Source organism: Melospiza melodia, chromosome 5 (assembly GCF_035770615.1).
Source record: "Melospiza melodia melodia isolate bMelMel2 chromosome 5, bMelMel2.pri, whole genome shotgun sequence".
Taxonomy (NCBI): domain Eukaryota; kingdom Metazoa; phylum Chordata; class Aves; order Passeriformes; family Passerellidae; genus Melospiza; species Melospiza melodia.
The window spans coordinates 32112775-32182972 of record NC_086198.1 but is presented as its reverse complement, the minus strand read 5'-3'; the positions used below and the strand labels follow the sequence as shown (position 1 = coordinate 32182972).

The window sequence follows — 70198 nt, the reverse complement described above, 5'->3', positions numbered from 1 at the left end:
CTGTTTGTTAGGTCCAACCAGCTGAGGTATCCAATCCCAGCACAATTAATCAGGAAACTATCCATTATGAGCACAGGGCACAGAGCCGAATGTTTAATCACCCACAGAAAACCATATCCCTTCCCCATTCCTCTGAAGTGCAATAACCACCAGAGAGCTTGGAAACTGCTAGGAGTCATTATGGGCTTTGATGCCAGCCACTGTTTTATCATTTTCATTTCTGAAGTGGCATGTGTGACTGCATGCCAGCTGGCAGCCTTTCATATGGTTCATGCCACTAATCACACATATTCTTCAGAGAACATTTCTGTATCTCCTGAAAAACCCCCATTATTTCAGCAGCCTTAGAGGACAGAAACTCCTTGGCTGGTAAGATGTCCTCCAGGAGAGTTTCTCACAGACTGTCAGAGAGTAAATATGAAATTCATAACACCTAGGAGCAGTTCTTCTTGGTTAGACTTCGTGTTTCGTCTACTTTTTGGCTTATGTAAGGTTTTAAAGATTCTCTCCTGAAAAGGTTTTCCCCATGTATTCTAGTTTTACTATTCTACTTGAGCCATTTAGCCAAGTTCTGTCCCATCAAATCCACTAAGACTCTCACAGCACATTGACACGGTGGCTCCAACTCTTCTCCTACTGCACAGGGGCTTTATTGTTACTCTGGTAAAAATAGGTGGGTGCACCTTGGTTGCTGATTGCATGTGGAGTGTGACAAGTGACAAAAGTCGGCACGAGCATAACAGGCCTAGGAAGCTCCTACAGCTGGGACACAAAAAAGTTTTCAGGCAATAGTGTCATAAACAGCAATTACCAGGCCTGTAGCAGTGGTGGTGCATAATTATTGGTACATCAGGATTTGGTTTGCACTTTAGTGAGAGCTATGTGACAGTGGTTTTGATCAAAGAACAGTTACTTAACTAAAGTTTGAAAACAATTTCCTTCCAGCTTATGTTGCAAGATGAGCAGGATGTTCACTTGTTGGCTTGAACGTCACTGTTCACCTTTCACACAAGTTCCTGAAGTACATTATAGAGGTGTGGGAAATAGCTACAGATCACACTTCAGCTTGCAGTAAACTTATTATAAACTTCAAGTAATAAAGCTTCAGTTTCAAGGTACAGAATTGGACAGGAAGCAGAAAATGAGTTCTGGAGTGTGTCTGTGCATCCTCATTAAAATTTTTTGTCTTTTATGTCCATTTTCAAGATAGGCTCCATTTATCCACCTTCAAAACCCTGAAATGCACACTCAGAATGAAAAAGCTGCTGTTGTTGTCCTTGATGTCCTGGTGTAAACAATCTTGCCATGATGGACAGTCAGATCCTGTCCAAAGCTCTCTGTCACAGTAGAATTTTTTATCATGCACTTTCTGGATTGGGTGTTTTGTGATCCCTGTTTACAAAGTTGTGTGTCATGGTCTGAACTCATCCCAGAGCACTCTGAAAGTAATCCTTGCAATCCTTTATAAGCCACTGCATGTCCTATCCTTTTCACAGCCTATTCCAAAAGGAAATGCCAAACATAATGGTAATCATTTACCAAAAGAAAATGCAGATGAAAAGCATGTGTCTGGAGCAGAAGGCATAAGAGCAAAGCAATTTGATTTTTAAACACATTTTTTGAGTACTTATGTGATTTTTTGATAGTAGGAAACATAAGCCAAGTGGCAGAAGTTCAGGCAACTGATTGCCTCCCTTCTGAAGATACCAAAAATCACATTTTATTCTTTAAGCAGAGCTTTAAGGGAAATTATGTTACACATTGAGAGCTCCTTGGAGTCCTCCTTTTTTTGCTTGTCTTTATTTCCTCTCTGAATCAAAGATAGTTCCCAATATACATTTATTGTGCTGTTTTACTATGTTTCAATAGATTAATCTAGAAAGGAATAGTGGTTCTCGTTAATATGCAGTCACAGTGGATTTTCAGTGGAGGACTTTTGGAACTGACTTTGAGACCTGGGAATAGGATGGGCTGAAATTTCTGGAGTGCTTGTCATTGTAGACAAATTTCTTTCATTTCAGGGCTGGTCATTTTGCTTTTAGTGTGATTCTTATTTGAGGAGGTCCATTTTATAATCTGACTCTAGGACACCAGTGGTGAAATAACTGAGTAGGTGGTGCAAAAGCTGCACTGCAAAGGTGGAAAGAAGAGGCCAGGACTGGAAAAGAAATAAAAACATCTGAGTAGCTTCCTCAAAATTGTGTGTCTCAGTGTAACAGCACAGCCTGGAAAATTATTTACTGTGATCCATAGCGTGAAGCACCAGAGACACTAGACACTGTATTAGCTGGCAGAAAATACCTGAGGGATTAGTGGCAATGGCTCTACAGCCCTTATGAACCAAGCCACCATGAATTTCAATTATACAACACAATGGAACTTCAAGGCATAATGCCATTTTATCACAGAACTAGCCTTACTAACATAAAGGTCACTTCATTTCATGACAAGTTGGGTCATGTTTGCTCTTCCTGCTAGGAGCAGTGGGTGTAAATTAAAGAAGTGCTGGATATCTCTGACAGCATGCTGGATCCCTGAGCCTCAGCAGCAGCCAGTGAGGATATGGAGCACTCAGTGCTGCTCAGGAAGCAGTCAGACCATACTGGGATGACTTGCAGCGCACAACTTCTATCCCAGCTGGAGCACTGCAGCTGGAGCTGCATGTGACTGTGATGGGACAGAGGGAAAACAAGCAGGCTGGAGGCACAAGAGCAGTTGTTGCCCAGGGGAATTGCAAAAGGCCACTACATTGCACCTTGGCTGCTTTTCAGGGCCTCATCCTCAAACCTGTGAGACAGCCATCACCCATTTCAAAGTGATTCATTGCTGGGACATCCAAAGGGCATTTTCATGTCATTCCTGTTCTTAGAGGCAGGAACTTGGTAATGAGTTCCAGCAAGACAATCAAATCCTCCCCACATCATGTTGCAATGTTCTGGTACTGCAGTGTCATCCTGGGAGCCCTGTGTGCAGTGTCACCCCTGCCCTGGTGGCACACACACGAGGACAGTGCCATTTTGGAAGAGATGTGGTGGTCCCGCTCTCAGGAGAGCAGGGCACCATCCTGCCTGGGAGCAGGAATTTTCCCTAAGGCTCAAGCCAAGGATATGAAATCACTTTGTGATGTGCCTATTTTCTGGATGTGTGGAATGCGAGGCTAATTTTCTCAGGCAAGTTAACAGGCTGGCCTTTCGTGTTTAAAGCTGTACCATTGAATAAATGGTCTGATTTTCACATTTTAATTACAGTTGAAGTCTTTGGGTATCTGGGAAAGCAATAATCAAGAAAACTTCAGTATTTTGCTTTCCAAGTGCACCTGTGAAAGGACACTGCAGTGGATGCAGTCCTTGCAATGCAATGTACTGCATGGACCCATTAGGAATTTTCAGCTTTAGGCAAGTCTGTTGTGAAAGAAAATTATAAGGACTATCCAAGACAAATTCAGCAAGTAAATTATATTTATTGCATGCACATGATTTGGAAGATGGATAGATTCAGAGAAAAGACAACCACATGCCTAGAGTGTTAATCTGGAACTGCAGAGATTTCAGTGCAGCTCTTGGCTTTGGAGCAGAGGTTTGTGACTCTGGGATAGTTGATTAAGCCAGGATTTGCCAAGTCCTCATCAAAGATGAGACTCATCCTCAAAGGTACTGCCAGAGCAAATTAATTACTGCTGAAGATCAAAGTTTTATTTCTTTGTGCCTGACTACTCCTCAACACAATTACATGGCTGCACAGGTTGAAGGTGCCTGTCTACCAGGAGATGAGTTTGAGTTACTGAGGCTTTCAGAATAATTGCTAGAGGTTCAGAAAAAGAAGCAAACACTAAAATACACAGTATGGAGAAAAGTTAGTGGCCTTGAGAATTTCATTATTAGTATTTTAATATTTATATACATATATATGCATTTTAAAAAACAGGAGTAGAGGATTGCCATGGATTACATGGATAAGGAATTGGCACAATTCTCAAACACAAGTAGTACAGACCTTGGACAATGTCAGTGGTACTGGGCTATCTTTCTTTCAAAAGTAAGGATGGGAGTTACCAAGCATACTTAGAAGTGTGGACTTAGAACACCTCTGAAAGAAACATCAACTTTATTTTGTGTTTTTTGTGAAACAATACAAATCATGGGTACATAATCTTATCTTTAATGTTTTGGGCACTTTAACCCTTTGAAAAGAAATCGTGTAAATCTGTGACTCAGAAACATAGTGTCTTGCTTTCTTTGTTTCTGGGACAGATCTGCCTTATAATCCTTTGGAAAGGACTCAAGCAATATATTTCACCTCAACACATTTCATAAACAAATAAACTATCACAGGATAAAGGATTTGAGGTGGATTATCATTTCATTCCACACCTCAGAGCCAGGAAATTCAGCCACCAGTGACACACTGGTTTCAACGCAGCCCATTTTGTTTTCCTAGTAGTGCCTGTTACAGACACCACCTGAAAGCTGAACTTCCTGCTTGTAGCTGACACGGGTATCAATCCTTTAATGAAGGATTTGCATGATTTATTTCTCTTCTCTTCTGCATTATTTGTCCTAACACATTGTTGGGGATTGCAAGGGTCTTATTCACCCCACTGAAGTCACTGAGGTGATTTCCCTGTCCCACTTTCCTCTTCTGTAATCTGATAATTTTCCTCCCATCTCACATGCATTAACAAGATCCTTAAAGTAAAGAACAATGCCAAGACTTCCTGTTGGTATGTGAGGCATTCCTTTCTTGTGGGCATCCTTCACCACTCTTTGGCTTCAAAGGTTTAATGGCTGTTTCAGAAGGTGTGAAAGAGGTGAATATAATAAGCATCTGATCATTTAATATTTCACTTCAAAAGGTCCAGGATGAAGCATTAGATGGCGAAACACTAAGAAGGGGATGCTATCACAGGGTACCAACTGAGAATGTTGCTACTTGCAGCAGAAGTGAACTCAGAGCATCCACTTGAAAGCATCTTTATGTGTCTCCCCTGCTCTCACATGAATCAAATTTTTTTTTTCCACATTTATTTTCGATTGATTTTACACCTTCAGTGAGAGAGCACCCAGAAAATACTACCAGCAGTCAGTGCTCAGGTTTGCAGCAAGTGGGCAAGTTCTGGCAGGTGGATATTGGGGCCCAGGAGGGACCAGCAGCTCCCTAAGGAACGGGGAGCCAAGCACCCAAACCCAGCAGGCTGGGCAGGCACCTCACTGGCCCTGCTCCTTCCCACAGAGCCTGAGCAAGGAGATCCTGGCAGTTCTGGGTCCAACCAAAAGCCCACATCAGCAGCAAAATTCAGGGCAATGAGGCCAGTCCCAGGTGAAGCCAGAAAACCAAGTGACAGGGCAGGCACCCGGATCAGTGCCATCCATGGCCAGGAAAACTCGAAGCTGAGGCTGAGCCCAATGCAAGCACTCCTCCAAACAAGTTCAAAAGCAGGAAAATTGCCAGAGCCCAAGCTTAAATGGGCCTCTGGGCCTGTGGGCAAGAGGGGATGCATGGAGAGGTCCCAGAACTATGAAGGTAAATTGCTAGAGGAGCTTGACAGGTCATGAAAGGATTTAGCTGGAAATACTGCAGGAAGAAAAGACTCAATGGACTTTTGTCCTTCAACTTCCTTCAGCTACAGACTGCAAACAAGCTTCATGTTGTGATGCCTTCTGTGACCTTTCTGCATGCCTGATTTTTTCCTAAGTCCTCTGACCAGAAATAAAACTGAAATCTTAACCATTTCTGAAACAGCAAAGGTAAAATACAGAAGCTTTCCTTCTAGTTACAGCACAACAGAAAACCCTTTTCTGGATCTCCTGGCCTTCCATCTTTAAATGACAGCTGAGTTTTAGACACATATCTCTGATTTTTATTTTTTTTAAATTGTCTTGAATACATACCTCAATGTAAACAGGCCTTTACTACTTTCCTATGTGAGGTTCCTTGCTCAGTGAGAAACTGAACAACTTTAAATCACATGTGCTTGCTCTAGGCTGGATCTTCTGTCCCTTGGCAGTGGTGGCAGAAATTACCTAGTGTGCTTCCTGGTCCAGCTGTTGGCTGCAAATGCTTTTGGTTTTTCTGAGAACCTGGATGTGGGGTGATTTTCAGAGTGAGCCTTTTCTTCTTTTTGTAAACCAGGTATATTAGAATCTGGGTTACTCAAAGTCATGTCAGCGTTTGGAAAAATTCTTGTCCATGGATTTCACTATTTTTTAGGCTTTTAATAATAATGCTTCAGTCACTAATGGAGAAGTTTAGTTTTAGACTAAATTTCTTCATGTTCCCAGGTGAAAGGTGTTACATAGAGGCAGCTCTTTACTATTAATAGCTACCGCACATTCTTTCCCTGGGAAATTGCTTTTTCTACTCTAGCAAAAAAAGAATGAAGAAGTAGTTCATTCTGACATCACACACAATGAGATTAAGTGTTTTCTAATACATTTTGGTCTGGCTTTTATTTTGAACAAGGTATAACACAATGGCAGGGCACATTGATAACCACCAGAAGGGTTGTCAGTGAAATGCATGAGACATGTATAAAAACACCCAAAATAAAATGGTTGCATCTTGTAAAGGCTTTGACTGCATATTTAAAAGCTTTCTTATTGATTTTCGGGTTCTGCTTCAACAGTGTCCAAACATGGAATTGAATTGTGTTCTTGAGGATTGTGTTTTCCAGAAATAGAACAAACTGATGCCCACATGACTTTCAGAAACGATGACAAAGAGATACTCATGTTTTATTTTATGAGAAGCAGATTAATTTCTGAAGCTACCCTGGAAGTAACCTGCAGCAGCACGTCCCTGCGTGCACACACAAACCACCCAGGAAATAGCAAGCTGCTGACTGCCCAAGTGGGCCTTTTCTCTGGAAGACAAGTGCTGCATTGTGTTGTTAGTCTGTTTTGAGTTTTGTGCTTGTAACATTTTGCTGTGTCAGTTTCAGACACATCAGCCTGAACCCAGAAATTGTCAGGTTATCCTGATGGGTCATAACTAGTCAGAAGCTTACAATATTTAACGAGGTGCCATTCAGCAGCCAATGCAAACAGTGTCCAGCAGACAGGCAGAGCAGCAGCTGGGATAAAAAACAGTTCCTACACTTCTTGCAGGTGACCCGATGCTGGTACACCTCCCAGTACTAGTATCTCAAATAATTTAGATCCAGTTGACAGGATCCCTGTTTATGTGATTGCAGTGTTTGATGGGAAGAGACACTGTTTCCTGTCTAGGAACTCGCGAACCTGCAAGCTAAAAGAAAGGATCTTTTCCTGTTCACAAGGGCAGAAGCAGCATCTTGCCCTTGGGACAGAACAGGCTACACTGGCCATGTCCATTTCTTGTTTTGTCCAGGACTCAGTACTTTTGGTGCAGATTTTTTCCTTTAATAGTGTTTGGCTTTTCTAGGAATATTGGGATTTCTCTTTCAAGTGCTTCTTTAACACCTTCAGCCAAGCAGGAGCCTGTAGTACTGTATTGTCCAGGACCAGTTATCTTTCCTGTCACTGACCCACTGTTGAGTTTGTAACCAAAACTGACTTTTTCATGTCCCAGTATCCCTGAGGATGGATTCCTTTTTTAAGTTCTACATCCACTCCTGCAGCCCCCGAGCCTACAGGGGCAGCCCTGGGCAGGGAAACCCTGGTGTGGGTGTTCAGCATGTGCCACGCAGCGTGCGGAGGGCAGCTGCACGTCCTTCTCTCTTCTGCCGCGGGTCGCTGCATAAAGCGCAGCACAACAAAATGTAACAGCAGCGCTTCTTAGGGCTGGCGAGTTGGGAAGGCAAGTTGTTCCCGTGTGTGAGCGAGGAGGTGTACGACAGAGCTGTGAGGCAGCGGTACCCATCCTCAGAACACGCTGCTCCCGGGAACACCGAGGCTCATCCCCCAGGAACTGCGGGGCCGCCCCGCAGAGCGATTCGCGGGTGAGCAGCACCGCCTCGTGTCTATCCGCATTCGGAACACGCTGCTCCCGGGAACACCGAGGCTCATCCCGCGGGCACAGCGGGAGTGGTCCAGAGCCCCGCTGAGAGTCAGGCGGGTGAGCAGCATCCCCTCGTAGCAGTGCTATCCACGCTCCGAGCACCCCTCTCCCGGGAGCACCAAGGCACATCCCGGGGTCACGGCGGTCCGGGGCCCGCAGGATGAGCAGCACCCCTCGTGTCAATCCACGCTCGGAACACGCTGCTCCCGGTGCCCCCCGCACCGCGATCCGCCGGGAAGCAGCGCCCTCTCGTGGCCGCGGTCAGGCACGGCACCGAGCTCCGCCGCGGTACGGGCAGTCCAACAGCAGAGCCAAAATCTGCGGGTCTGGCCGGACCCAGTCACGCACACCGAGTTCACGCCACCAGAGCTGTGTACGTACGAGAGGGTTTTGCTCTCACTTGGGAGCCACCCCTGACATTTACTGCTCAATGCAGTTCGTGTTTCTGCAACAACTTTAGGCATAACATTTCATGCCTGAAACTGTGTCTGCTCCTGCCCTGGTTAGAACCTGTGCACTGTGCACAGACCAGGGCGAGCACAGCTTCCAGGTAACAGTCCTACAGACACTCTGCAGCTTTTTAGCTGACTGACCATCCTCTTGTTGGAGATGGGCTCTGTCAGCCAGCATCCTGCGGTTTCTTAAAAGCTAGGGCAGCATCAACTCAGAGGCTGACTCTGCATTCCCAGTACGTTCAGATTCTTCACTTGTAAGGACATGTGTACTGGCTAGGATCAAGGTTTTGCCCATGGGGCTGAGAATGACAGTTTCAGACGGATCAAATTCCAAATTAGAAGACACACCCTCCAAAAAACTGCACAGAGAAGAATCTTTCCAGAATTTCAGCATCTCCCAAACAGCTATTGACTTGTTTATATTGCCTTACACAGGCACAGGCAGAGCTCATAGTCCAAATCAGATAGCAGTTTGATACTCCATCACGTTCCATGGCCCTCTCATCTGGATTCGTTTTTCCAAAGCCCCTCTATGCCAGAAAGACATTCAGATGTCCTCGACAATCAAATGAAAGTTTAGCCCCCTTAATTCCCGTTAAGCCAGCATAGTTTGGTAAATGTGTGAGCCAAGCATGAAAGAGGGTTTGGCCCTTCAAATCAGAGACTCTATTGTTTCCTCCAATGCTGCTGAAATGCCACCGCCTCTGCCCTGGAGGGGACATATAAATGCCACCATAAGCTCTAGGACCCTAAGAATTTGGGCCTTGAGTATCTGAATGAGAAGAAAAATGTGATCCATACAATCAGACACTTAGGAGAAGGATAAGAATTTGATGTAGTAAGTATATAAATGAATTGATTCTTGGTGAAATGTGCTCAACAGCACAATGCTCCAAGGGGTTATTTGATCCTGCAAGGGAAAAGCAGCATTATGGAAGGTCAGGAGTGACACAGAGCAGGCAACTGCAGTGTCTGCAGGGTGTTTTCCAGTGAGAAGACTCTACTGAGTCAAGGAGTGTCTGTGTGAGAGCATCAGCTTGCTCAGAGAGGAGTCACAGTGGTCCCCTCAAGACAGCCAGCTCAGGGCAGAACCTTGGTGAGTCAGCCTGATCTGTTCTGCTTTGCACTTTCTCCTCCCCAGTGCTCTCTGGGCTCATGGTTTCAAGACCAAATTAATGAATAAGTGACATGGATGCTTCTGGGTCATCTGCTCTACTGTCTGTATGGATCTCCAACGCACACATATTACACAGTTCTCTCTGTGAAGAATTTTTCTAATGCTTCAGGGCTGTTGCTTGCCAATATTCACTACAGGGACATTTTCAGGTGTCAGATGTGGCTGGTTTCACAGCTTCCCAGCAGTCTGAGGTGTCAGTGGGGAGATCTGTGCTCAGCAGCACACAGTGCAGAGCTGTGTGCCCTGCAGAAATGTGAAGAATGCCTGCAGAGCACAGGGGCCGTGAGGGCAGGAGTGTGGGCTGCTCAGGCACACTGCCACTGCTGCCATTGCCCAGTGCCCACCAGCCTCTGATCCCCTGCTGCTCAGGCAGAGCTACAAGAGACAGCTGTTTCTCACCCTTTTATTGCACTAATTGGTACAAATTTAAGGATTACTGATGCTTATTTCAGCGTGTTTTGCTGCAGGGACAAACTGTCCTCTTGTCTGTACAGGAGAAGTTTTGATGTATAACACCTTTCACACTGAAAATGCATATTTATACCTCATCTGAATGGAAGTATCAGGAAAAATGACAGGCTATTTTGGAAGGATGCCCCAGCTGTAGCAGGTGAGTCTGCCCTTCCAGGAATGAAGGTAACAATTTCAGTTCAGGATTAAGATCTGAATCTTCCCCAGAACTCTAGGAAGTGACTGCTCAATCGAGGGGAGTTCTGGACAGACATTTTTAAAAGAAATAGAAAATAGGAGACAGTCTACATCATGACTCACCTGCTTTAAGGAACAATTGAAGAAAAGTCATTGTAAATGGGAAAAAGGAGTCAGGGGATACAGTCACATGGCCTCAACTGGTCAGAGGAGTGACTGAGCATAAAAGGATCCTGTAATGCATTGATGGGTGGTTGTTGTGTGGGGATTGGGAGGGTCTTGATAGCACCTGTCAAAAGTAAGGGTTGATAGCACCTGTCAAAAGTAAGGGAGACTGAGGGTTTTGTATTTTGAAGACAGAAAAATCCATATATATATATAGCATGACCTACAGAAAAAAAAAATGGACAATTTATATTTTATGGACTTAAGAAAAATGCACATCTGAAAACCTTGATTGTTGCCAAGTCACAGTTTTTAAGGGCTATGCAAGGTGGCTGGGTGTGATGTGGTGATTTTACTCCTGCCTGAGCTCTAGTGGGAGTGACAAGCTGTATTGCTGTAGCTCTTTGGGACAGGGCAGTCCCCTCTGGGTCTGCCCTCTAGGATATTTTGTGGCTCCAGGCAGTAAGAATCTGGGTGTACCTCTATGAAGTCCTGTACTACTAAATGGGTGACTTCATGGGTGTGGGTAGGCAGTGACAGCCACGAGGCATGACTAAAGGTGCTGCAGATACTTAGGTCAGACCTGCCCATCCAGCAGTGCCTCATGAGGATAATGACAGTGACACCTGCAAGCTGCTCTCCATGCAGGCAAAGGTCAGCGTTTGGTAAGCTCCAGCTCTTGATGTGATATTTAAAAACATAAACTTTAGTGGGTGTGCTGCTGCCAACTTCCGCTCTACTTCTTTTCTCTTCCTTAAAAGCTCATGGCCCAAATGGTGTGTGTGAGGGATTATGGCCTATGGCAGAGCACAAGCCTTTGTGTGATTTTCATTTCTGTGATATATTTCAGTGTCTGAGCTAGTATCTGTTACCCAGTTTCTGCTTTCTGTGCTTATCAGTCGTGGCTCCAGAAGATGTCCTGGCACACAAGTACTGCTGTTGGCACTTGGTTCTGATGACAGAAAATAATCTTGCTAAGGAGTGGGAGGCCCTATGTAGCCTAAATTCAGGTTTGAATTCCTTGATTTGTTCCTATGATCACGCCACCCCTCGGGTAGCATTTGTAATGAGAATGAAAGGATTGATCACTTGTTTTTTGAGTTAAATTCATGTCTTTTCAGATGAGGCTCTCCTTTTGCATTGGAGCAGCTAGCTCAGAAAATCCTGGAAGAATTTTCTGTGCTTGAAGCTAATGAATTGTCTAGAAAGAGGTGTTTGCAAACAGGATTAGGGATTTTCCTTCTCACTGTGAAACAAAGGAATACTTTGTGTTTATCAAAGTCCTTCCACTGAAGTGCAGCACGTGTGTGTGATGCTGCCATGGCAGCCTGCTTATTGTGATTGTCTACTACAAAAATAGAACAGGAATCTCTGTTTTTCCCGTTAGAGATTCTCTTCTATCTTCAGCAGTGTGTTTGTTGATGGTTGGAGGCCAAGTCATGAAGTAGCTCAACTGCAACTTCCAATTACTTATTAACCTAAAATTACTTAGTTATTAATCATGCAAGGAGCAGAAGTTTAACAAAGTCTGTAAAGACTCCAGGATCATCACATTCCCTGCCTGCTCTAAAGAAATTATTGTTACCCTTTCACTCAAAAGGTGAAACATTATTACCAAGCTGTGACTTGTTCATAGATTTTCAGGGCATGCAAACTATGCTGATTATGAAAGAGGGAAAAATAATTGTCTCTGTGCATTGATGATTGAATTTCTATGAAAGAGATCAAAGCCTTCTGTTTCTTGGAGGTGACAGTAAAGTAGTTCCTGCTCTGTGGCCCTGAGGACTTGTTTCCCCTCCCCACACCTGCTCCCAGCCTGCGGTGACCAGTCCTTCCCAAGTACTCACCAGGTAATTTTGTGTGACTCAGATGAGGTCAGAACTTGCCCAGTGGTAGGAAGAGTTCAAGGGTGAGAGAGAGCTAGAAACAAAGCAGAGCCACATTGCCCAGGCCAAGGTAAGGACCAACACACCTGGTGTTACTGGATATGGGAACCGCAGTTTTTTATTACAATTAGAGGTTTCTTTGCTTTATAGTATTAGTTTCTTACTGACACATCTTTGCATGAATCTAAGTATTTTAAGCATTGGGTTTTCAAAACTTGGTTATAAACTTAAAAAAAAAAAAAAAAAAAAAAAAGGAAAAAGAAAAGAACTATCCCTAGAAACCTGAGGTTTTGTTTGCTTTTTAAGTTGAAAAGTTTGGGGTCAGGATGAAGCCTGATTTATCCTTGGGGGAAGGAGAGGGTTAACATCACATTTTGCTGTTGTAAGTCAATTGTCTGGTCTTCAGCTATAAAAATACCCAGGTACCTCCTGGTGCCCAACAGCTTCACAGTGTGAGTGTCCAGCAGGGTGGCAGACTTGTCAAAAACAGGTATTTGACGTTATCTTGGGTTAGAGACTTGAAGGAGTCAGGCTGCTATTGCTCTCTGCTCCAGCTGTCTGATCCCAGAGCGTCAGGCAGCACACTCAAGTACCTGAAGCTGGGAGAGGAAAAACCAAACCTCTGGTTTTACAGCAGTTGGGAAGCTGTGTGGGTTTGTGCTAAACTGTCCCACTTGAGACAGAGCAGCTCCAGAGACTGAGCTTGGCGCAAAGCTGCAAGCCCCAGCACAGAGCTTCTATGCTCTTGTGAACTGAGTTAAAAAACCTTGCGTGCTGCCTCCCTCCTGTTTTCAGCGTCTCTCAATGTTGTAAATAGCAATTAAATCCTTGTGTCAACATTTTCAAGGTGCAAAGCCAGAAACTGCAACACAAACTTTAATCCCAAACACCAGGCTTGCTGTGGTGTGTGTTTGGCAGTGTGTCCGTCTCTGGACAGAAGTATGCTACAGGACAGGATGTGATCAGGAATCAAATATTTCAGTATTTGAGTCTGGTCTGCCTCTCCCTAACATCAAATTATATAAACCAAAAGGAACTTGATATGAATCAGTGCAATAATATGGGTGTGAAGGCAAATTCAGGTTTGGCGTTTTTCATGCTCCGCTCTGTGGCCCAATAACTTCTGCTTTTGGGGTTGATCTGGTGAATGAATTATTTGCTGGAAACAGATGGGCAAACAGTAGGAATGGTGAAGGTGTGTCTTGATTCAATTCTTTTTTTCTAGCTTAAGCATCTGCTTATGCAATTTACTGCTGAGCAATTAAAGCAAGAGGCCATGCTTTCCTTCCTACAGATGCAGCTCTTGCCCAGTAATGTTCATAAGGGTATTCTACAGTTCAGCAAAAAGAACTGTGTGGGGTTAAGGAATCAAGCTGTGCTGTTACAATTTGTCATAACGTTCTGTGTATCTACACTGGGGCACAGTCTGATGAGTTGTACCGGTTATTCCCCCAAGCACTGAGGATGGGCATGTATGTATGTGAGGGAAAGCCTGCTTTATCCGATGGATTAGGAAACAGAAGAAGCCTAACAAGTGTTTTGGGGGCAGGATGTTTCACGGCATGTCCACTAGACGATTCCAGGGAGTCGGCAGGTTGCCTCCCTTGGTCAAGTTAGTGATTAAAAGGTTAACCGGAGCCTACTGGAGGTGGAACCGTGACTAAGGGCGGGCTCCTGTCAGCGCTTGGAGAAAGGAAAGTGGTAGGTAAATATTCCCGACGTGCACCGAGGTGCGGGGAGTGTCCTGGGCTTCCAGCATTCCCAGTTTGTTAAGCAAAACAATAATTACCAGCCCGGTGGGTCCCGAGCAGCAGCAGCGGAGGCGGCTGTCCGCGCTGGCCATGCTGCCATGCCCCGTTCGCGGCTCAGGGAAAGGCGTGTGAGACTCCTGCTGCGCTTCTCCTGCTCGGATCGCCCGGCCAGGTGAGTGCCGAGGGCGGCTGGGGCAGCTCTGCTGCGCTGTCGGGGGAAGCGAGGTGTGCTTGCAGCCACCCGAACTCCGGGCACACTCCTCTGGGGCATGGGGGTGCCGGGGGAAGGAGAAATGCCCGAAGGACAGGAGTTCCCAAAGGCTGTGTGAGAGCCGGCTGAGGCTGGGCGGGCGGTCACAGGTAGTGCCGCTCCTCCTGTGCCCGTGGCCAGGAGCCCGCCTTGCCCTTCATTCGCTCCGGGAGTGACCGGGGAGCGACACCGGTGACCTTGTGCGTTCTTTTCGGCGGCTGGAAACGGCCCGTGCCGCTCGGCTGCGGGCACAAAGTAACTTCTCCTAAAATGGGGGAACACAGTGTTTGAAGGGGATGTGTGCGAGCCCCGCTCTGGCAATGCCCGAGGGGAGGGAGCGTGTGCGCGTCCTGCGGTGTGCCTGGGAAAGTTAAGGGGCCATAATCACGTAATCCAATTTACTGCTGGTTTTGTCAAATCCCATTCCGAGCCTGCCTGAGCAGAAAGCTTATGCTGTGATTTGTACTCAAGGAGTGCCCTTAATGCTCTGTACTGAACAGCTAATTATTAAAATAAGGTGTGAAGAAATCTGAAAGCCCGAGAAAAAAAAAAAAAAAACAACAAAGCCCCCTTTTTTTAGTGGGGAAAATACTGTTGTTCAGAATAAGTACTTTTTTTAAATTGCCACTTTTTTCTTTGGTGGTAGGGACATCTAACATAAACAAAAAGAACAAAAAAGGGGAACGTGAAGTCCCACAACTAGTGTATGTGACTAGTAAAATTATTCTGCTGATACTGAGTTTATCTATCAGAACAAATCTTAAATTCATCTTTATAGAAACTAGTCAGGATCGAAAAATTTGCTAAATACCAGCCACTTGTGAGTTTAGAAGATGACTCAGCTGGACATGGTGTTGTGCCTGTGTACAAAATATTTTATGTGCGTGTAGTGGATAGCTGAGTTAACAGGCAGCTGAGCCTTGTGGTTTCTATAAAAGAAATAGAAGAGATTTGCCCTATCCTGTCCTCCTGCGGGTTTGGAAGAGCTTTGGGGAGTGCTGGGTTAAAATACCTGGGGGTCTTTGCTGAGCTTTGGGGTTTCAGTTTCTCTAGCAGGGGCAGAGGCTCTGCACAGTGCACTGCACTCTGCAGCCTTGTCTTCAGATATGGATGCACCAGAAAGCACATCCAGGCTCTCACACAAACTGAGCTGCTGCCTTGCTGCTCCTGCTTGGCTCAGTTCTGGATCCTGGGTGTCCCTCTCCTTCCTGTCCTCCTCTGCTTCTGCCTTTTTTTATCCTTGTCTAAAAATCTGTGTAGCCATTTGCTCTTAACTTCTGCTTTGTCATTCCTGCACTCTACTGTGCCTGGTCTGTCCCCTTAAGTAAATGACTTAAATATCACTGTACTGAATAAAAGGGAGTAAATCCTCTTATCTGCCTCTGCACTGACACTTGGACTTTTTCTTTGAGGGGAAAAAAAGCCCATTTCAGGTAAGATATGAATCTTACAGGCAAGTACAGCTCATTACCTTTGTGAGATTTGCCTTGTGCCCTGATATGCTGATGCTCTTGCAGCTTTGAAATGTGCACTGGTCTGTTTTCCCTTTGCTTTTCCTAGACTCCTCCAATAGTTGCAGTCCTCCTCTAGAGATGCTCAGTTTGCAGCTCCCCCAGTTTTCATGTCCTCCTGATTTTTCCTCTGCTTTCCTTTCTGTCCTTCACTACATATTTCAGGCTTCAGTCAGTCTTCTTCCAAGCATTAGGTTTCTACTTGGTTAAGTCTCAGGCCAGCAGTTTAGTCCAGCCAAGATCCCACTTTCCTAACCTACCTGAGGAAATTCTGCCCTTCTAATCCAGTTTAACATAATGGTAAAGACACCTGTGTGATACCAAGTAAGTCAGGAGATGGCTTTGGATAAATGGCACAGGCAGATATGGCTGGAGTGGCTGGAAAATCAGCATGGTTTGGTTAGTTCAAATCAAAGGGAGCAGTGGAAAAGGCATTTCACTTCAGTTTGCTTCCTCAAAAGGACTGCAGGGAAATGGCATGAAAAGCAGCAGGATAGCAGGAGATGATGGGAAATGTCCCAGCTTTGTGTGTTTAGGGAGCGCCAGTGCAAACATCCTGGCATCTGTTGTGTCAGGTACTGCTGCTGGGGAAGGCACTGAGCCATGGCAGCCCACAGGTTTGGGTCTTGGCTATAAATAAGCCAGAATGTGCCCATGGGAAGGGTCCAAGGAGAAGAGGTTCACCTCTGCAGTGAGCTGGTGCTGTGGAAGTGTTTGGTGCAAAGCTGATAAGCACAGCAGGTCACATAACTGAGGAGAAAGTGGGAGTTGTGCTTCTCCCCCAGCTACAGCAGAGAAGTCTCTGTCCTGGATAATGCAGCTGTGAGGGAAAGAAGGGCTTTGGTGAAGAATTGTCCCCATCACCACCCACTCTTCCAGTTAGTTTTATTTTCAGCATTTTAATGGCACCTGGCTGATTTAAAATCTGTTTGGGGTGTTTAAGGCAAATAATTTACTAGGAGCCATCCAGTGCGTAGCAAAACACAGTGTTCATCTCTCTTGTGTGTGTGTATGTAAAGGTCACTTCTCTCTATATGCAGAGATCAGCTTTTTCCTTCAGAGGAATCATTTTAAGGCCAAACAGTGTAGAAAAGAGTGCAGCCACAAGCAGTGAAGCAGTGCTGGAGCTCTCCAGTGTCACTGCTCTACAGTTAATAGAAGTGACTTGGCCATCTACTGCTCTTAACGTGTTGTTTCCTGACAGGTGCTGAGGTATACGTTCAGTTATTCAGGTGCCAAAGTACATAAACTCCTCTGCATCTTGTAAAAACGGCTTGAAATTACACTGACACAGGCAGCTGCTTCACTTAGAGGTCTTAAGTAAATCCCACAAAATCAGATTCCAAGGTGTGGCCAGTGGTTACTGAAGTCATTTTGGAGGGAAAACCCAAGCAGTGGTATATAGCAGTGTATTCTTCACACACAAACTTATGTCTGTACAGAAGTCCCTGGGCTTGTTTGGCTTGCAGGTATGTTTTTGTCTTGATGGATGTCACCCAAAGGACAAAGGGACTGCTCCTCCTTTTAGTGAGCTCCTGACAGAGCACTGCTAGAAACACCAGCTGCTCAGGTAAAGCTCATTTTGGTAGTGCACCCTGGTTTTAGGGGTTATGAAATTGCTTCCTATATATTTTGTAGGGTGAATGTCATGGGGTTTTTATATGCAAAACTTCTCACTTGTCCACATATGCTGTTCTTTAGAAACTATCTATGATTTTGGAAAATAGGTGGCATCTAAAAAAGCAGCTCAGTAGTGCAGTATACAGAGGTGAGGTGTTTACTCTTTGCCCAGCCATGGTCTGTTCAATCAGTTTTTGGAAGGCTGCTTGTCATGGGGACTATAGACAATCAACCACTTTTCAGACATCTTTGACCAGGCCCTATCCAGATTCTGAAATCAGTCTGAAATCAGATTCAAGTCAATCCCCTGGCATAAGGGACAATGGACATCGAGTGCTGTGAGTCAAATTCCTGTGTCATCTTACCCAAATAAGAGAAATGGAAGTGGAATGATCAACTTCCAGTGCAGTCTTTGGAGATGTTACTGCTTTTCATGGGATTCTCTGAGGTTTTTTTCCCCAGCCATGTGTGATGCCACTTGTTCAGTTAACTCCTCAGTCTTCCTTTTATTCTAGTACCTGAGGGTGAAGGAAAGAGCCTAGACTCCATAATTAAGTTTATTGAGGAATGCATTGTTGAAGTCTCGTGGCTCTGGCTCATTGCCTGCATAACAGGCTTGAATCCCAGTGTGGAAACCTGTAAATTGTACTGCTACCTCCCTGAAATTACTGTCTTGTTCTCTCTTTGCTTTCTTTGTGTGCTGCAGGACACTGCTAATCATCACCACTCCTTCCCTTGCCTAGTTTTAGGAATCTGGGGTGGTTGTCAGAGTCGCAGTGTGTTTTGCTGTCCCTGGGTCATGCTCTGTCCATAGTGGACACATGAATCCTGGCCAGTATCTCAGACTGCTAACAACTCAAGCATAATCCTGGAGTTGAACAAATCCTAAAACTGCTTGAGAAAGTCCTGGTAGATGTAGTGCTTGGGATTTAAGGTGCTGTCATACACTTGATGGGAATGGCATATGGCTTTTTTTACTATGAGTGGGAAATACTTGGGTATTAAGGCTAAGTATGAAGTAGTCAAAATACGGTGTAGTGAGCCCTCAGCTTGACTGTCCCAGCCTATGTCACTCAGCCAACTAAAGCTTTGTGCCTGATTACTATTCCATCTTTTGTAGTAGCAGTAGTGGATGTATTTACTTTTTTTTCACCTTTTGCTTAGATTCATCTCTTCCGAGTAAATGAAGAAAGTGACTATGAAGGCACAGCATCTGCCTTCTGTTTTCATCAATGAAGAGAAGTTCGTAACCAGGTAAATTATTAAAACCCTGAATATTTAATGAGTTTGCTGCATTCTTTCAAGTGATTCCACATGTATTCCTTGACAGGGGATCCTGTAGACAGCTGAGTCTGTAGCCACAGCAATCCCTACCACTTCGTTTAAGCTGTCTCTAGAGCAGAGATGGCCTTCACATGGAATCAAAAGAACAGAGCATTAAGCCTTAGGGTCTGTGGAATTTGTTCCTTAAGGAGAATAGCCCCTCTAGAGGATTCTGAAATAAAATTACAAGTTAAGGAAGAAGACCTTCTTGTCTTGGCAATCTGTTGAAATTTACCCTAAGTTCCAGAGTTGAGCTCAGCTTGTCTGCAGCCTGGGGTTTGGCAGCCCTGGATGGCAGTGTATCTGTGCAGAAAGACTTTTGGGCTGCTAGCTCTCTGCTGTGGTCAGAGGAAGTGTCTCTTTCACCTACTTGTAGAAAAAGCTCAGAATTGCAGTCTAACTGTCATTTGTGGCATGCTTTTCCACAGTTCAGTCTCCCTGGGAGGAGTTTTTCCTACTGCTGGCCCAAACTCTGAGCCACCTGGCCTTTAGCTCCATCCTCTTTCTTAGGGAATTGTTTTTTGCCTGGTGACAAGAGTGCAGGAGCTGGAAGGAGCCTCTCTTCTCTCCCCCTTCTTCATTTCCATGGCTCTTAGTCCTCCCATGGAAAAGAAACTACCTGTGGATTCAGCCAGGGATGGGTCTGCAATGCAATTTATTGTGCTGCAGGAGAGATCTGTTCCTGACTCCTGATACTTTCCTGTGTGGCCTGGGCAATGCTGGTTTCTCCCTTTCCAAGGAAGGCTGTCAGGGATTTGCCCAGAGCACACAGGCAGCAGATGCATCACTCCCTTTCTCTTCAAGAGTTGTTCCCTTTATGCTGCTGTTAGTTTGGGACACAGTGCTTTTGTGTCAGAGGTAATTAATGTGTGTAAACTTGGCATGCAGAAGCCTTTGGAAATGTACCAGGTGAACCAGAGTCTTTGGGGCTTTATTCCTCTATGTACTTGCCTGTTCCTGTGGTGAAATGTGCATCCCAGTTGAGACCTTTCTGCATGACAGCCATGGTTTAAACTTTCTTCACCTTGCATCAAGGGAAATAAGTGTTTCAAGAACCACTGACATTCCATATGCACTCAGGCTTGCTTCCAATGCAATTTCCAGGCTGTCATCCCTCATCTCTGCCTTGAATCTGCTGTTGCACTGCTTCTCTTCCAGTTCTGTCCTGCAGTCTTGCTGATGGGGCAAGCTTGCTGTTTGGGAATTGCACAATGGCTGGATCAAAAGGCTGACCAAAGGTTGTGGGATGATTTGGCTGGCTGAACTGCTGCCTCTCCAGCAAAACTGCCATAAATATTCAGGGATTGTGTGTAGGGCTTGGGCAGGAGAGAGCTGTGAGCTGTCCTGCTTTAGTGTTTCCAGAGAGCAGCCTGGGCTCTGTTGTGGTTCACCACTGGGGCACTTGACATTGCAGCTCCTTTGTATCCTGCATTTGCTACTATTGGATAAAGTGGTGAATCTGCAGTGCATGTTATGTTTTTAGGCTGAGTTGTTCTGCCAGTTACTTGGCTTTGGTTTCTGTTTATGGCTGTGTTTGGCTGTTGTCACAACAGCTGCTGATTTTCCGGACACCAAACTCAGCAGAGATGGCATCTGTCTCTAGGTTAGGGCAGCAGGAAGACGTGTTACAGTAAGGCCACTCCTGGAACTGGGCTGGTGCACAAATTCCCTTCTGGGGCAAAAAGAAGGAAAATGGTTTTTTTCTCTTATGTTTCTACTACACAAGGACAAACAAGTCAGAGTGAGCTGCTGGTAGTCTCTCCCTCAGGGCTTTTCTAATTGCTTGTGTGGTTTGTCACTGTTGGTTGCACTAATGCAAGGCTGAAACCTGAAAGACCTACTTATGCAAACTCCTGAGGAAGGTAATGGCAAGTTTTTCTAGAGAAGGCAAGAAACTCTGTGGAAATCTTGAGGGCTTGCTCTGAGAAACAGAACCTGTTTCAGAGATGACCCTTACCAGACCACTAACTGCTGTTAGTCTATGATTTTATTTTCCTTGGCATTCAACGTGGACTAAGAGTAATAGGTGAGCCTCAGAGTGTGCCCCAAGTCCTTAAGTATTTCTAATCCATCTTCAGGGAGCTCACCTTCCCAACTTCCTACTTGGAAAAAACCTGTGAGATAACAGCTGTCAATAAATGATTGCCAAATGCTGTGAAGTGCAGAGACTTGAGTTTGAAGCACCTCTGGAGCAGGATCAGCAGGTCTGTCACAACATCTGTCAGACAGAACTGCAGATCTATCTCCTACTTGCCTGGTAATCCTGAGCTGCATCTGGAGCTTGCCCGTGTACGAGGCCAAGGCGTGCTTCATCTTGCTTTCATTTGTCTGTAGCCAGTTCTGTGATGAGAGCTGGACTTGCTTCTGATTCACATCCAAACCTCCTTGCATTCCCTTTTGGAGGGATGGCCTGAATGTGGTCCCTCACAGAGACACAAAGAACCTGGAATGAGCTATCTCAACCCAGTGCAAAGAAGGACTTTTGCCACCAGTATTATGAGGATTAAAGAACAAAGTAAGTTAATGTTGAGAATCCTTGTTTAGAATGCAATTAATAAAACTAGTTAAAAATATTTTTTGTGTGTGGGATTGCAATAATGTAAAATAAATAATTTACATCCACAAAATTAGCATGGAATGCAATGAACCTTGAGTTTAGTGCTGCAGCCCTTGTCTTCGTGTTACCTGCTAGGTAAAAGCCCAGTTGATCTTTTCCCTTCTCACCATGGGAAAAGGCTGTCTGAAGCAACAGGACACTGTCCTGTTTATTAAGTGGAGAGGGAGGGATAGGTGTGCCAGGGAAAGCTCTCCATGTTCATCTCTGCTTGGCCATGTGCCCCAAGCACAGCCTGGACGTGTTACCTCCCCCCTGGCTGTCCCTGGTTCCTCTCTGGTGTGTGCACACCTGGGCCCTGGGGAAAGCCACATTCCTGGGGCCTGTCCCCATACTGAGCTGTCAGTTCTCTGAGGCACTTCTTTATTTAAAACTGGTGGAGGAATTGTAATAATGTTTCTGATGGTACATGAGTTGTGAACAGCTCCAGCAGCTCTCTAAGGAACGTGTGCTGCAGAGTTTGCAGGTGCTGTGTGTTCCATCTGTGGGCCTGCTGTTCCAACAGCTCCCACAAACATGGAAATAACAGGCAGTATTTGGAAACAAACTCAGTGTCCTCACACCTCACTGCGAGGCAGGACATGAAATCATTGTAATCCTTAGTCCACAAGGAAGGGTTTGTACACTTCCATGCAGTTGTTCCCCATGGTTAACCACCTCTGCTGCTGGGAATTGCTTGCCTGAATTACAGTCTGAGCCATCTTTAAATGGTGTGGGGAAGAGTGTTTCATTCTCATGGCCTCTAAATGCATTTCAATAATTCTGTCATTGCTCAGCCCTCCATAGCCTGAGCTGCAGCTGGCGTTGTCTCCATGGCTCCTTGTTCTTGGCAGAGGTTCTCCTCATCTCCTTCCTTTCTCCTCTCAGCAAAGACATGGTGCAAAGCTGTTTTGTTTCAGACAGAGGGAAATAGAAATGTTAGACACCCTGTAGGTGTTTGGAGATAGGAAAAGTATCTGCAGCAGTATGAGGACTGAAGGGAAGCCAGCATGTAGGGAAAACAAAGTGCAGCCTAGTTAAAGCAACCTGCAGCACTGGTGCATGGGGATGTTGTTCTGTTTGCTTCCTCCTCATGACTGCTACAGAGGTGCAAAGTACAAGCCATGCTGGGGCAGCATTATTAATGTCATGTGAGGCTGACTAATTAATTTCCTCTGGGTCATTAAAGGAGCAACTTATGAGCAACCCAGTAACCTGGCAAAACTTTTCTCTCAGAAAATGATGTATGGATCATTAATAAACCTATACAAGGGTGCAGAGGGTAGCACAATTACGGGGTGTTACCCTGCCATGTACCACCTGCATTTTACAGAGATGTTAAAAACATTTCTTTTTCATTGTGATCTTCATTCTAGAGAGCAGCTCAGTTCTCTTCTGAAGAATTATAACTCTTACTATTCAGATCAAGAGAATCTGCAATTGTCATACAAGCAGGTAAGGATTTAGGGGTGAGAAACTCCACTAATCTGGACATCACAAATTAGTGCTCCCTTCTCGTCACAGCACTGGACTCCAGCTCCACTCGCTGTGGTGTTGTTATTGCACGACAGGTTCCATCTAATGTAATAAACCAGGGCTGGTTTCCTGAACTGATCAGGTCAGCCTGCAGCTTTGGCTGTTTTGGAAATTGCTCAAACCTGAGGTTACACATTCTCCAGGTAATCTGTTCCAGGGCTGTGCCAGCCTCAGAGATTTCATTGTAGTCCTGTTACTTTGAGGGGAGACAGGTTATTATTAGTTGATTATTTTTACTCCATTATTATGCAGCACTGAGTATTTCCCTGTTTTTCTCCAGCAGGAAGGAAGCACCCCCTTCATTGAAGGAATCCTGTCGATATTCTGGGGCGTGCGGCATCCTATCAGATTAAAGATTCAAGATGAGAAGCAAATACCCTCTTTTGTAACCCTGAAGTCAACAGAGAATGTGGGCTTTTTCCCCAGTAAAAGGTAATGGATGGACTTCCCTAGGGAGGCTAGCATGCAAGATAGCTCGTGTTGTGGCTTCAATGGCTGTGGCTGGCTGCCCTGGATATCCCAGATTCCCCAAGGCCGTGGTGGTTGCTGGACAGCAGAGCCTTTGAGCAGCCTCTGCTGGGCTGGAAGGTGTGTGTTTGTAGCACCTTTGTTTGGCCCTCAGCCTGAGGATCTGGAAGGAGGCTGCTCTTTTTCATGGGAACTGACAATTCCTATACAAGGACTGGGAAATTGGTGTATATAAATGTATAGGAAAAGAGCCAAACAATCCCCCTGTGTTTCCATGTGCACCTGATACTGGTAGCCCCTGAGAGGCCTCGTGTTGCTGCACACACTGGAGCATGAAGCCAGAATCTGGTGGGTAGTGCTGAGGGATTGTCTGTCCCAGCTTACAGGTATGTGAGATCTGCAACCATTGCTGCGCAGGTGAAGTTCAAGTCAGGGAATGGATACTGGCTTTGTCTGTGCAAAATTTGGTCTAAAAACCCCTTAAAATACTCACAGACCAGCCGTTCCATAAAATGACATTTTATATCCCAGTGTGTTGTGCTCAGCTGATACAGGTACTCAGTGTACTTTTCCCTTGTTTTGTACGCTGTTTCCCCAGCCTTGGTTGGTGAATTTGATGAGCTGAATCTGAATCTTGTGATACAGAGACAGAGCCAATGTTCACCCTGAATGACTCCCTGATAAATTGAGTACTGCAGAGTTTATTTTTCTTATGACTTATTGTCTTAGGTTGCATGTGAGGCATGTTGGAACTGAACTGGGGATTTAATTCTGCCACCTTTGCAGCTACGGAGTTCCAGTAAAGTCTTCTTCCCCATCTCTGGCTGCTGAAATTCAGGGATGAATTTTGACAGGAGTAACTAGGAAAGAACCTGAGTTTTAGGCAAATCTGGCTCTCAGTTTACCTCGACCAGGTCTGCTGGTGTGGGATGCACGTGGCCTGCAGGGCAGTTCTTAAAAATCTTCTGGCTGGTGGAAATCTGTATGCTAAAGTAAACATTCACTCATGATCCCAGAAACGTGGGGCTGCCCTGACATGCTTTAAGGTATGCAGAGCAGCTTGGCTGTCTGATCTTAAAGGAACTTGGTAAATGTGTGCAATACAACCAAGATATTGTTTGGCATGTAAATTGGGGCTAGCTGAGTATTGTTGGGAATACATACATACATACATATATATATATACATATACATATGAAATTAATTTTTAATATTGCACTAGAATCTGCTTTATTGTCAATCAGAGCAATAACTGGATGAAGACCTTATGCTGAAGAGAGAGTTTGGGCATAAGTTTCAGTTAGCATGATTTAATATTGACATCTGAAAGGCTGGATGGAACTTCCTGCTCTCATACATAGCTGGTTTGGACAGCATAAGTGTAACCTGTGTAACTCTGTTCTGTAACTATTAAACCACAATATGTGTGTTTTGTGTGCTTGCCTGGTAGTCTGAGTGTGATAAATCCAGGATGTTGCTGTAAAACAGATCAGGAATTACTGCAAGTTGTTTAGGTTGTGTCCTGGTTGATGTTCAACAGGTTTTACATTGGATGTGTTACATTTGGGATCCCTGGTCATACCATATTTTAATATGAAGTTGTTATGACTTAAACTAAAATTACCATGCTGAAGTCTGTATGTTGAGCAGGGATAGGAATGTATGACATGACCCCTGGGCACAGGATAAACTGCAGTCACTGAGTTACTGAGGAGCAGTCAATGGTAACTCTGTGTTTGTCTTTCAGGGGAATGACTCGCTGGGGAGAGTTTGATGACCTCCATCACATCAGTGGGGACACACTGAAATCTACCGAGGAGCAGCCAGACCTCGAGCAAAGTTAGTGTCGGTGGTCTCAGGTTAACCAGGTTAAAATTCTGTGTTCTGTGACAGTGCAAAAGGCCCCTCACACACATCAGCCCTTCCCTGCCAGCAAAGGGAAATCTCTTTGCTGTGTGTCACATGTCCTGCAAGCTGGGGAAACACCCACCTAGGGCTGCTTAGGGCTGTGCAGGTGACTTGGTGAACAGCCAGTGGCAATGAGCTGTGCTTTCATCCAAGAAATCATTCCCAAGGGAGCAAATCAGCAAACTGCAAACCCTGCAAGCAGCCTGTTCTTCATCGTATGCCTCTGCCTTGTTCCTTTCCTGCTCCACCCCCCCAAAAATAATAAATAGTAAACAGTAAATGAAGCCCTTCACTGAGAGCCTCCCTCCTCTGGGGGTGCTGGCAGCTGCACAGGACGCGTGGTTCTCTTCTGTCCAGGTTATCCATGCTATGAAAGTCACACTCTCAGGTCCAGGAGGGAGGAGGAGCTCGACTGTGCCACCCTGCCCCGCACCAGCAGCGATGCCGCGGCCGTGCGCAGGAGGACCAAGCTCCCCACCATCACCAGGACAGAAGTAGAAACTCACAGGTTCTCTATCAATGGCCACTTCTATAACCACGAGGTAGGAAATTTTAGGCTTGGCTTTGTCACCTGAGGGACAGGGAGCCCTGCCCAGTGAGGTGTGCCTCAGGCTCAGGCCGTGGTGTGGCTGCTTTTGTTCCCAGACATCAGTTTTCACTCCGGCTTTTGGGTCAGAAACCAAAATAAGAATCAACAGCCAGATGAGAACCAGACAAGTGATAGAGCAGTTGCTTCGGAAGTTTAAGGTAAGTCTGCTGGCAGGAGGAAACGTGGCCGTGTTCTGGAAGCGTTCATTCCCATGTGCACTCCCTCCAGCACTGCGGGAAAGATGTGGAATAGCTGGGCGAGGACAGTGCATGGAGCGGAGTGTAAAAAAACCCAGATGGACAATTTGAACCCTGGCGGGGCTGCCCTCCCGCGGACAGCCCCGGAACTGCGGCTCGCCTGAAACAGCAGCGATTATCCCAGCGCCGGTCTGGGACGGGCTTTCCCTGGGAGCCGGGCTTGCGGGAAGATGGGAAGGTTACAGCTGCAAATACTGCTCGAGGCCAGTGCCATGCTGCCTGAAACTACTTTTTTTTTTTTTTTTAATTTCCTTGGAACCATCTCCCACCAACAATGTCGTATGTGGTCAGAAGTAGCTTTGCCCTTACTGCTGCATATTTCTCAAATATCTTGATTTTCCATGTCTGCTTAGTGTTTAATTTATACTTTAATGGTCTTAAGCTTCCCATTTAACTTGTCTGGAGACTTCACTATTGCAGAATTACTTTGTGTGGTTAGTAAGACTTGTGAGTGTCTTGGAAGGAAAACAACTTCTAGGAGTAGCAAGGAAGGGAATTACAGAGCAGGGAGTAGAGTTGTAGGGAATACATTGCAAAGAAAGTGTTCAAAAGCTGTGCTGTTCTCTGGATGTGGCTGTCAGGCACGAGGGTAGGTCACAGAGGTTTACCTTGATGGCAGCACAAACAGCAGATCTACGTGTGAGGGGAGAATAAGCTCTAGGAAGCAGTTAAGGATGCTGCAAGGAAAGCAGGCAGGACAGATCTGGGTTTGCAGTGTGTTTCTGGTTTGGGCACATGGGAACACGAGGGTTAGGGCTGGCCCAGGGACAGTGAACGTGGCAGCACAGCTTTCTGCCTTATGCAGATCCACTATCTTTAGCTCTTGTACAGACAGGATCCCTGTCTCAGGCTTTGATCCAAATCTCTGAGCTGAGACACACAGGGAAAATGTGCTGAGAGGGAAGTGCTGGGAAGGTCTGTGAGTCTGAATGGAATTTCTTTTTTTTTCACAGATAGAAAACAGCCCCCATGAATTTGCACTTTACGTTATCCATGCATCTGGAGGTAAGCCAGCCACTGTGCCTGAGCACTTCAGCTCTGATCATTCTGTGTGTGTGTGGAATGTGTCCCTTGGAGTAACAGGACTTGTGCCAGGCCTCTGTCCTTGTTTGTGCACTCTGTGTGTGCTGTGGCATTTTGCCTTCTCAGGGACCCTTCAGAGATGTCTCCTCTGGAGAGGAAAAGCTGAATAATTGGGTGTATTTCAGCTGACAGTTTGCATTGCATATGCTGAGTTCAAAGTACTCACTGGTCAGTGGAAAAATACTTCCATAACAGTTTACTTTTCCGGGAAAAGGGAGATTTGATCTTTATTAAAGGGAACACCTGAGAGAATAGGAGGGAACTGGGGGAGAAGGTATTTTAAATGGCACAACATCAGGGACCTGTTGGGTATCTGGTCATTGCACTCGAGTCAGTATGGGATCCTCGTCAGGTGAAAAGGCTCGTGACTGCAGGTGGTAGATGGAGCCCCTGTGGTTGGTTCTGTGTTTTGTGACACTGCTTATACATTCCAGAAAAGAAGCAGCTGAGGAGTAGAGATGTTCCCTTGCTGCACAGGCTGCTGCAGGGGCCCTCTGAGAAGGTTGCCAAGTTCTTTCTCATGGATAGGGACGTGGAAGAGATCAGCAGTGATGTATGTATATCCTCACTTCTCATAGCTCGTGGAGTTTTCCTCGGTGACCACAGTCAGCAGTGCCTTTCTTGTCTTCTCCTTGGTAGGTGGCTCAGTACATTTCATTCCATCTTCCCTTCTTGGAATCCATTCTGCACAGAATAAATGAAGAGGAGAAGCAGGAGATTCAACAGACAACTGCAAGGTAAACAGACACAGAATGAGGTGTCACAGAGTCCAGGGCAATCTGTACAATTGGCTCATGAGGAGAAGATATGAATGTAGCAGAGTGCAGGTGGAACACTGTGATGGGAAGGCTGGAGGGATTGGGAGGGTTTGTAATCCTTTCCCTATCCTGCTGCTCTTAAAGATTCCATAATTAACACTGACTACACACAGAGTGGGGTCTTCAGAAAATTTGGACCCTCAGGTAACTTCTCTTTATTTTGTTTGCTGTTTGCTTTCTGGGCTTTTGACTGTCTCGGTCGGTACTTGCTGCTGTTCCCTTGGAAAGGGTAAATGCAGTACCACACGTGGTACCATTTTGGTTCTGTAGCATTTCAGCCACATCAGTCCCTGATGTCCCCTTAAAACTTGAGGTGAGTGATGGAAATGCCCCTGGCAAAAAGGGAGATTGTCCCACAGGTACAAGCCAGAGGAGCTGCCATATTTGTGAGCCTCTCCTGAGTCCAGGAGCACCAAGAGGCTGCAGCAGCCACAGATCTGTTACTGCACGATGGGCTGATAATCACCTTGAATCCAAGTGTCAGGAAACATTTAGAAAATACCAGACTTGCCTGCATTGGGAAAGTGGGACAGGGCCACAAAGGTTGGGAATGGACCCACATGTGAGCAGCTGGTTGGAATTTGTGCTGAAGGTTTGCAGAGGTTATTTCAATGCCTTCTCCCTCTCAGGTACACACGAGAGAAGAGGCTGATCCAGCAGCACCTGCGCAGTCGGAGCGTTCAGAAAACAGAGACCACGGTGTGAGGGGACAGCCCTGGAGAGCACTGGGAATGCCCCTGGAACGCCTGGGCTGCTGAAGGACAGTCCTGCTGCCTTCTGGGCTGGGACTGAGCAGTGACAGTGCCCCGTGGGAGAAGTGTCCCCTCACCATTAACCCCTGCAGCGCTGGGGTGCGGGCTGCAAGCACCCACGGAGATGCACATTGCCCAAATTGCAGATGCTGGCTCTGACTTGGAACTTGGGCAAAAACTCCCCTGAAAAGCCCAAGGCTTTAAATCCTGCTGACGTGTGACCTGGCACCAAGAGGCTAGCATAGAAAATTGCTGCAATAACCAATGTGCTGATAGAAAATGTGCAAACTAGGAATATGGTTATCCCTCTGTTAAAGAAATGTTGTGTTATATCAGCAGAAAGCTTTTCAGTAGAGCCAAGTGGCAGAAGATATTTATGTATTTAAGACTGCAGGTAGGATTTCCATTTAAGTTATAAAACATCCATGCAAGATGCCTGAAATCCACGGGCTTCAGGCTGGTGGATGCTGAAACTGCTTAAGCTTTGAGCTGCTGTTAGAAAAACATAACTGGAAACCCTCCCACTGAGGAGCTGCTGAGCTCTTAGCAATGACAGGGAATTTATTGCTGAAATACCTCGTGCACTGCAAAGTAAGAACTGACTGAACACTGTGGGGTCCTGAAAGGCACCTCAGTGGTTTCTGTAGTTGGAATTGCTGATTGTGTTCCTTCCTGAGTGTTCTGTTTGACAGGGAATGGAGATGCTCAGTGAGAGGCCGTGTGTCACAGCCAGGGAGGGCTGGGCCCACAGCTGCCCCAGGGATGCAGTTTGGCTCCAGCCCAGCCCCACGCAGGGCACTGCAGCCCCTGCCAGGTCCTTCCTGGCTGAGCTGTGCTCCATCTTAGAGCTCCAGTTACAGAGATGTAAATAAAATAAAGCTGTGCACAGCTCCTTGTCCTCCTGCACTACCTGGTTGTCTTTACCTGGTGTCTGTGCCCTACCTCACTGCCTTTGTCTCATGCAGGTAACAAATGCTTGTGAGGGAGGAAAGGGATGTGCAGAATATGTGGCCTCAAAATTGTATGGAGTAAATCAAATTGTAAAACTTTACACTGCCCAAAATCCTGTTACTGGGATGGGAATTCAGAAAGTGAAGGTCAAGGTGCTGATATTGAAGCTCCTCAGGTTGCAGCAAGTGTGTTATTTCAAAGTACAGTTTATAATCCTGCCCAGGAGAATGGGTAGGGACAAGGGAGCACAAAGGGCAGAAATAACAATAACTCATGGTTAAGAGGTAGGAATTAAATAGGCCGTTTTTGTCACCATCTGATGTTCAAGACTTGAATCCATTTCAATTCTCTTGTCTTGCTGAATTGGGACTGAAAACTTTGGGCAGACAGAAGTGTGGGGATAGGACACAGAGCTGGTGCTGTTGGCCAGGATTTCAGGGTGAGGGCAATGGTGCTGTGACTCCTGCGGGGCTGGTTCTTTGTGAGTGCTGTGCTGTCTAAATGAACCATTTCTGACAAAAGCAGGCAGGAGCAGGGGAAGAATCTCTTCCAAGGTATTCTGGGACACTCAAGGAAACACAGCAAGGACACCCAGGTGACAGAGGAGAGGGAGGTCACTCAGGTTCGAACATGAACCATTAACCACAGAAACAGTGATTACAGTCCATATCTTACCTGAATTTGTGCATTTGATCTCATTTGCACTTACACTTTATAAGCTTAGGATTTAAAATGCCTCTCTTTATCTTGTTCTGTGACTATTTGGGATAAGATGAAAACATTTCATATCACAGCCAAATCCTGAATTTCCATCACTTAACTTATTGTTTCAGTGGATTTCCTTATGGGGATTCAGCCTCTCTCTGACCTAAAGGTGGCTTTTTGTCACTTGGTTTGCTTTAAATGCTCCCTGTGCCCTTTGTGTCACTTGTCCAGCGAGGACCTTCCCAATAACTGTGCAGCTCCTTATGCTGACAGCATTTTCTCACTCCTTTGGGTGAGTTCTGGACCCTGGAAAAAGGAAAATCCCTGGGAGCATCAGTGTCAGGAGGGTGGCTGGTGTGTCTGTGACACGTTCAGTGCTCATTAGGCTGAGGCTGCACTCGCGCTAATTAATGGGCACGAGAGCAGCAGGCCGGGTTCGGCCGAGCTCGGCTCGGTTCGGCTGAACTCGGAGCCGCTCGCTGCATTCGGAGCTCAGCTCGGTTCGGTTCGACCGACCCCGTAATGTTCAGGATGGTTCGACTGATCTCGCGTTGGTTCGGCTTATCTAGTTCGGTTCGGCTTATCTAGTTCGGTTCGGCTGAACGCGGTTCCGTCCCGTTCCGTCCAGTTCACCTCAGCTAAACTGGGATCGATTCGGCAAATCGCGGCCAGAGTCGGCCCTTCGGCTCCGCTCGGCTCTTCTCGGCCGCACTCGGCTGTTGTCGGCTCCACTCGGCCGCACTCGGCTCTTCGGCCGTCCCTGACTCTGCTCCGCGGTGCAATGGCGGCCCGTGGCGGGGCGCCGCTCCCCGGCCTGAGCCCGTGAGGGGACAGAGCGCTGGCACAGCCGCCTCAGCCCGGGTCACCCTGGCCCTGCCCGGGCCCGCGTCCCCCGGAGCGCGCCCTGCAGCGCAGAACGCGGCCTCGGAGCCAGGAGCGGGGCCAATGCCCTCGGCTCGGCAGCGGCGCCGGGAGGCGGCGGGCGGTGCCCTCAGGTGAGCGGCCGGAGCGGAGGGAGCGGGGCCGGGGGCACCGGGGCCGGGCACCGACAGCGGGACGGGGCTGCTTCGGGCGCTGCTGCTGCGGGGGACCCGCTGTGGGTGCGACGGGGCTGTCCCGGCCCTGCGGCTCTCTGGGATCGCGTTCCGTGGAATAAAGCTGGGGCTCGTCCCGGCTGCGGGGGCAGCGCTTTGTTGTGTGAGAAACAAAGTTCACTCTTTAGAATTTTTACACGTTTGTTAAGGGATAAAAGGCAGCGCTGGAGTGCTTGGCTGTTTGCCAGGAGCACCCGGTCACCTTAAACCGTGTTCTCTAGGTTCTGTTCCATTGCAGTGGTGTGTGCATATTCATTAGAGTTTATACATGTTCAAACAGTCCTTGGAGTTTAGATGTTCTTTTGCTTGGTTTTAACCTTCGTGCCATCTTGTGGATTAAACCAATATACTTTATTTCTTCCTGTGGTGCCATCCTGTTTTATTTTCACTCCCTCGTTATTTGATAACGAGGATCAATAATATTTTCCTTTTTTCTCGGTGCTCTGGTTTCTGTTTCTGTTATCTTGTGTTTCAGATAAGATTGTCCCCAAATGTGGGAAATCACCTAATTACCTTACACCATTTTCTGAGTTCCTTACATGTAAAAGCATTTTAACATTTCACAGTCTCTATTATGCTACAGTCTAAAATAGTATCTCTTACACTGCTGTTTACAAAAGCTCTGCAGTGCATACACGAACTGCCAGATGATACTTTATCAGGAGCAGTAGTTACAGATTGTGCTCTCTCAGGGTTGTTGTGGTCAGTAATGCTGTGCCACAGCTGATACACGAATGGCAGAGGCAGTAACTGCATTTGTTATGTTTCATTGTGGGCTGGGCTGGCTCTGTGTCCCGGGAAGCAGCGGGATGGGGGTCCCTGTGCCCCCCCTGGGTCCCAGAGAGAAGCTGCTCCTGTGGCTGCAGCTGAGGGGCAGTGGGAACCCTGAGCAGTCCTGGTGGAAACCGATGGCAAACCAGGTTTTGTTGGGTTTGGGACTTGCCATTTCCCCTGCTCCGTGTGTTTTGCCTTAGGAAACAGGAGCTGGGCACCGAGACATTTTGTTACCCTAGAAGGGACGAGTTTATTTGTATTTATTTCCTGAGGCACTGGAACGATTTGGGTCTCAGCTGGCACCTGAGAGCCTCCTCCTGTGTCCTGGGTGGGGTGGTGGCGATCAAAGGGGTGAAAGCTGGGGCAGGAGGGTGGGCAGAGAGGAGAGCAGTGGCTCTTTGAGTATTGCATCTGGAAAGGGCCCTCAGGTTCCTGCTGGGAGTCCTGGGAACAGAGCTGAGAGTGGCTGAGCAGCGAGGATGGTGCAGCCGGAGTGCTGAGAGTGCAGAGGCTGCAGTGGCTGCTGCTGCTGCTCTCCTGGTGTCCCATATCCAGTGCTGGGCTGGCACCCGGGCACCTCCCAGGGCTGGACACCCTCGGGGCAGGGGTGGCTTTTAAATGTTTAAATGCTGCAGCACTCCCTCAGATTGGATGGGTGTGAGGATATCCAGCTCTTCCTTAGGGCTGGGAGCGTGGCAAGGGTGCAGAGCTCATGGTCAGTCTTGTTTAAACACCTGGAATAGCAAAATACATTAAAACAGAGACTTTGAGGAAATAACATAGGCGAGTCTGTTGCAAGGATAGGTACAAGCTGTCTTTGTTACAGATCCACACTGCTGGATGTTTTGTCAAACCCCTCTGGGGACAGACGTGTCCCCAAAGGTTCCTGAACCCCTTGTTCCCTGCTGCAGGGCAGGGTGTGAGCCCGGTCTCGGGGCTGTGTGGCTCCTCCTGCCTGGAGCAGGGACAGCCTGAGCTGAGCCACAGAGGTTCAGTTGTTGGAGCAGCTGGGGATCTCTCTGTGCCTGGGAATTGTTGTTGCTGCGTTGCTGTCACAGCTGCAGGGCTCCCTCAGAGCCTGGGCCTGCAGCAGCACTTGGAGCTGCTGTGCTGGGCAGGGAGAAGCAGCTCTGGGCTGGGGCTCTCAGTGCCATCAGTGCCCATGGAAATGCAGCGTTGGTTTCACTTCCAGCAGCCTCTGTGCTGTGCCACCCTGGGTGCCAGGGCACAGAGCTGTGGGAAGGCTCCATCCCATCTGTGCCAGGGGCTGCCAGCGCTTCCAGCAGCAGTGCTGGGGCACCAGGGGCTGCCTTTGGAGCCTGGCTGTCACACAGGGTCACACACTCTGCCCTGCAGCATCCAGCTGGATCCTACAGCTGCACAGTTCAGCCAGCAGGGATTGGAGTCAGCTCTGGGGCCCAGAGCAGGTTTGTCCCACAGAGAGGGACTGAGCTCCCTGGGACAGCTCAGAGATGGGCACTGCCTTTGGGGCTGATGGTGAGTGCTGCCAGGTGATTGTGGTAAGGGGGAACTGAAGCTTTCTTAGAAAAGCCATCAGCTGTGAGGAGAATCTGTGGAAAACAGGTGCTTGGTGCACTGGCTGGTAGCAGGTCCTGGGCTTTTCTTCTTCTTTCCTTTAACCTGTTCTTAAGAGGACCCCAAAACTGCAAAATCTAAAGGAAGGGGGATGTGGGGGTGAAAGTTGCTGTTCATTTTTTGAAGTGTTGCTGTGGATTTTGGTGTGTCAAGTGGCACTACCAAAACAGCACTGGAATAACCAAACTTCAGGACTCTGCACTTCATTCCTTTAATGTGTTTGTGTGGGTGCAGGAAATGCCAAATCCCAGAGCAATTCCATGTCTGTAACTTCAAGTGCAACATCTTTAAAACCAAGTGCTCAGTGTGGGCTTTGCACGTGGATGCAAATGGTCAAAGGCCTTTCTTGTGTCCCAAAAGCAAAAACCCTTTCTGTGTGAGGTTTTGGAGGGGATTCTCTTTGGGATTTCTTGTGATGCAGCATCCCAGGTGTCCCTGCCTTTGTGCCAAGTCCAGTGGTAAAGGATGGAATGGCTGACACGTGGGGTCTGGGATAAAAATGGTTCTGTTCAAATTAGGCAGAGAATGCAATATGAAAAATGAGCATCCTTTTATTGTCTGAAATAGTCAGGAATAAAAATGCTGGGAAAGGACACGTTGATGTTTGAATTGGTGTCACCTCTCATGATAAAACCCCATAGGGAGCAATCAGAGCAGAAGTCTGAGAGCTGGGATCCTTTGACTTCCACAGTGGACTTAATTTTCTTTTTCTCCTCTCTTTCAGGGCAGGAAAAATCATCAAACTCCTCCCATCTTTGCCAAAAGCTTTGGTGTTTGGGCAGCCAAAGGCAAGAGGCCTCAGCACCAGGGCTCTGCTGGAGGGCTCTGGTCCTGCCCACGCTGTGGGGTAAGTCAGAGGGACACAGGGCTCCTCTTTTCCTCTCTGCTGGGACTGACTGCCATGGGAATGCCATTCCTGCCAGCCCAGCCCCAGCTGTGTCTGCTGGACAAGGGCAGAGGTGAAGGGACAAATGCCAGAGTTCCCTGGGGCTGAGGGAGCTGTGGTGTTGGCTGTGCCCTGAGGGGCAGCTTGGGCACTGCCTGTGCCCCCAGGACTGCTCTGGGGTCAGGAGCTCTCGGTGCATTCCCAGCCCTGCCAGGGGGGGCAGCTGCTGCAGGGCTGGGTGACAGCCTCTGCTGGGGCTGGGGCAGGGCCTGGCACAGGGGCAGGGCTGGGAGGGTTTGGGAGCACTGGGAGGAGAATGAGGGATGGTGTGGGCACAGAGCTCAGCCTGTGCTCTGTCAGCACAGCCCTGCAGGGCACTGGGATCTGGGAACAGCTCCAGCTCTCCTGGTGCCAGGGATGGGCTCTGAGGGACTGGGCTCACCTGTGGCCTCCCAGGTCAGCAGGGACAAGGGGAATGTGGTGCCAGAGCTGGGCCCATCAGGCTCTGTTTCCCTCTGGGAAAGCACAACAGTCTCTGGGCTCAGGTGAGTTTCCTGCAAGTGCTTAGAAGAGCAATCCAGGGAAAAGGGAGTTCAGGAATTGCATCTGCTGCTGGGAACAATGCCTCAAGCTTGTTAGTTTGTGTCTGTGAGAAGTGGGCTTTGGGCTGGAGACTGAGTGGGAGGGAAGGGGAGTATTTAGAAATGATATCAGCATTTCTCCCAAAACTGGGGTGCAGCAGTGATGGGGGTGGTTGGGTTTGCTCTGGGCCTTGTTATTCCTTGTGCAGTTTTTCAATTCTGTTGCATGATTTACTGTCCAGTATCTTTCTACCAAAAACTGACAGGAATTTAGGTTCAGGGTTAGAACTTAGCTCCATTCACTGCAAATCTTGCCAAGGCTGGGGGACTGGGGTGATGGCTGCTCTCAGCAAAGGTTATTTATAATGCTGTGTCAGATTTCCCTCAGTGCTGGGCAGGAAAGGTGAGGGTTTGGAGCAGGAATTCTGCAAACAGGGCCTGTGTGATGGTTGATTTGTTTTGTTTTTCAGTGAGCCAGGGCTGGCACAGGGAATGGTGCAGGTGCTGGTGTGGCAGTGGAGCTGCTGCCCTTTGGAGCCATTTTAAAGGTGTGATCATGGAACATTTTGGGGGCTGTTTTCAGCAATCTGGGTTTAGAGCTCCTGTCCCCAGCCCATTGCTAACCCTGACACATCTGCTCTGGTTTCAGGCTGTCCTTGCTGGAGCACCCTGGTCCCTGCCATCCCCTGGGACACAGAGGGAGCCCTGTCCCAAGTGGCTTTGGCACCTTGGCAGGAATGTGGCAGCAGCCCCAGAGCAGCTGGAGGTGAGAGCTGGGTGTGTGAAACCAAGCAGGGCTTACCTGGGGCTGGGGGAAGGGGAGGAGTTTCCATCCCCCCTGGAGCTTTCCTGCTGGGATGGGGCAGCACAGGGAGCAGAATTCATTGTGCCCCTCCCTGGGCACTGCTGCCCTTGGTGTCTCTGCTGTGCCACCAGACCGTGGCACTTTGCTGCTGTCACTGCCACTGCCACCCCACTGGGGCTGTGCCCTCCTGCCAGCCCCACCCAGGAGCTCCAGGGGGGCCTCTGTGCTCTGTTGGGAGCGTTGGCTGGGAATGTGCCTCATCCCTGGCAGGGTCCCTTTGTCCCTGGGCTGCCAGCCAGAGCTTTGGGCTGCTCAGGCTCAGGGCTGGGTTGCCCAGGGCACTGAGAGGGAGCAGCACAGGGAGGGTGACAGAGAGGGGCTGGCAGAGCCCAGCTGGCAGCCTGTGCTGCTGCTGCAGGTGGGCTGGGGGCACTGCAGGGAGTGAATGTCCTTTCCCTAAGCAGCCCTGCAGATCCCAAGGGCTCCTGGTGCAGGATTTTATTCCTTACTTCCCTTTGTGCAGATTGAGTCTCCAAAGTGCCATGAGCAATTCTTTGATTTCTCTAGGAGAAAACCTCCCAGCAGAGACAGATTGCAATGGAGGCCAGAGTTGTGTTTGGAGCAGGGAGTGCTGAGAGCTGCATCTGCCTGTGCTGCCACAGCCTGAGCACAGCCTGGGAACAGCCTGGGAACGGGACTGGGGCAATTTCTGATGCCCCGGTGAGAAGAACACAAACTCAGCCATTCAGCCTGACAGGCCCCTCCACCCAGAGCTCAGCACACATCCTCAGAGCTAAGTCCAGCATCCAAAGGGAAAAAACCCAAAAACCCAGAAGAAAAAGGTGATTTATTTTGATTTAAATTTATTTCAAGTTCTTAAAGCCCAACCAACATTTGCTCTTGATTTTGGTTGGGTGAATAACGAGCAGTGGGCACAGATGATGCCATTCATGTAGTTGAAAACCTGGTGTAACCTAGAGGGGATACAAGAACTGTTTGTGTAGGAAAATGCAATGTGAGGGGATGTCAGGGGGAGTGAGGTGGCATTTGTGAGGGAATTGCTGAGGTCACTGAAGGGAGCCCAGCAGACAATTCCCCTGGGAAATCCGAGGGCCCACAGCCAGGACTCTCCAGGGCTGAGGGGGCAGCCCTGGGACTCACTGTGTCCTCCTTCCTTGGCAGCACCAGCAGGGAAGGGACAAGAGGATCCCTGTGGGATGAGGCTGGAGAGAGCGAGCAGAGGAGCAGCCTCGGGCTGGAGAAGGGCAAAGGGACCAACATGGTGTCACCAGGGCACCTGTGAGGAGCAGAATGGACACCTGGAGGCCACATGGAAGTGAGGAGTTGATGGTTTGGGGCAAAGTCTGAGTTAATCTACAGGGAAATAAGTAGGGGATATTTAGGAGGGAAAAGCTGAGGTGATGAGCTCACCCACCCTGGCACAAGGTGTGTTTGCACAGGCTGGGGCCAGAGGTGAAGGTCAATCCAAAGCCAGCCCTGCTCAACCTCTAAATCCCAGAATAAGTTGTACAGGCTGCCCACTGAGGGATTAAAACTACATAAAAATGAAACCAAGAGCATTGATGAGATTGCTGGGAATCCCATTAACTTGTTGTCAGAACTCCTAACACAGTTTTGAGCTTTGATGACAAGAATGCATTTCTTTATTTGGATTATCACTGTGTGGGATATGGGGTTTATTTGGGTTTTAAAGCCCTCATGGTGGCCCTGACACTGCTCAGGAGCTGGTAGGAAAAGCAGTCAGAGCTCCTGGCAGGCACAGGGTGTTTTCCCCCATAGTGGATTGTGGAGGAATTGTCTAGGACCTGGATTGTCCCTCTGGGTGATGCCACTTGCTGTGATTTGTATAATTCCATACATTTAATTCCCAAAACTTCCCAGCCCAGGGGGTTGAGCTGACAGGGCAGGACAAAGATTGTTCTCTGTGTGGTGCCCAGATTTGGGGTTCCCTGTCAGCTGTGCTGGTTCTGATGAATTATACCCAGAGCCCCAAATTCCCTGCTCCATTCCCACTGCAGTAACCTCCCAGTGCCCCATGGAGTGTGAGCATTCCCATGCAGAGCTGCTGCCTTGGACAGCAGCTGTGTCAGGAGCCAGCAGAGCTTCCAAGGAAGCTCAGCAGCAGCACAGGGACAAGGACAGGGTTACATTCCATAGAACTGGCTGTTTATAACCCTCACCCCAATGGTGTCCCTGGGGTCACTGGACAGAGCTGCCTGGAACTGAGCTGATTTCAGCCCCTGAGCTCCAGGATGGAGAACATCCAGTTGGTGTTTAAAGCAGGAGAAGGCAGTGGCCAGATGTGTTCCCAGCCTGTGCTGGGGCAGCCCCTGTGCCCAGGGGGGGACATCTCTCCCTGCAGAAGCTCAGCTCCTTTCAGAGCCTCAGCAGTGGCCTCTACAAATTCTTTTCCCTCAGGAAAGGGATGCACATCTCTGTCTTCAGCACACCTCCAGTGGGACCTACCTGTGAAAGCTTTCCACCACTTGTGCACTTGCAGCTGGATCCTGAAAAACTCCAAACTCCATCCCACTGATTTCCAGGTATCTCTGAGGGCTACTGCCTGGGATTCAGTATCTGTGGGGGAAGATTGCCTTGGCTTCAATGCTGCTGATGGATGGTGGCCTCAGGCTGGGCAGGAGGGAAGGGATTTGGGGTGGCTGGGACATAGCTGGCAGCTGTGGGGGAGCTCTGAACCGGGAATTGCTGTGTGAGCCCCTGTGCAAACGGGCCGTGCCTCCATTCCCAGGTAATGCCAGCTGCTCCTTGGGCTCCTCCTGGGCTCTTGGTGCTCTGTGTGGGCTGGAGCATTTCCACGTGCCTGCTCAGAGCAGCCCCTGGCCCAGGAGCCACGGTGCAGGCACAGCTCCTCCTGCAGATCCCACAGACACGAGGGGCTGCTGCCTTCAGGAGCTTCTGGCTCCTCCTGCCCTGCGCTCCCAGCCCGCTGGGACACCCTGAGGGAACACCAAGGAGCACGGCTGGCAGCGAGCAGGAGACACCGAGGCCTCTGGGCCCAGAAACAGCCCCGGCCTCAGCAGCCACCTGAGGTCGCTTTGGCCTGGCAACGCTCACCTGCAGGAAACGCCCCCTGCCACTCTCCAGAGGAACTTCCCCACGGAGCAGGGTAACCCTCAGGACTTGTCTTGTTCGCTTCTTCCTGGGGAAACAACGGGACATTGTGTGAGCACATTTACAGCTGCTGGGTTAGTCCTGGAAAGGGCAGAAGAATCAGGGTCATGGGGAAGAGTTTGGTGCTGACATGCTGAGTGCCAGCCAGTTCTGCCCTAGAGCCATTGCAGGGGCTGGTGTGTAAAGCAGCATTAGCAGAAGGGAAGGAGCTGCATTTGTAGAGGAGGTCTCTTACTGGCAGCACTCACTCCCATCCCACACAGGACCTTTGGAACAACCCTGGGATTGGCTCAGGTGATTGGAGCAGGGTGCTGAGAAGACCAAAATTCTGTGTTCGATGTGCAGCTGGGCCGGTCACTTCTCAGCATTTGACTCGGTGATCCTCACGGCTCTGGAAATAAAGAACAAACAATTGTCACTGGTTTTTTAACACTGGGGTTTTTTTCCCTCGCGTTTCCCTGGGGCTCCAGTCCCACACCAGGCACAACGGGAGTGGGAGCAGCAACGCCCCGGCCCCAGCGGCCGTCCCAGAGCGGCTGCTCCCGGCCGGGGCGCTGCAGCCCCGGGGGTGCGGGCACGGAGAAGGGGCTGCGGGCGCTGTGGCTCGCAGGGGAGCGCGGTGCTCGTGGGGTTACCGGGCCGGGGGAACTGCGGGGCGGCGCCGAGTGAGCGGCGATACCGATGGGGTCCCGGGGCCGGTACGGGCGGTGTCCGTGTCCTTCCCGCTTCCAGCCGCGATCCAGAGGCTGCTCCCAGGAAGCGTCATCCTTCTGGCGGGCATGGCAGCACAGTACGGGCTCCCTGTTGCCGCAGCCGGAGCCCCGGCAGGACCCAGCCCTGCGCTCGCCGCAGCCGGAGCCGTAGCGCCTGTCCCGGAGTGGTTCTTTCCGAACGCGGCGATGCCGGTCCCGATCCCAGCCCCAATCCCACCTTGATCCTCCAGCCCCAGCACCTGCACCTGCACCCTGCCCGCCGAGGAAGAAGCGGCTCAGTCTGGCTCCCACAGGAAATACCGGCAGGATCAGGACCCGAAGCCCCGGGCCCAGATCCTGGTCCTACATGAGCGTCTTGGACCCCGGGTAGGAGCAGCACCAGCCCCCGATCCGGCTCTCCGCACAGCGCTCCGACCGACGCTCCCACTGCATCCCGAGCTGAGCATCCCCCGCAGAAAGCGGGACAGGCGCGGATCCGCCCGGATTTATGGGCGGGCGGGCGGGCGGGCGGGGCCGGGGGGTAGCTCCCCCTCCAGGCCCCTCCCCCGGACGGGGCCCCGCCCGGGCCCCCTCCCGCGGACCCCGTCCTCAGGGCCGGGGGAAGAGGAGGGAGGACCCCAGGGGACGGTCGTGTGTCGGGCTTTTTTTTTTTTTTTTTTTAATGTGCATTCACACTGCCGAGTGACGCGCCCCCCTCCCTGCCCCGGGGCCCCGTCCGGAGGAGCGGTACGGGTGAGGGGGCGGGGCCTGGAGGGGGAGCTACCCCCAGGCCCCGCCCCTCCTCGGAACGCCTCCTCCGGAGGGGGCCCTCCCCGACCCCTCCCAGGGACCCCCTCCTAGTGAGGAGACCCCTGTTACTCGGACCCCCCACCCCAGGACCCCCCCAGTGTGATGTAGGGACAGCCGGAGCCCCGGCGGTGTGGGGCGCTGTGTTGCCCGATTGATAAATGACACAAAACTCGGATAAGTTTTGTGGATGCTTTATTAAGGGCCCGGGGAACTGGGGGACTCACGTCCCAAAGTCCGAGCCCCCAAATTCACGTATGGGTGCTTCCCTCTTATACATGCGATTCACAACAAAGTCTCCAAGAAACAGTTTCCCGTTCCCCTTGCCTGGTCACAGACCCCTTACGATACATTCCTTGGTTCACAAACAAGATCATTAATCCTCTGCTTATCTTATTCTAAGAGCATTGTATGCTGCCTCCAGACAGGTTAGCATTCTTACTTTCCCGCACTAGTTTAATTATTTATTAAACCCCTAAGACTACCTGCTAGGTTACACACAAAACTCAACACACTTTTCAACGGCTACAAAACTACTTTTTAACAAACCAGTTCACACACAAGTCACTATAATTAAATATTTTGCTAAATTTCATTTCTTTTCCAACACTGTGTTGCACTGCAATGGGGGGACCCGCAGAGCGGCTCCGGCCCCGTGTGCGGACCCCAGCGAGGGCGGGGGCGCCGGGCTCCGGCCCTCAGGGCTTTATTATTGCCCGGCACCCCGAGCCCCGCGGTGCGAGGGAAGGAGGAGAGGGGAGGACGGGGATACAGGAGAGATGGGGGTGGTGAGTGAGGACGGGGAGGGAGAGGGGTCGGAGTGAGGAGGGAAGCGGGAGAGGAAGGGAAAGGCCGAGGGGGGCAGAAGAGAGAGGAGGAATAGGAGGGAGTAGCGGGGAAGGGACAGGACGGGAAGGAGTGGGGGGGTCAGGTTTGGGAGGAGAGGAAAGGAGCGTTTCAGGGGGAGAGGGAAGGGGGAGAAAGAAAGGGAATACGCGGAGAAGGAAGCAGGGGTAGAGGGACAGAAGGGGAGGCCGAAGCCTCCGCGCCTTACCTGCGGAGCCCGCACAGGGAGCTCCGTCCGCACCGTGCCCTGAGTGAGGAAATGGCGGCCGAGGTGATTTCCGGGGTCTAAATCGCCTGGGCCCCGCCCCGCGCAGCCGCCCTGGGGCCCCGCGCACCTGAGCTGGCCCCGCCCCTGATTCCGTCCTTTGTGCCACATGGCCCCGCCCCTGCTACCGCCCCCTGCTACCGCCCCCTGCGATGCCTGGTACCGCCCCATGTTCTATCAGGCACCGCCCACTGTGCCGCCCGGTCCCGGCTATGGCCCCGCCCCATGTTCTGTCAGGCACCGCCCCTGACACCGCCCCCTGTGATGCCTGGCACCGCCCCATGTTCTGTCAAGCCCCGCCCCTTGTGCAATCTGGCCCCGCCCCGAGCCCGCCCCCCCCTTGCGGGATCGCTCGCGGCCCCGCCCCTCGCAGCTGGGCCGAACCGGGGCCGCTCCGGGCGCGGAGCCCGGGGCTCCAAGGCGGGGCCGGGAACGGGACTGGCGGTTCTGGTTCAGCTCCTGTCGGTATCAGCCGGGGGTCTCGACTGAGAGCCGGGGCCGAGGGCCTTGCCGGGGCCGGGGCAGAGGCACTCCGCGGCCCGAGCCTCCCCGGGCCGGTGGGGACAGAAGCTGCCACGGGTCGGGCAGGGAGTTCCGGGGCCGAGGGGCAGCGGGGACAGTCCCACCCCGGTGCTCGGGCCGGCGGGGCCCGGCGCCCCCCTCTGGCGGAGGGTGGGGGACAGGCGGCAGGCTCCTTGTTTTTGGGGCGTCGGGGCCATGGTGGGCCTGGAGCAGTGCGGGCTGTTCCGGGAGGGATGTTCCCCTGAGAGCGGGTGTACCCGGCCGGGCTGTGTTCCCGGCCGGGGTGGGAGGTGTTGCAGCTGAAATAAACCTGAATACAGCGATTCCCCACATCTGCCAGCGCTGCCCCGCAGAGACACAGGACCGGGCACGGAGGGTGCCTCCAGCCCAGGTGCCAAGCACTTCCGATAAACTGGATATGGGGTAGGGGTGGGCAATACCCTTCCAGCTGCCCGCTGCTACATCACACACGGGGTCACAAACAGAGCTGCAGTGCTGGCTCTTGACTGCCCCGTGCCGTGTTTTGGGTGCTTGGAACATGCTGAGGGGGTCAGGTTTGGAGCTCAGAAAGGGACAAAGTGCTGCATTTTTCACAGTGGGAAACAGAGACTAAATCCAGTGGGTTTGGGTCTAAAGGCAAAAATTTAGTCTTGTTTTCACCTTACGAGAACAGAGACTAAATATTGCATTTTTTGGGCCTTGAAACCAAGGGGGATGATTTTGGGTCCCAGAAGCACAGCCCAATGTTTGTGAAGCTCAGAAAAAGTAAAGTAAGTCTTGCATTTTCTTTTCTTGAAAATGCAGGTCTAGTCCAGTGTTTCTGGGACTCAGAAAAATGACCAAGGGGCACTTCCCAGAAACCTGGAAACAGCAGCTCAGCTGGCTGCTTTCAGCCCCCAGAGCAGAGGCTGGGGAGGGCCTTTGGGGGGGAGGGCTGGGGATGAGGCTCCTTCTCCGGAGGAGGGGTCCGATCGCCTTGGTCCCCAAACGTAGGGATACCAGCACGGCCCAGGCTGTTTCAGGGGTCTGAGACAGTCTCAGGAAAGAAAAGCACATTTCAGCCCCTTTTCCACGTCCAACTGTTTATTGTGCACAACCACTACAACAGTTATGACCTCTATTTAAACAATAACTTTATGACAATAAATAGTTAACAGTTATAACAAAGTTAATAGTTATATGTAATTGATGACAGTGAGTCATGGACAACTTGGCCAAAAGCCCAGATAACTGCAATTAGCTGGAGCTTTAAAGTGGCTTGTAACAAAAAGCAGCAGTTATTAGGGCAGAGCTGGAAGGAACTGGAGCAGCCATCAACTGCAGCATCTCAGTTCCAGAGCTGGAATGAAGAACACGCCACAGCCAGAGCTGGAGGTTCAGCAAGCTGCACTGGGTAACACCTGCAATTGAAACAAGCAGAAGGAACAGACATCACCTGGGCCCTCAGATATCCTGAGCAAAAAGTCAGCAGGGGTCCATCAGCAGGAGCTGTGAGCACCAGGAACAGCTCTCGTCCGGTGTCCATCAGCTGGAGCTGTCACAGGCACAGGCGTCCCTGAGGGAGAGCTGAGCTCACCTGCAGCTGCAGCAGGAACCTCTCGTGGCTGGGTCTGGAACTGGTGCACCCCGGATTCCCAGCAGCCAGGCACAGGCGTGGATGTCCCTGATCAGGAGCTCTGAGCAGCCTCTTCCCTCGGGGAGTGAAGCCAGACCAGGGGCCGCTCTCTGTCTGCACGGAGGTGGCTCCCAGTCCCACCCCTGAGAGCAGAAGGGAGGGGGGGCTCTGCAGGGACGTGGTGCAGCAGCGTCTCCTCTGTCTGTGCACAAAGGGGGTCAGTCAGCACCCCCGGGGTGCACAGCACAGCCCCACACGAGATGCCTGTCCCCCCTCCCAGGCAGGGGCAGCCCTTCCCTCCCTGCTGCCCCTGCTTTGGGCACAGACCGTGCACCGAGGACAGGGAGGCAGAAATCTCAACGGGAGAGCTCAGGGCTCAGCCCCAAAAATGCACGTTTCTGCCCAGAAGAGCAGAGGAGGAGGCACAGATTGCTGCAAGCCCTCTGCTCAGTGAGGGGCACTGTGGGAACCAGCCACCAAACAACACTGGGGCTGAGCCTGGCCTGGCCCAGCACCTTCCCCCAGCCACTCTCACCCTGCCCCAGAGCAGGACTGGGGAGCCACAGACCGTGCTGCCCATCCTGACAAACACCACTGGGCCAGGCACAGCACAACCCTGATCCCAGCCTGAACACGCCACAGGGCACGTCCCTCAAACAACGCCGAGCCAAGGCCAGCACTAAGGAGCAAATGCCACCGGCCACGAGGGGCCCAGAACAACCAGAAGCCCCCCGGGAGGGGGAGCGGGGCAGGATCGTCCCCAGCCTGTCTGGGACCAGAAGCCAAAGCAGCAGCAGCCCTGATGGCTGCTGATGGTGTGAGGAGAAGCCGCCCCCGGGCAGCTCTGGTGCAGCCCCTTCTCCCAGCTCCCTTCGCAGTGACGGCTCCCACCATTGTCAGGCACAGCTGAATCCCAGCCCCAGTTCCTGTCCCAGCCCCGCTGCAGCCAGGGCCCTGTCCAGGAGCACTGCCAGTGCAGCCCCAAACCACGGCAGGACAGGACAGGCCACACAACCAGAAACCACAGCACAGCCATGTTCTTCCCAAGGAACAGCCAAGCACAGTGCAGAGGCACAGCCGTGACCCTGGCCCTGCTGCAGCCTGCTGCCAGCCCCAAAGGGGCCCCCGGCAGGGCCAGCACCAGAACCAGCACAGCGCGTTCCCCTCAGCCATAGCCCGGCACAACTTCCTCAGGTCATGTGCATCGGGGCATTCCTTCCTTCCTGCCTGATCCCACAACCTTCCCCAAAGCTGCCCAGGTCAGAGCACTCACCTGGCCTCATCCTCCTGTGCCAGCCTCTCTTGGTGCCACGCTGGGGCCGTGCTCCTCACCTGGGCTCATCCTCCTGTGCCAGTGTGCCCAGGGCTGCTCCTGCTGGGGCCGTGCCCAGGCTGAGCCCCTCGGCCAGTCCCCTGTGCTGCTTCCTGTGTGGAGGCAGTCCCTGGTGAGGAAGAGGCTGCAGCTTTGCCCATTGGAAGACAAAGCTTTTGCCCCAGCAGGAGCTCCCAATGCACACCACAGGTCCCTGCAGGCAGCACAACGCAGTGGTGAAAGCAGACCCTGCTTCGAAGGACTGCAGCCGACCCCTGTGCACCCTCACCTGCCCCCTTTCCTTTCCCCGGGGCACTCCCCTGAGCCTCCCTGGAGCTCCTGAGCTTTCTGGACAAACACGAGCCCCCGCTGCCTCTCAGAAGCTTCTCCTGGGCCCAGGGCGGGTGCAGAGGCTTTGCCTCCTCTCCCTCCTCCTGCCGTGGCTGCAGGCCCCATCTGCCCCTTCCTTTGGTGGCTCTGCCTCCCTCCGGTGAGCCTGGGAGCAGGGACCCAGCTGTGCCGAGCCGGGCTGCCCAGGCACGGCCGCTGGACAAGGCACAGCTGGCTCGGAGACAGGGACAGTCAGGAAAGCCTTCCCCAGACTGACCGAATTTCACAGCAATGACCCGGTGGCTGCAATTGCTCCATCCTCTGCGAGACCCCATTCGGGGAGGGTCCATTTTGGGGAGCAGTGCCGGGCAGCCTTCTCTGCAGCTTCCTCGCAGCTGAACCCCTGCGAGTATGTTTGGAAAACACTGGTGTAGGTTCCAAGTTCCAGAGCACCCTTGACTCCCTTCTCTGCCAGGTCACACTTTGCCGCGGGATAGGCCCCAGGCCGGGGCAGCCCTGAGCTCCCGGCACAGCCCCGGCACGGCTGCTCCTGCCCCCGGCTGGGAACCGCAGTTCGGGACAGCCCCGAGGTGGGAGAGCACGTACTCACCCTGGGCCCGAGCTCCGGAACGCCTCGTCCATGTCCGCAGACACCCAAAGGTCTCCCCAAGCGCACAGCGCAGCCCGGAAAGGGCGGGGACCCCGGCCCCTTTGCCAGCAGCCAGCCCGACCTCACGGCCGGGCAGCGTCCGGCTCCCCGTTACAGCCCAGTCACGGCCGCGGGGACCGTGCCCGTCTCCCCGAGGCGCTGCCAAACCACAGCCCCGCCAGGGCCCCGCCGCCCTCCCAGAAAAGGCCGCGGGGCGCGCACGGCTCCGGCCCCGGGCGGGCGCTCCGCCCCGGCCCCGCCCCGCAGCCCCGGCCGAGGCGCCCCCTGCGGGACGCACCCCGGTACTGCAGGCAGCGGCCCCCGAGCGCATCCCAACGCAGCCGAGCCGGTGCTGCGGCCCCACGGCGGCGCTTCCCGAGCTACGGCTCCCTGTGTCCCTGTAGGGCCCTGCCCGCTCCCGGAACGGGACCCGTGTCACCCACCAGGCAGCCAGGTTTGGTCCCTGATCATTCCCGGTGAGAAGCGACAGCTCTTCCTCGTTCCCGAACGGCCGCTGCTGTCAGAGGCCCGGCGTGGAGAGGGGGCAGCCGAGCCGCATTTCACACCAGACCAGTTCGTGGTCCGAAGCTCAGCCGAACTGAGCCGAATCGAATCGAGCTCGGCCGAACCCAGCCTCCTGCTCTCGTGCCCGTTAATGAGCGCCTGTGATGGACTTTTGGATCAAAGCATTTTCCCTGTTGATTTCCCTGCCTCTGTTTGCCTCTTGCCCTCCCTGTGCTGTCTCAGCCTGCTGAACTTCTTAACCCAAAACTGCCTTGGCTCCCCTTTACCCTCCAGTAAATCCCATCTTCCCTACTTCTCTCACGTCCCTCCCTTTACTGCATTCCTCAACAAACCATCCCTGACCCGTAAGCTTTGTTTTCGGTTAGATTGGCTCGGTTCGGCTGAAGTCGGAGCCACTCGCTGCCTTCGGCTGAGCTTGTTTTGGTTCGGCTCAACTCGGTTCGGTTCGGCCCAACTCGGAGCTGCTCGTGCCTTCGGCTGAACTCGGCTCGGTTCGGCCGAACTCGGAGTTGCTCTCTCCGTTCGGCTCTGTTCGGCTCGGCTCCCTGAGGGCGGGAAAGCGGCGCCGCCTCACGTTAAACTCCCCCAGCTCGGGGCTCTCCTGCTGCCGCGTCCCGCGGGCGGCCCGGCCATGGCACGGACACGGACGGCAGAGCGGGGTCGGGCAGGAGCTCATTAGGCTGTGACCGCACTCGCGCTAATTAGCGGGCACGAGAGCAGCAGGCCGGGTTCGGCCGAACTCGGTGCCACTTGCCGGGTTCGGCCAAGCTCGGTTCGGCTGAATTCGGTTCGGTTCTGCCGTGCTCGGTTCACTCACGGTTCCTTATGAGATGCATCACTGCTCTTCCCTGCTGCTCCGGGAATGGAGCGTCAGCCGGGCACAAGCCTTGGAAAAAGCCTCGGGAACAAGTCTCCCTCTGAGACGGTCGTCAGGTGCTGGGAGCAAGAACCGTCACAGCGGGGTGGTTACATCTTGTGGGGACAAGAGTTACCCCAGGCAAAGCCTCACCGTCACGCCCCGGGGGTGAGGGAGCTTGACCACAGCACATCTGGGGACACAGGGATGGACCTCATCCCTTAAACTCCCAGAGTGGGGATCCCCTAGGGACCTGCACTGCAGAAACTGCAACAGGAGCTAAAGCAATCACCAAGCTAACACTAACAAACCTAGAAATACAAGCAAACAGACAAACCCAAACCAAAATAAAAAAAGGCTGGAGGAAAACCCAAATGTCCCGGCAAGCACAGACCAAACTGGCAGGTCTGAGTTTCCCACATCACAGTGCCCTGGGCTGTGCCAGCTTCACAGGGAGGGCAGCGTGCCAGGGCTGCCTGCAAGGAGCCTTCTGCAGCGGGCACCAGGACAGAGGGGCAGGCAGGGCACCTGGCATCGCGGAGACGTGGGAAGCACGGCCCCACCAGGCAACAATTATGAGCTGGGCATAACCTTCCTCCTGGAGGATCAAAGGTTTTCTGGAAAAAATGGAGCTAATCCAGAGCAATCTGTTCCTCCAGGAGATAAGGAGGAGTGGGCACCCACCCAGGAAATGGGGAGCAAGAGGGACGTCTGTGTGGGTCAGCTCCCGCCTTGGTCACGGGCTTGTCCTGGCAGTGGCAGTGTCACAGACAGAGGAAGAAATGTGGCTGACAAAGCCCTGCTGTCCACAGCAGCTGCCTACGGCTCACTGCAACAACTGAGAGTGGAAGCTCGGAGCCCAAGGGAAGAAGTCCTGTGTGAAGGACTGTGTGCCCTGCACATGTCCAGGAAGCCACTCACCAGCTGCCGGAGCACCCCTGGCTCTGTCGGACAGCTTCCCAGCCAGCACAGCAGAAAGGAACTTGGCGTGGCTGTGCCAGGGCTGTATGTGCATCTCCACAGCCTGCAAAGAAATCAGAAACAGGAGAGAACATATCACAATTCCAGCCCTGGACAAGAACATATCACAATTCTGGCCCTGGAAGAGAACATATCACAATTCCGGCCCTCAGTCATGTGATTGAGGGACAGCCACTTAGTCCTGGAGGGTGCAAGTGCTTTAATTCCAGCTGCGCACATTTAGTATTTCGTGTAGCTGAGACTTGGGTGGTTCTCTCTGGCTCAGCCCCAAAGTCCAGCTGGAAGCAGGGCCACATCCCTGCCACGGGTAAGGAGGCCGATGCCTGAGCATCAGCTGGAGCATCACCCTCCTCACTGCAGTGCTCATTGCAGGGCACTACAAAGCAGAAATTCACCTTTCTAATGATAGCTGTAGCTGTGGACCAGTTTGGGCTGATGGATATGGTGCTGGGGGATATTAAGAACTTGTTGGCAAGAAGCTGCCGTTGGCGTTAAAAAAACCTCAATACGGACTTGGTTACCTGAAACCGGAGTGATTTTACCATCTTGCCGAGGTGGTGTGTTGCACCCAGTCACAGGAAACCTCTGTTTCTCTGATCATTCTCTGAGACAGGCAGTCCCTAAATCTCTGGCAGTCAGAAAGCGCAGGCTGGGAAGGAGCTGCCAGGGCCCAGTGGCCGTGTGCGGTGTCTGTTTCCCCTTGTCCCAGCCTGTCGGAGAGCTGAAAAGCATCTTCTAGCCGGGCGTGCCGTCAGCTGTCAGCCAGGTCTGCATCAGCTCCCCCAAGCTCTGCAAACGCAAAGGTGCCTGTGACCGAGGGCTCCCTGGCTGACACGAGCCTGAGCTTTATTTCAGTCCCCGAAGCGCGGCAGGACCGTCCCGCTGGCCACGCCGCGCCCGGGGAGCCGCTGTCTGACCCGAGCGGTCCCTGCCCCGCGCAGCCCCGCTTCGCCGCCCAAGGACGCGTGTCCGCTGCCGGCTCTCTCCCTCCCTTCCTTCGCTCCCGGCTCCCGTTCTTCGCGGCCGGCTCCTTTCCTTTCGCTCCCGGCTCCCGTTCTTCTCTCCCGGCTCCCGTCCATCCCGGCCGGCTCGCTGCCGAGCACCTGCTCCCGGTGAGAGGGGCCCGTCCGCCTTGGGCGCGCCCTCCCACCCGCGGTGCCGCCGCTCCGAGACACCCCGGCTCGGGCGGGTTTTAGTGCTGTTAAAACCGATGCGCTCGCCGCTTCATCTCGGTGATGCTAAGCTGCGGTGATTAGGTCGGGTTGCCATGTACGAGACGGCAACGACTTCCCCCGCTCCAAACTCTCTGCAAGCTCTGCAGCGTCAGGAGCGTTGGCTTTGTTGCCCCGTTCGACCGCCCGGCAAAGCCACAGCCCCCGTTTCTGCTCTCCTCTGCAGCGTCTGCCGAGGGAGACCCCGAAGGAAAAAAGTCCTGAGGATTAAATGTCCGTGCCTGTACACAAATCATCGGTCTCTGCACCAGGACACCCGTGCAGCCAAGGGAGGGAAGGCAGCGCTGCTGCCTGCCCCTCCCCTATGACTGAGCAGAGATTTGAGACAGCCAAAGCTGACAGGCAGCAACAGAAGTCTCACTGTGTGTGCTAGAAATCTTTCAGTGCTGAATGCACACCGAACCAGCCTACTTGTCATGTTTCTTCTAGTGAAGCATTAGCGTCAAAGCTTGTTAATGCGATACAGACATCATCCAGTGAATATGTGTATGTATTCCAGCTCAGTTTGGGTGTGTTGCTGTACTGAATAACGTGGGAGGGAACGGTGGCTGTCACTTCTTATGCTGCCGCTAAACACGATCACTGCAGGGCCTGGGCTGGCCTACCTTGCTAGGAGAACTCTGGGGGGAGTGACAGAATATTCAAAGCAATGAAATACTGGCATGACAGTATTATTTCCAAGTATCTATTTTTGACACACTTGTTGGGGTAATTACTCTGTGTAGTATTTTTTACTTCAGGCAGTAAGTTAGGTGTATCAGCTTCATCCTGAGCAGGTGTCAGCACGTTCCCAGAAGGAATGTTAGCTGCTGTCCAACCCGCTACAGAGGCCGGTGCGAACAAGGCTGGTGCACATCTGAAATGAAGCACACTTTTACTCGGACTGCTTTGGGAAATTTTTGTTGAGATGTTTCTGCACACCTTCTTGTGACATGTTGAATTTAGAGATGAGCTGATAAAGGCAGGAACACTGTTCTGTCATCACTGTCTGAGTTTTTGAAGATTTCAAATCCCTGCATATTAAGTCCTAAAATTTTGACCATTACTTTTGACATGGATGACACCACATCAATTTCTTTAAGGAAGCCCATGATGCACAGATGCTGCAGACCCACTTCACACACTGATGAAGTATTCAAGTCCCCTTCTTCCCTCAGGAGTTTGGCATCACTGCATTTATTCCAAGTGCTGTAAACTCACATCAGGATTTATTTGGATATTCTGCAAATTATATGTACATGTGTACATAAGCAGCTTTTATGTTAGCTACAAATATCCTCCAATGAAACTCTCCATCATGAATCATATTTCCTTAAGGAAGTTGGCTCTGCTAAAATAATGAAGCTAAATTCAGATGGCCTGGGGCAAACCCTTTGGCAGATATGTGTTTTTATTCCTGTAGTCTAAATGAGAATCTTTTCAGGGTAATCTAAAATATCCCTGGACCCAGCTTCCTTAGAAGAGAAATTGCACTTGGTATACCATAATGACCTTAGGAAACAAAGCTTCATTTAAACTTAAAAGCGTCAGCCACAATTAAAGCACTGCTTCATTTTGCTAGGATCTGTTTAAACCACTGCCAGTTAAACCATAACAGGGGCCACTGACCTTAAGTTTCTAACAAGCAATTAACTCTAGCATGCTTCCTAAAAAATTTAGTCCTTTAGTAAATTAGAAAAAAATCCACCAAAACAAAACAAAAAAACCCCCAAAACAACAGAGAAAACCTCCAACCCCTAAACAATCAATCAATCAATCAAACAAACAAACAACCCCCCCCAAAAAAATACACAAAACAAAAAAAAACCACCGACCCTCCAATAGGTGAGTCTGAGCAGGTTCGTTCTAGAGCACCATCTTTCATTATTATGAATTCCATTGAACTAATTGCAGTCATCTTCTACCCAACTCTCATCCCCCAAACCCAAGAACTTTGGTGTTGTTTTTTTTGTTTGTTTTTTTTTTTTTTTTTTTTTTTTGTTTTTTTTTTTTGTTTTGTTTTGTTTTTTTTAAGCAAGTATCTCTACCTCCACACATCAATTTTTTGGTCAAAAAATCCAAAAACCGTGGGGTTCCAGGTTAACAGCAGCAAAACCTGATGTTTAGAACAACAGCTGTTGTTGCAGTACCTGACAGAAATGCCCCCCAGGCTTTACTGTGGGGTGGTTCCACTTGTTCTCCCTCTGGGGCAGTCGCACTCTTCTGAGCTGCACAAGCTCTAAGGAGGCACCTGAAGGCAAGCTCTAAATAAACACAAGACTTACATTACCCCAGTTTGCTGTCATTTGCCTTGAAGAGCGCTTAAATGTTTCAGTAAGTGCAAAATTGCAACACTCTAACAGCTGTCTCATTAAGCATCAGAATAAACAGCTGCTTATTTTAATGGCTTTCTTCAGGCAGTTGCTAACAGTTCTTTTGCCACATGCTGTGGTCTGTGCTTAAACATTATCAGAGGCTGATTCTGCCAAATGCAGTCTGTGGCTGCCTGCAAGGTAAAAGCATCTCTGAAAGCACCACCAGCCCTACAGCAGCTGTATGGCAGTAAAGAAATGTGACATAACTTTGGAGCCACTGAAATGGTACAGTTGCCTGCAATCCCAATTTTCTAGCTGAGTTTTGCCAGCAAACAGCCTAGACCTTGGATTCCTCTCCAAGAAATCCAGAGATATCTGAGTATGACATTTTGTTTCTGCTTGCTTATGTGTTTGTTTCATGCTAGGAAGTGCCAGTCACATTTCACCAGTCCTGGAGACCCAGTTGGACATTTAAAGACAAGTTTTCAGATTGTCCCAATATCTATTATTGGAGCAAAAAGAGATGCCAAACCTTACAGAGAGATTGTGAAAATGCAGGTAAAAGTCATAACAAGCTGGCAAGCAAATGGCAATGCATTGCTCTATCCAACATAAATCAATAGACCATGGAAATGTAGTAAAACTGCCCACAATTCTGTCTTTGCTCACAGAGCAGCTCCCCAGGACCCAGCTGATGATGAGGGCAGGTGTTTGTTTCTCTCATGTGGACCTGTCCTCTGCATGGCTGAAGATTCTGCATGGTCACTTCTACTTCAGCTTGGGTGTTCATGCTCACAAAAATTCTCTAGAAACAATGGTTTTCAGAGCTTCTTCATTGCCTGTTTTTATAGCAAGCTTGAGTGTCTGTTTCTGATTTTATGCCTCACTGTTATTGAAGTTGCTGCTACACTGATTGCTTTTTCTAGCAGTTAAGGATGTAGCCTGTAAAGGAGCCCTTTCCAACAATGTGTTCCAGAAAACCCCTAAATCTACTGGCCCACCACAAAAGGGAAATACCTGTTACTGTGGCGGGAGGGCATGAGAGTTGCGGGGTTTTTTCTGTTGTTGTTGTTGTTGATGTTTTGTTATGGGGGTTTTGTTTGGGGTTTTTTGTTGTTTTGTTTGGTTTGTTTTTGTTAGTGGGCTTTTACGTTTGGTTGTTTGGGTTTTGTTTTGTTTTGTTTTGTTTTAATCTTTTACAGCTGCCAGAAAAAGTCATGAAGTCTTCCACCCCTTCCCCTTTCTCCCCAGCCCTTGGCATGATTTTATATCTCTGGGATTAGGAGACAGTTGTCTCCCATTTGCTGGTGACCTTATGACCTTCTACAAAGTAGCAGGCCAGGCGCAGAGCACAGGAGTACTTGCTTTCTCATCTCCCAGCTGCCAAATCTGGTCAGGATTTCCTGAAGGCACTCGGCACACATAAAGCCATACTCTGCGTGCAGCCTTGCCACCCAGCCATGGGCCCACTGCTAAGAGAAACTCGAGTCCTTGATGCCTGAATTTCCCTGTCCCAGCTTTAGAGCACTGCCAGCACAGGCTCTCAGCAGGTGCCTGTGTCCAGGGAGGGAAGGAGGCAGCTCTGCAGGCTGGCACCAGGTGGTGTCACCTCCCCAGCAGAAACATGCTGGGAATGGAACACGAGGCACTGCATTGCATGGGACAAACAGCTGCCTGCCAAGCTCCACAATACTCCTAGATCCAGGCTCCAGTTTCTTTCCCAGGGGAGCTGCTGCCACCAACATGTGCCCACCCTTGACCATAGAAGCCAGTTACAGAGCTCATGCCCACCACACCAGATAAGGAAAGGGATCAGCACTGCTGTGACTCCTAAATCAACGCCAAACCAAAGCACTTACCTAGAAACACAGGCAGTAGAAGCTTGTCTAACCATTTTCTCAATGAAAGGCTGCTTAGGGAACTTCCATCACCTTCCCAGCTCTGCCTAGGCAGCACAGTTTTCCTGGTAGTCGTGGTTTTCCAGCAGAGCTGGGGTGCTCAGGGTTGCACAGATGTTACTTGGGTTCCTCTGATGTGTCCCCAAGGTGCTGCTGGCAGGTCCTGTAAGCTCCTCTTGAACATAAAGAGCAGCAGGGCACCAGCCATGACATTTTGGACACGTGGAGCCCTTACAAGTGCAGGCTGCTTGCAGGCACGCAGCTGGGAAGAGCCTCACAACATTCCATAAAATATTCCCAGCAGGAGCCAGGAAAGCCTTGCTGGGGCAGGTACCTGTTTGGCCCAGAAAACTGCTGTCACAGGATGAGACATTGATGGCCACACTGGCCAGTGCAGGGCTCAATCCACACCCTCCTGTTACAGCATTCACCTTGCTCCATGGGGTGGCCTTTCAATTAAATGTTGGCATCCTTCCAGATGCTTTTTATTGAAAGCCATCTCCACTAAGTTCTCTACAGACCAGGTCTGTAAAACTATTATCTTCCCTTGTAGCAAGGGCTCCTGTATTTAACTCTGCACAAGATTTAATAACACAAAATAAGCCACTGAAAAATCAGTGACTGGTCTGGCTTCCTTGACAAAGATCCTTCCATACAGGGAATAGATTAAAAGTAACCACTGGGTAGAAATTGGTTGAAATCTATAGACAACAGGTGGGAAGATAAATTAACACACTGCCTGCATTTTCCTGGGGCAACTTGTTGGTTTTAGTGCAACAGACATATCATTTCCACAGTCTGAGTGTGATTTGGATTTCTCCCTATGTGCATTCCCTATTGGGGCAATAGCTTTGGCTACCAGTACTGCAATTAACTTCAGCTCAAAACTCAAGATAACAATGCTCATAAAAGAGCCATGAAAGGCAGTATGCACTGAGCTGCACAGAAACCAAGAGGTCTACAGCAAGTCTCAGACTATTTAAAAAACCTTCCACTCCTGCTGCTTTATTGCCTATGCCCCTAAATGTTCACCAACAGCTGTCTTTTGAGTAGTGTTCTTCCAGCAACACAGGTCCATATACTTCCATGTTTTCTATAGCAAGCTCCACTTAGAACCAGCTGCAAATGCACTGCCAAAGAAGCAGTTACCTGGATTATCAGGGCACCAGGATGCAGCACCCAGTTTCACTCCGGAACAGACTCAGTCTTACAGCATTTACAACTGTGTAAACATCAACGGAATGCACTCATGGAATGATCTAGAGTGAAAGCCAAGTGCTGTAGAAAGATTATAGACGAAGAATCATGCTGGCTAGCCTGCTTCAGGGTAAAAAGGAGCTTCCTTAACAATTAGATATGATATTCTCCAAGCAAATAAATTCTCCAATATTACTCAAGCAAATAAGTCCCAAATCTTCCCCCCATCCCTTAAGCACTTGACTGCTGACAGCCTCTCACAGCAAATGCTCTCTCACAGCAAATCACCCCAGCTTGTGTCCTGCTTAGTGAATACACCAGATTTCAAGAAACTTTGGCCTGTGAGGTAAAATGAATCCAAATTCCCCCTTTCGAATCCTTGGCAAAAACAAAGCTTGATGCCATTACTGGGTGCCTGTCAGCAACTTGTATAAGTGAGCTCTTTAATAAGATGCAGAGCTTCCTGCTACTGTTCAGCATAGTGTGTTCTGTTCTCAAAAGGTGAGGGGAATCTAGTGAATTTATCAGAGAAAAAAAGGGGAATTATTCTGCTTAGTAAATACTTTTGCTCCCTGTAGCCTAACATCTGGATTGTATTATCACTGAAGACAAACCACTTCACAGATTAGGCCTAGAAGAACATAAGGGAACTACCAGATGGATGTGTTTTGCAATCCTCTGCTATGGTGTCAGCTTCAGAATTTGTGCAAATCATGTTTTCTAAATGTCACAGACTACCTTTACGTAGATAATATCCATAATTTTCCACAAATTTTCTTTCCATAAGTCATTTGCTGTTTATAGCTCATGCTAAGGGACATAGAGCCTATCAATAAACAGAACAACCCACCAGCTATTGCTCTGATTCTCACCATGTTGCTCAACCACATGACTCATCAGGCTCATGTGTACAGCTTTAAATGAAATAAATCAAGGGACTAAGTGAAAAAAAACAAATATTGCACCATACAGAACTGTGAACTAAAAAGTTTTCAATATGTAAGAAGCAACAGGACAGCTAAGTCCTCTGCAGTGATTACAGACTCGTGTTGGATGTAGCAGTCACCAAAGTGTGATGACAATTTACGGAGCAATCAAAACCTGCCTTGGAGCTGACCCTAGGCGTGCAGTGTGTTGGTACATACAGAGGTACCTGGCACTTGGTGCCCAGGACACCCTGGCTCTCAGTGTTCTACTGAAGCCCTCTGCTGTTAGCCCTTGCAGGGAGGGTGGCAGGTCAGCACTCAGCACGCCTGCCCAAAGGAGCAGCAGCAGCAGGGGAGCTGGGATGTCCAGCTCCCCATCCGCAGGTGTGCCCCAGGCATGAGCACAGCGCACAGGGGGCCAGAGAGCAGGCCCAGGGCACAGCAGCCTTGTGAAGGCAGCTGTGGCACTCAAACTGCGCCAGCCATTCCACAGCAGTCAGACAAACCCTGAGGTACAGCCAGGACAAGGACTAAGAACACTGAACCAACTGCACAGCACCTACAGGAGAAGGCAATGCCTGAACCAAAGTAGGATTGCTGGGCCTATGGGCAGAGGGTTAGGGAACCGGGGGTACCTGGCGCCCTCAGTGCTCTGAGAGCTTTCATGTCAGTGTTCTAATGCCAATTGTTACTTTACTTATGAATAGGAAAGGAAATATGGAGAAGTGAACTTGAATCAAACCACCTGACCCAGACAAATGCTTCCTGTACCTTAACAGTGCGCTGCAGAACTCTGATGTGCCATTCTCCATGCTTCCTTTGGGAAGGCAGCCCCAAAGTACAGCAGATATACTGCCCTAGCCCTATAATTTAGCCATGCTTCAGGAAAGAAACAACAGGGCTACTGAGCTGCAGTCCAGAAGAATGGAGTAATATTTGCCTCTGTGGAGTTTGTGATGTTCTTTAATGTCTGTCAAGTTTTCACTGTGTGGAAGTAGCCCTTGATTTTTCACTAAAAAGAGATGAAAATGTCTTTATATATCTTTATATCATCATTAAACTGCTACATTTAGCAAGAGATTTCCCAAAGCACCTCAGAGGATTGGGAGATTCAGTTTCTCTTGATTTAATTGAGTAGTCAAATCCCCAGCCACCTTTCAAATATGTGTCTTTAAATCTCCGATCATGCATAGGTGACTCAGCTAAAGAAATGTAACACTTTCTGAACTTAGGAAAAGAAATTACTCTATTCAAACCTCACTGGCAATCCCCTGGGATGAGAAAGGAAGCACAACCTTGTCTAAATATGAAAAGAGAAAAGGTCTGTGTAAAGAACACCAAAAAGCTACCCATGGCAGAGCACAGCAATCACAGATTTCTCTTTAAAATCCACAAGTGTAATGCATTTCCATACAGTTCAGACTTCATTCATGAACCTCCTCTTCAGATTCCGTCTCAAAAACAGAGCAAAACCATTTATGGAGCTTCTCTTTTATATTCTTGCTTTAGACATGCAGTGGGTGTTCTTGCTTTTTCACCAGGGAAAGGAAGGTTTGCCTAATATCCCAAATAAGAAAGAGATAATAACATCAGCAATTAAATAAAACAGACACACAGTGTTCTGTTCCAGGATTTACAGAATGAAAAAGAATGAAAAGAATGTGTCCTTTCCTCTTCTGTCTTAAAAGCAAAATGAAAATGACAGGGGTGAGATTCCCCTGTGCATGAGACAAGGCACCAGAAAGACAAATAAGTGGAGGCTGGAATCATTTGACTTTTCAGGCCCTGAGATCTCTCTCCTCAGAAGCAGCCAGCATAGCAGTGATGGATGCCCTTTTAGCTCCTGCATTTATCTGACTAGAACATGCCATGACCTCAAGCTAACCACATTCTCAGTAATAGGGAACACAAATATCTCCTTGAGCACGGGAACACCTTCTAGGTGGCTCCAGGAACTGCCTACAAGGCCACCCTAGGTGACTGGGGTTCTGTGCACCATGCTGGCCGCACCTCCCTTTTAGCTGCCTTAAGCCAGCTGCTAAAGGAGCCAGCTGTGCACTGCCTGCCCTGCTCCCTTGGCTGTCTACCCTTGCACAGTGTGAATGCCCTTTCCTCACTGTCCCCCAGCCTGCTTGGTTCTGTTTGGCCTGGGTGTCTTACTGGGTGCCTTTAGTGCCATTCTGCAGCTACCTTGTGGCAGTGGTTCTCTTCTCCAATACCAAATCGTTGCCCCATAGCTCTGGGAAATAAATAACTGGGTTTAGGGGAAATAATAATAAATAACTGGGTTTAGCTTCCTAAAAGCTCGGAAGTCACCAGCAGTGTAGCACATGGGAATAACTCTTTAGCAGTGGATCCTGTTCTGCCAGTGCAGAGTCACTTGTCAAGGACAATAGCTCTTGGCTGAGCATTAATATGACAGAGTTGGGCGTGCTGCCAAGGAAAACACTCCTTTGTGGTCTACGCAGTGTTTCGCTGGCCTGTCATTTTGAGATCACCACTGACAGCGAACTGAAAACTGCCTTTCACCATTATTAGAAAGAAAAAGAAGACTACTCAGCAAAATGGATAACAGGCTTTGCTGAAGCCCCAGAGCAACAAAAGCAGTTTGGGTAGATGATGTGTGTGTGTACGTGTGTGTCTGGGCATGTGTGAGCCTTGCAACAGCTGCCCTCTATGCTGGAGGAGCCCTGCACAGGAGGGAAGAAAGCTTTAGCCTCTACAGAATGGAGGCTGGAGGGAGCCTCTTTACACTGGCTTCTGAGAAAACTCAGAGATGATGCTGGGTGCACGACACAAAGAGTCTTTCAGCTGCAGAGATGTTGACTACAGGGCTATCTTTGTACTCCGAAATTCTGCCTGTTTGTTGTGCCATGGATCATGGGATTATCTAAATTGGCTTTAAGAGGCTGACTTGCTTTTGCACAAGAGGCGTCCTGGCATTTAACAAACTAAGTGGGAAGTTACAACTGAGGTCCACGAGGTTTCAATTATTTCTTGAGATGTCAGAATTAGGAGGAACAGTGCTCATTGATTCTCATCCTGTCATTCATGGAGAGTACCTTCAAATGCTCAGAGAAAGGCTGTCTGAGGGCATAAAGATTGTCATTCACAGAAGGAAGGAGCTGTGTGGCTGCCACCATGCAGGGCATTAGTGGTATCTGTGACTTACCTGCCACCACAACCTGATATACAAACATTGTTTTGTATGTAGACACTTCTGGCCTTTTCTTACTGCTCACCCTTTCCTTCTCCTAGCCCTTAAAAAGGAGTCTTCTTCCTCTCTAGTTACACAGGCTCTAAAATGAGGTAAAGCAGATGAGCAGTACATTACTTCTAATTGGGACTGTTCAGAGAGGTTCATGTGATCCCATTGATTAATTTTCTCTTAAAACCTATATATCAGAAGACTTTCTGAGAGTCCTGGGGAAACTAACATGCTGATGAAGTGAAGTGTTGCTGAGGCCTTTGAGGTTGCTGCTGAACCACATTCCCTGGTGTGGGATCCTGACAGCCAAAAATAGACTGGGAATGATGCTGCATGATGTAGCTGTCTGGTCACCAGACAAGCTGCTTCTAAAGTAGAAGAGCACGTGCTACTGAAGGATTATTAGCATGCCTCACCTACTTCTAGAAACCACCTGAAAGGACACAAGCAGTGGGCACACATGAAATGGAAGTGTCTGTGTTCAGGCTGCTCCTTGGCAGCCTGGTTCCTCTCTCCAGCTGCTCGAACAGGGACAGGGACAAAGGGACAACAGCCTGTGTGTGGCAGCGTGTGAGCTTCAGACTGCTGAATCTGCAGAAAGCTGCTTTTCTTTCGCCTCTCTACAGCTGCATGGAGGTTCATAGCAAAATGTTTTTAAGATAGCATTGAAGCATTTCCTCTTCAGCAGGAACTTCCTGTTTTGCCTACGTGGTCTGTCTCCATGCTTCTCACTGCCCCCTCCTTTCCCTTCCCTGTCTGGAATGGATCTTGCTTTTTGCACCTGTGGTGCCCATGTGCTCAGTGCATGAAGGGAAATGCAACTTCCTCTCTGTCATCCCCCCAGAAAAGCCTCTCTCAAACACTGCATGGTTAAATATCAAGGTGGTTTCAAAGGATGAAAATAAAAATTTTCTGTAGCTTCCAGCAGATTTTAAGATTTTGTTGTCAAGCCATTTCCCCCAGATATTTGATTAGATTATGTATCAATATGAAGAGGATGTATCAATATGAAGAGGACTTACTGAGATAAGCAGGTGTTTGTGTCTCTCAGTGCATGTGTACAGAGAGACTCTGAGTTCAGAAAGCATGAAACATCCTTCACCCATGCTTAACTGGGAAACTCTGCTTTCAGAATAAGTTAAAACACCACTGGATGAGACATAACATGCTACCATGTGTAACCAGAAGACTGCCAGTGAGGTTTGTTTAGCCATGTCCTGTCCAGAAAACATATCAAGACCTTAGAAGTGAAGATTGTATCACAGTCACAAAGAAAGCTTTGCTACTCCAATCCACACTATGGCTCAAGAAAGGTGGCTCCCTACGGGATGGAGCCCCAGGTCTGGGGAGGAATCATTTAACTTTGGCTACAGATGCCTGTTCTTTAGTCCAAGCACCCTGCACCCAGTAACCTTTACACAACAGCACTTGGGACATCCAACAAACTGTTATGGAGGGATGAAAGATAAGGATTTTGTACTGAGAGCCAAGAGCTCCAGGAATGAGAGCAGCTGGGACTACCAGTTAAACAAGTGTGTTGCACTAGGGGGGCTCAGTGATGTGATAAGTTCAGATCTGTTCTAAATCGTTTAAAAGAATGCTATTCTCCAGAGAAGAACTCATTTGGGGGAGCACTGCACCTCGAGACTAGTGAGGTGACACCCCAGCCATGGGCTGGGTGACTTGTGCTTCCCAGCAGGCTGGCTGTTCATGCTTAGAAGAGATTATGGCGTGCTGTTCCCTCCAGGCTGCAGGTAGGACTTTGCTGTAACTTTTCTCTGGCAGAGGGACAGCCAGACTGCGAATAACACTCGAGGTAGAGATTTCCCTGAAGGACTTATGTAAGTGGCGAGCAAATGACTTGTACTTCAAAGTAACAATGCTTCAGGGACAAAGCTAAAGGAGCTCAGAGAGGCAATTGGAGAGTAATCACACCTTTGATGTATCCTTATCTTATCAGGATATGCAGATATATGGCCTCTGAGAGGCTGGCCAAGTGGTAAATTTTTGGTTGTGTAAACACTGAGTCGATGGGCCTTGGTTCCTTAAGGTGAGCAAGTCCTGGAGGACTTTAATCCTAGAGCAATAAAAAATTAACATGACGTTTCAGACTATGAACTGTTAATTAACTCCCCCATAAAGCAGCAGACACAAGCAGAGGGGACTAAGGCTTGGGATACACACATGTTGCATCCTTGGGGTTATTTCAAGTCCTCCCAGCTTCTGAGGTTCAATGTCATTGTTTCCAAACTCAAGTGGCTGCTCTCTGTACACAAGATCCTGATCCACTTGCTTCAGTTCCTATGGGAGAGCCAGCACTGGGGCTGCTTGCCTGCATTATACTATGCTGGAATTCAGCAAAGCACTTTTTCAGTACAGGGAGGCTTGTCTTGTGGTGTCAGGAGGCATGAGCCCTTGCATCTGTTTGCTTGTTTCAGCCCTCCCAGGAAGAAGTGTTTAATGGGGAGATAACACTGGAAGGCTTGAAGGCTTTATTCTTTTTTTTCATTCCTTCTAAATTTTATGCTTAGCAGCTGAAACCAGGAGGTACTGTCTACCTTTGTAGCTTGGAGATGTTGCCCCTTAATCCGAGCCCAGAGATGGGCATTGTAAGCTTTATTGCCACAGAAGCCATCTGCCAAAAGTATAATTTTGACAAATATTGAGGGTTTGGCAGCCTCATGTGCAAGGTGCTATCACTTGCTCTCAGACGTCCTACTTGAGGAAAAGAAAGGATGACTGAGCAGAGCACATGTGAAAAGAGAATGTCCTGGTTGTCTGCATTCTTTCAGATCACCCTAATTTTCCAAGCGCCCTGCAAAGACAGCCCAAGTGACTCTTAAAACAACTGTGTGATCAAGTCCTGAGAGCATACAGTGCTTTCTTCAGCTTCCTTGACTCTTGGCAGCTGAACTGGACCGGCAGCTATCAGTTCTCCTGGGCACTGTGTTCTTGGCAAATCACTAAGCCAAACCAGTTATGGTTATATGGGGAGCTGAGTGCAGAGGAAAAGGCTCGATTCCTGTTGCAGTGCAAGATTCAGAGCCCCTGTCTCACAGCCTCTAATTTTATTAAAGATTTCTGTTAGCTCAGGCTACCAATGAGCTTCACTAATTTAATTTCACCCCTTTAAATGATAAGGGAAAAGGCCTTTCCTTCCAGTTTGCTGGAGCGGTACAGGCCGAATGGGTGCCGTGGGACATGGGTGGTTAACTGACTTGTTTTCCCATCTGCAGGGGAAAATGGCTGTTCCTCTAAAGCTATTGCTGTGTGCAACAGGCTGCTGTCCTTCCTGACTCTGCATCCAGCAGCAACTTCCTCCCTTCAGATAAAGTGAAGTTTATCTACAGAATTCTTAGCAACTGGAGGAACAAGCGAGAGGGGCAATCATGAGATGTGCTGATAGGAAGCTGAGCATGCCTTCCTTCACAGGGCCCACAAGAACAACTTCCCCTTCTGAATGGCAAATCAGTGTTCTAGCACACAAGGCTGGCATGCAAAGGAGGTTAAAGCAGCCCATTAAATGCAGTACAGCAGAAATGTTAACAGGGTACTCAGCCTTGGCTTGTGTACTGATGGTGGGATAAACAAATTAAGAACTTTGGGGCTTATGTTCTGCTTATTACATTTGAATTTTGTGACACATTGTATAGTACTTGAACTGCATTAGTTTAACTACATATACAAACTACATACACATGAACCGTGCACTCAGTGTCCAGGCCCACTCTTTGATCAGGAGTCAAAGATCAGGGTTCTGAATTATGGGACAAATTTAGCTTTTAATTATGTTTTTAAAGACTTTCCTCTGTGTGTGTCTCTATTCAGAGGCATTTCAGCACTAGGTAAAGAACACTGGCCTTTTTCCCTTCCCTCAGAAAGGAAAAAACTGAAATGGAAACCAGTTTTGAAATGCTACATAAGTAGGATAAATTGGAAAATGGATTAGAGAGTTTCTGAATCCACCTTTCTGACTGAACAGTGAAGCTAGCAAGCACCTGTTCATGTGGAGTTCATATGACACTGATGTCTTTAGGAGTAAGACTTTAAGCCTCACTAAGCCAGGAATTTCAGTTTGGTTCTGTATTTCTAGAATCACTGTGTTCTCTTTGCAGATCTTTAACCTATCTTATGTCACTTAGCACCAAACTGATTCTGCCACCCTGTGAAGACTTGAGATGACAGTCCTTGAGACAGCTGTTTCTTCTGCTCTGCTAGAGCCTCAATGTTCTTCTAAAGTAGTAGTATAAGTTGTCTTGAAAAAGGTAACATAATTTACTTGATGGAAAGAGGATTTAAATCCAGCACTTAGTGGCATTCTGGCCTTACTTTGTCTGTCTAACAGAAAATGAGTGGCTTTGTTCTGACAATAGAGTGCTCTGATACTCGTTTTCTCAGACTGGGATCAAGAGTTGTACATGACATTGCTGTTGCGCAGTGGGCAATCAGTCTCTGCTGCATCAGGTGCTACACAAGGCAAAAAAGTAATTAGGTAGTAAATAGCTCTGAGATTCCTGTGGCTGTGCTCCAACACTATCAAGTGTCTGCTGTTCAGTGGCTGGCAAGCTGAGAGCACTTGGTGGGGACTGTGAAAGGGTCACTCTTCACTGCTCCTAACTGTAACATAAGTGCAGGACCCTAAGGTCTTTGGGACACCTGGAGGTGTGAGTTCAGATTTTGAGCCATGTTTCATAAGGACCCTACCTCTGCTGCCAGTCGGAGAAGGGACCCTGAGCAGGCCAGTGTCAATTCAAAGTGGGAAGGAATCTAACAAGGAGCTTAGCACTTGTTCTTTTTGTCCCTAGGTAGGATGGATTCGTGAGTTATGGGAGAGGGAGGGGGAGGAGGTAAGACATGCAAGCAGCTCTAACCAGCTGGAACTAGATCTCTTTTAGCTGGACAGTTACAATTTGTCAAACAGAAACAATGCCCAACTGTTCACCCTGTGAGTAAACAGGACCGGAACAAAGCCTCAGCTGTATGTGTGTGTGCTTGTGAACCTCCTTGCACTTACTTTGCTGGCTGTCCACGTGCTGGTCAGTCAGTGTGTGGCTTGTACCTTTAATCAAGGACAAAAGGAGAGGGATGGGCAGGCAGTGACAGGCAAACATAACCCTTCCATACACCAAGGGATCTGCAGTTTGTTTGTGCCAGGCCTATGATCTGTGAAAGATATATATATGTATATGTATATGTATGTATGTGAAAGATCTCAGTCTGTAGTTCCACATGTTCATAAAAGCAGAGTTTGAAAGCAAGTTCACATGAGCCAGGACAAGCTACAATTACCTCACGGAGCTCTCCAAACAAAACATCTATAAGTGAGGCTTATAAGCACAGCTTATTTGGTTTACTAATATGGTCATTAGGACTGCATGGTAAGAGAGGGTGAAATGAGCAGCTTGGTGCTCCCCACACAGCTTAAGTGCACCACAACACTGGTCAGCTGCACTGTGTCACCTGGCACCCTCCCTGGAGAGTCACCCTGCTGCCCCAGTACTCTGAAATTCCCCTTCCGTTTTGTACAAGGGAACCTCTCAACTATTTATCTTCAGCTAGCAAGGCATGGAGCTGGGCTTGCTGATAGGCAATCCACTCCTGTGCTCTTGGATCACAAGACAGCTCCTCTGTTCAGATTGTGAAAGCTGGAAACAGTGAGGTTGATGCTTTATTTTCCAATGTCCTTTTCCACTGTGGAGTCTCAGAAGAGCAACAAGATGTAACTCATTTGTCACTGCTCCTAGCGATGGGAAGGAAAAATGAAGGGAATGTGTCCCATGGTGCCGGAGTGAATTGGAAATGGAACAGCGAAATTCTGGTGAAATTAAATACATTAGTCTAATTAGCCTGTCCACTTAATTAAAATTATTTTCTTTGTGTCAGTTTGTCTGTGTTAAATGATATGGAGGGGGAGAGCTGATGTGTGTCTGTTTAAGAGCATCTGGAAATCTCTGACATTACGAGGGAAAAGAGGTAGGATGGTGAAGTATTGAACCGAGAAAAGGAATGCTGGAATTAGAAAAATTATTGGAGTGATAGGGATTGAACACTCAGTTTAATTTACTTACAGACAGTGAAGGATTTCTCATCCAGGTAGAGAAAGGATGATGCTTCAGTCTGGATGCAGCACTGAGAATAACAGGCAAAGGAATTGCCCTCCCCACGGGCACAGGGACAGGCTGTGTCATTAAGTCCCCGCAAAGAGCACATTAAAATCCCTACTCATTTTCTGTCTGCTTTCCAAGGTCCTCGAGGAAGCTGAAGTGCTGCGTTCTCTAGTTGCACCCTGGCCACACTGTTGTGTTGGAGCCTTTCAGCACCGAGGTCTCTGTCACAGCAGCAGTCTCCTCCTCAGCTGCCACCTTTCAGTTTGTTCTGACCACGGAAGATGATGCCAAATGCCAGCATAAACTGATCCTTAGCTCACAATATTTGGCAAACCAACCCTGGAACTGATTAACCTTTAACTTCACTTATCTGTTTAGCAGCCTGGCTCTCTGAAGCAAGAGACTGGCACTGGCAGCAGCAGACTTGGGAAGGTGACGCTGTATTGGCCCATACTGAGTCTGTACTCAAAAGGTTTCCTTAGAGGTGTAAGGGAAGTGCCTCAGGAAGGCTGAAGAATGTTGCTTCATTGGCTTCTTTTCTGATGTGCATGGGACTAAGTTTGCCAGTATCCAAAGGCAAAAGAGGTTTCTGAGGCCCTATATGATCAAAAACACTCTGGGAACATTTAAATAGCCAAGGGCATGCTTTAATGGACTACAGAAAGTTCCCAGCACAAGTGAGACTAAACGAAACTTGCATACCCTAACCAGGCATCCAAACTTAATACCCTGGACTTGATACTTAATACCAAGGTGCTCATGCAGCAAACAAGTGGTCTTCACCATGCAAATCCCCCTTTAGATCAGCCCTACCCTCTAAGGCACTCGTGTCCCTTTTCCAGCCTGCGTGTCGCAAGCCTGGAGTTGTGCAGACTGGGGATTTTGCTCAGTTAATCACTGCAGAGAAACCAAAAAGCTTTTGAAAACTTTCAAATTAAAATAAGTTATTGTGTCAGAACTGAGAAACAGAGCACTGCCAGGCTTCTGTTATTGGAGAGAGCAAGAGCAGGATGGGGAGGAGGGGGACACAAAGAGACAGCACAATGGCAGCCAGTGGCGAGTCCTCCTGTGGAGCAAGACCGTCTCCTGGCAACGTGTGGCAATTGGTGGATGGAGCAAAAGGAGCCTGAATGAGGCGCCAGGGTCCATTTCAAGTGTTTTGGAGAAATTTGCTATTTACTTATTGCAGACCTGCCTAGCTTATTAATAATGCCTTCTTCTGCTGTAACCCTGGCTGCTACAGAAGCGCTGACAAGATGGGTATGCAGGGCACAGATCTGCCCGTGGAAGAGCTGGGCAGTGCTTCAGTGCTTTTTGCTTGGCCCTCTTCTGGACCCATTCCTTGGCCTTTTGTTGCCAAGTATTTGGTTGCCATGCCAACTTTTTAGCATTAAATCATAATCTAAGCACAGCAGGAGGCCAAAAGCCTTCTCAGGTCTAGCTCCTGTCCTCTCCTCTGTGACTGTACAACTGGTTGTGTGAGCAGGATTGGCTAAATGCTTTGACGGCTTGTCAGCAACAGCCTGGATGAAAACTTACCGGCAGGGAAATGACAGCTCCCTTTGGAAACGGGTACAGAGGTTAATGGGAGTTATGCTGGGAAGATTTCTGTCTTCCCAGCTCCGCCACCTGTCTGAAACCAAGCCCTGTGTGTCACTCAGCTTGCAGTGCTCTGCTGGCACAAGGTGCTGGTGAGCTGGAGCAGGCTTTCGTGTTTCAGGCTTGCTTTGCACTGCCTCATTCCCCTCACAGCAGGACTGTTTCTGCGTTATTAAAGACATACTTCAGACTGTCAGGATCAAGGTATTAAAACAAGAAATATGATGTTGGTAACAATGTGTATTAGCTCATTAAAGTGGTGAAATATGTTGAGTGCACAGACCATGTGTATTATCCTCCCTTAATAGGTCAAAACCAAAGCATATACTGATGCTGAAATGGCTCTAAATAAAAAGTATGATTAGTTAGACTGTGTTCTGCAGAGAAGAGATGAGGCCTGAGCTCTCCCTCCCAGCTGCTTAAACTGTTTTGCAGCAGAAAGCTTTTTGTTTGTCCCTTCAGTAAAGCTGAATATCCACAGCTTGCAAATTATCATTACATGAGAACACAGGCCAGAAAAATGGAAACAGAGTTTTGGACCAGTTTTGTCAGGAGAAGCAACTTGACTGATCCTGCCTAAGCCTTAGGATTCCCATCTGGGATGTCAAACATCACTGGGGAGCAGCACTGCTTACAAAGTCTATATTCTTTAAACACTTCAAATCTCACCCTTAATGTTGGTGGATGTTTTCCATAGTTTCAAAAATAAATGGAAAACTTCTCTTTCCCTCCCTCTGGCACTGCATCACTGATGTGAAGAGCATCCCAACAATACAATTACATTAAGTTTTAAATTTTGCTGTAGAGGTTCCTGCTAGTCAAATATGACTTGGGCTGTTCTTTACCTGCAGCATGGGGTGAAAGAGCAGGTCTGCTTGCTGCTTTCCTGTGTGCTGCAATGCAGTTCAGTAACAACCAACATGATCCCCAAGTCACTCTGCTGCAGAGTTTACCTGATTTATCATTTCAATTACTTTGCTAAAACTGTATTTGGATCCAAAGACACTGCTAGGCACTGCCTGGACAAGAAAGAGCAAGAGTTAGTTTTTCTGGCATTCAAGGAATTTTCTTGTTGGTTCCAAGAGAGATGAGCTCTTGGGAAATGAGATGAGCTCTTGTGTAGTGAGGGAGCCTGCTAATGCTGCTGAACCAAGCAGATCAACTTAAGGCTGTGTCCCTTTCTGTGAATGGCTGAGGGAAAACTATCCTACAGCTCAGGTGTCCTGAGAAAATTTCTGCGTGCTTACTGATTTTTTGGCATTCAGAGGGCACATGTACGTGATGCTGCCCAGAGCTGATGGCATTTGTTTAGGTTACATACACCTGACCTGCCACCCCATCTCCTGCTGTCCTTGTAGCTGGTCAAAGAGGGGGCACAAAGCACTTGGGCTGCTCTGTGCTCCTCTTGAGCCACAGTGAAGACAACTGTCTTTCCCTGGCATGGTGGAAAGCAATGGAAAATCTGGCCCTTTTGCTGCAGAGAATAATGATCTTTTCTTCAGCTCTCTTGTCCAAAATGTCATCTTAGATGTAAACTGAGAACAAGAGAAGGAAAAGGACTGATGACTATGCAGGACAGAAGGGTTAAGTGAGTGCATGTTACCACTTTGATCTGGATAAACCTTCTGTCTCTGTGCGCTGGTATAAATGACTGTTCCAAGAATAAGATACACCACTAGGGGACAAACCTGTTAAATAGACACACTTGTGGAAGCCCAATATTTAAGGTCAAATGCAAACTGATAACTGATAACTTTTTGCCCTGGTCTGCTGCCCCTGGCCACTGAATTCATGCCATGTTTACAATTAATACTGGACTTGCTCCCACATTCCAATTCTGTTCCAGAATACTCCAGCAACTGCTTCATAGAAACATGGAGCTGTGTTGCAGGTCCCAAAGGAAAGGGAGCCCAGCAATGGGTCTTTTCTAAACTTTTATCTAAAGTACTGGTAATGCAAGGGTTCCATCTGCCCCTAAAAAGGACATAATCCAGAGTTGTGTAAAATGCAGGATTCTCTGCATAATTCCCACAGCAGTAGATGACAGTGCAGCAGTTGGTTTTCTTTAAAAGACAAACATCATGTCAGTTTACAGGAGCTCTGGTTGTCAACCAAGACCTGTTCTACCGGCTGCTACACTAACACAGAATACAGGCAGTGCTTTGAGTGTCCAATTTCTGTTTGGTTTTGATTCTATAAATACCTAATCAAAGGTTCCAAAGATGCTCCCACTTTAAAACACATGTTCTTAAAGAAAGTACTAATTTTGTGGTGGATGTTAACTGTAAAGGCACATGTCAGGAAGCTCTGATTTCATGCTTTCTAGATAAGTTCAGCTCAGCAGCTTGGACACAGCTTGCTCCTTTCAGAAACAGAAGCAGTCCAGTGAAGCATAAACAGCAAAAGGATTTGGTATTTTGATCATAATTGGAAGCAAAAGCTTGCATGCTAGCTGTATCTATATTTTTATCTCCCTCAGCTTTCATCCGATGTACAGAGGGTCTCAAGTAAAACAGTAATTTCTGTTTGATTCTGTATTCCACCTGTACTTTTATACTGTTAATCCTGACACATGGGAAACACTCCTGAATTTTTATTAATGTTGTCTGACAAATGTCTTCAATGATAGTGTTCTGAAAGGTATGTGAATGTACTGGCAGTACACGAATACCAGTCCCTGGAAGAGACAGCCTGGAGTTTTGCCACAGCTTTTGGCATTGCCAAGTCAGCTCTTGCCAATGGGTGACTCCTCAGGACCAGGTTTCCTACCTGACTTCATTAATTATTTTTCAGTTATTGAGCAGTACAATATGGTACTGGAAATGTAGTGAGAAATCAAGAAAATACCTGTAACATGGGTAATTGCTGCAATACAAAGGTAGAGACTGTAGAGAAGGAGGTGCAGGGCTTTTCTTACTGTACAGAAATAGAAGCCAGCAAGCAAAACTCCCATCAGAGGAAAAAAGCAAGTGAGAGAGATCACCTTTACGCAACAGCTCTGTTTTGCAGAGATGTTGGCATGATTACA

General features: G+C 49.1%; 1 protein-coding gene across 11 annotated transcripts; it reads left to right on the top strand.

Annotated features, from left to right (window-relative positions):
- The first annotated feature begins 14015 nt into the window (after positions 1-14015).
- LOC134418481 (ras association domain-containing protein 6-like) lies at positions 14016-39727 on the top strand. 11 transcript variants are annotated; one of them, XM_063156836.1, is made up of 18 exons: positions 14016-14228; positions 17287-17387; positions 18602-18691; positions 22730-22808; positions 23170-23321; positions 25105-25196; positions 25623-25807; positions 25911-26012; positions 27065-27116; positions 27629-27747; positions 27834-27931; positions 28642-31415; positions 34609-34731; positions 35822-35899; positions 36001-36117; positions 36724-36998; positions 37339-37492; positions 38596-39727. In XM_063156836.1, the coding sequence occupies exons 3-12, from the start codon at positions 18621-18623 to the stop codon at positions 28715-28717; spliced, it is 1026 nt and encodes a 341-aa protein (XP_063012906.1). In that variant the 5' UTR covers positions 14016-14228; positions 17287-17387; positions 18602-18620; the 3' UTR covers positions 28718-31415; positions 34609-34731; positions 35822-35899; positions 36001-36117; positions 36724-36998; positions 37339-37492; positions 38596-39727. The 11 variants fall into 11 exon arrangements, with proteins under 11 accessions (XP_063012906.1, XP_063012915.1, XP_063012911.1 ...); XM_063156841.1 differs by lacking the exon at positions 17287-17387 and having other exon boundaries at positions 14017-14228; positions 38596-38720; positions 39573-39727; XM_063156835.1 differs by lacking the exon at positions 17287-17387 and having other exon boundaries at positions 14017-14228; positions 38596-38720; positions 38927-39727.
- Positions 39728-70198: the final 30471 nt, after the last annotated feature.

What these genes read in the sequence shown, in the direction of transcription:
- LOC134418481 (XM_063156836.1), top strand. Translation starts at nt 18,621, where the DNA reads ATGAAGAAAGTGACTATGAAGGCACAGCATCTGCCTTCTGTTTTCATC. An exon ending in GCAGCCAGACCTCGAGCAAA is followed by an intron (nt 25,197 to 25,622) that starts GTTAGTGTCGGT and finishes TCTTCTGTCCAG; the next exon opens with GTTATCCATGCTATGAAAGT. An exon ending in GCCACTTCTATAACCACGAG is followed by an intron (nt 25,808 to 25,910) that starts GTAGGAAATTTT and finishes TTTTGTTCCCAG; the next exon opens with ACATCAGTTTTCACTCCGGC.